This window comes from Vicia villosa, unplaced genomic scaffold (assembly GCF_029867415.1).
Source record: "Vicia villosa cultivar HV-30 ecotype Madison, WI unplaced genomic scaffold, Vvil1.0 ctg.000011F_1_1, whole genome shotgun sequence".
In the NCBI taxonomy this organism is placed as follows: Eukaryota; Viridiplantae; Streptophyta; class Magnoliopsida; order Fabales; family Fabaceae; genus Vicia; species Vicia villosa.
In genome coordinates, this window is record NW_026704941.1 from 907036 (window position 1) to 979124 (window position 72089).

The 72089-nt window shown below is 37.3% G+C and overlaps 4 protein-coding genes and 1 long non-coding RNA gene across 6 annotated transcripts; 3 read left to right on the plus strand and 2 right to left on the minus strand.

The window, feature by feature from the left end:
- Nucleotides 1–23025: 23025 nt before the first annotated feature.
- Nucleotides 23026–24582, minus strand: LOC131621799 (uncharacterized). Its single transcript, XM_058892838.1, has one exon. The coding sequence runs from the start codon at nucleotides 24580–24582 to the stop codon at nucleotides 23026–23028; it is 1557 nt and encodes a 518-aa protein (XP_058748821.1).
- Nucleotides 24583–31144: 6562 nt separating this feature from the next.
- Nucleotides 31145–31909, plus strand: LOC131621800 (uncharacterized). Its single transcript, XM_058892839.1, has one exon. The coding sequence runs from the start codon at nucleotides 31145–31147 to the stop codon at nucleotides 31907–31909; it is 765 nt and encodes a 254-aa protein (XP_058748822.1).
- LOC131621801 (uncharacterized) lies at nucleotides 31906–33030 on the plus strand. Its single transcript, XM_058892840.1, has one exon. The coding sequence runs from the start codon at nucleotides 31906–31908 to the stop codon at nucleotides 33028–33030; it is 1125 nt and encodes a 374-aa protein (XP_058748823.1).
- Nucleotides 33031–36195: 3165 nt separating this feature from the next.
- LOC131621743 (uncharacterized) lies at nucleotides 36196–36692 on the plus strand. Its single transcript, XR_009289671.1, has 2 exons — nucleotides 36196–36288; nucleotides 36414–36692. It is a non-coding gene; the product is annotated as an uncharacterized LOC131621743 (long non-coding RNA).
- Nucleotides 36693–48284: 11592 nt separating this feature from the next.
- LOC131621843 (protein FAR1-RELATED SEQUENCE 4-like) lies at nucleotides 48285–55024 on the minus strand. 2 transcript variants are annotated; one of them, XM_058892885.1, is made up of 4 exons: nucleotides 54855–55024; nucleotides 52559–54637; nucleotides 52426–52473; nucleotides 48285–48769 (listed from the first exon to the last, which is right to left on the minus strand). In XM_058892885.1, the coding sequence occupies exons 2-4, from the start codon at nucleotides 54599–54601 to the stop codon at nucleotides 48629–48631; spliced, it is 2232 nt and encodes a 743-aa protein (XP_058748868.1). In that variant the 5' UTR covers nucleotides 54602–54637; nucleotides 54855–55024; the 3' UTR covers nucleotides 48285–48628. The 2 variants fall into 2 exon arrangements, with proteins under 2 accessions (XP_058748868.1, XP_058748867.1); XM_058892884.1 differs by having other exon boundaries at nucleotides 52559–54719.
- Nucleotides 55025–72089: the final 17065 nt, after the last annotated feature.

Sequence of the window (72089 nt, forward strand, 5' to 3'; positions counted from 1 at the left end):
TATAATTATACATTAAGATAAATATTTTCTCATAAAGAGAAAACAAGTGCTCTACTAGGGTTGCGATTTTCGGCGAGCAAAGCGGCGAATTCAGTGTTTTCTGGGTTAGGGGTGAGCTTTAAGTTTCATCATATTTGGTTTAAACTCCTAACCTTAAGGTTAGGAACCTTTACGGTGGAGTTTTAAGTTTATCTGCTAACGTGAGTTCTGGGTAATGGGGTGTGGCCGGCCAAATAAGAAGGTGGCGATGACCCCTCCGGCGAGTGTTAGGGTTTTCTCGTCAACACCAAGTTCTCCTAAGAATACAAGTGCAGTTGAGGGTAAGAATAGCAATGAAACAGTGTTGGAAACCATTGTAGAGGAGAAATTGGACAATGGGGAGCTGAATCCACCAAAACCTTGGGTGGATATCATTAAAGGCAATCGACTGGCTTCAAATGGGAGTATGATTCAATATTCGGCGCCAATGATTGTGAATGGTGAATTGGAGGTACATATTGAGGATCAGGATGTGGTCTCTGAGAAAGAATTTTGGAGGGATGCTCTCATTATGTACGCTATAGGTGAGGATGTAACACCCCATACATAATTGACTAGTATATTATGCATGAAATGTTAAAAATTGGTATTGAGTACATACAAAAGCTATAGTTATAGAAAGATCCATATAAAATACAACATGAAATCCTAATAAGAATTACAAAACATGTGTCTTCAATGGATCTGCACAGCGGAAAATGAGATCTGACGAGGTCTCCGAGCCATCACCACTTCCCAGTCTTTAGTCCAAACCTGCTACTGACCAAACGCTACTAAACGGCACCTGAAAAAAATATAAGTTGATTGGGGTGAGATTACTAAATCTCAGTGAGTCCTCCTATCCTATGGGTCCACTCGGATCTACAGGGTACATGCAACAAAACTGAATCCACCATTGATTCGGGGTTTATCCTCACATCCGGTACAAGTACGGAGAAAACAAGGAATCGTCCACCATAGGACTCATCATATCACAAGTATACAAACACGTATGCCAAAACCCATACCTGTGTACGGGGAATCCAGAAGCGCGTTAATGTGTCGACTAGGTTATAAAACACACCCTCGATGAATCACGCCCATGCCTCTTGTCAAGAGACTTGTACAAGCACACCGCAAGATGATTAGACGGGTTCGCATAAGCCTAAATGGCCGCGAGATGACCTTAGCCTAATTGGCGTCATTGTCTCATTAACCATCTTCACGCACATGTGTTAATGCCGAGTACAAATACGCCATCTTGACACATGGGTCCATCGGGCGAAAGCCTAGTGATGTAGCCTACATGGCACCACTAGAGATGGTTTACCTGTTATGCGTAGGCCTACTTAGCCGCATAACGCCACCATACCGAGCATGCAAGTGTGTTAACGCCAAGTGGGAAAATGCCTCAAGACCCTCACAAGCACACTGCAACGGTAGCTCAGGTGTGAGCCCAAGATCACACGATCGGGGTTGTCCCATTGATCACAAAGCCCGGGACATAACGCAACCTAGCCCCCGGCCCGCTTCGATTCAAGCATACACACGCATCAATCGCCAATCACAAAAGCACACAATCCCAATTGTTTAACCGAAACAACGTGCATCAACAATATATTCATGTCTCATCACAATATGGCATTCATATTTAAACATAATGTAGCAATTAAGTGCAATGAGATTAATTCATTCTAATCATGCATAATTCACATATCAAAATTACCACATCCATGATCATATATGACATTAGCATGTTTAAATACCAATTAAACAAGTCTCACATGACTAAGGAGATATCTGGTTCCCTTTACGGAACGAAGCTGTTCTCGGGGGAAAATAGCAACATTCAATTTCACTCGACAAGACACACTAAGTGGGGTTCAAATATAATTAAATCAAGCATTCTGGTTTGGGGACCAATTTTATTAGAAAGTACATGTCGCTAGCTTTCCAACGATATAAAGTTTGCGCGAAACGGACTTACGACGCAAAAGTTACGGATTTCTAAAGTTTGCTGATTTTTGCACTTTTGCCCAGGGTAACCGGTTACCCAGAGTCCAGTAACCGGTTACTGGCATGAAAAATGCCCACTAACGCAATTTTCTACAGAGTAACCGGTAACCCAAATGCCAGTAACCGATTACCCTGAAGCAGAATCAATTTTCTGCATTTTTAAGGGTTCTAAATCAGTCCCATGCACTCCTAATCAATTCCAAGCATCACAATTTAATCCTAAACGAATTCTAACATGCAGCCATGATCCAAGGTACACATTACCCTCATGAACATAATCTAAGTATTAAATCAAGCATGCATTACATAGAATTCACCAAATAGCAATTAATCATATTCATCACTATTGATTCATGGATTTATCACTCACACCCAAAACCCTAACATGCAATTTCCCACAAATTTCCCCCAAGTCTCTAACTAAGGACTCACCTTGCTAAAAGGAGGTTGATATGATGATCATGCAGCCATTGGACTTCCATTGATGCCAAAACTTCACCTCTAACATGATCAAACCCGTAACCAATCTTTAACACACAATCAGCATGCATGTCCCAACTTCAAGCTTGTTTTTCTCCTTCAAAACAGAAGCTATGAACGCGAACCATATGTGCAAATCGAAGAGAATTTCGTTAGCTTTCCAACGAGACTAGAATCATTATGATCGGAGTTACAAGCAGAGAGTTATACCTGATTTAATGGAGCTATATCAAGAGTTGCGAAAATGGAGAAGATGGTGATGAATGTGAGTTTCTCTCCCTTGCTTATGTCTCTCTCACCTTCCTCTCTTACCAAGAATCTGATTTGGAAAAGATATCTCTACTAACCATGCCTTAAGTCCATGCAAATATTATTTAAAATCCATAATGCCCTCCAACTAAGTGGTAATTACCAAAAGGCCACTTAGTTGGATTCTAACTAATCCACTTACATTCTTAGGGTCACACTTAGTATATATGTATATTACTACTCATCCAATTGGAACAAGACTAGTGTATCCTTTAATTATCATTTTACCAATTAATGACAATTACCGGTGTCGGAGAGTCGGGGTATTACATTCTCCCCCCCCTTAAATTTAATTCGTCCTCGAATTCTTTCTGGTCACCACGGAAACAACGTGCCCAAATCTATACCAACCAGGGGATGAAATGTTCCTTACATTTCTCTTCAGATAACCTCACTACTCTGTCCGAGGGTCATTCCATACGAAGAAACATAATATGCCAAAACACATGCGTCCCACTATGCATGGTTAGAACCTTGACTCTCAAGCAACACGTCTATCCAGATACTTCGTCTTGACATATCTGGGGAAAGATCCTTCCAGGGTCCTTGACCTTCACTGCTCTGCACTGAATCTCCAAAACTTTAAAAACTCTAATAATCCACTCATGTCGGATATCCTTCGTTTCATTCTCTGATATGCTCACCCTCATTCGACAGACATTACTGATCCACTCAGCTCCTTGAATTACTTCCCGTTTGAGAATTACTGCCACAACATCACTTCTGCGATAACACTTCAAATTATTCTCCATTCGAGTCCATACAATGTCATCAGGCGTTAGCCAAATATCTTGGTCTCAACTAACAGTTCCCAAGGTCTTAGGATGATTGTCCCAAATTTACCTTTACTTATACAACTGAATCTCCTTACTTTAACCCTTACTCTAGTTTAGACATAACAACTGTCACCGTAAACCGCGAAGGTGTAATCATCTTGCAATTATAGCCTTGACATTCGACAACCTCACACAAGATTCTACTGAAGAGAGGCGAAATTCAACGGCTGACCTGTAACCATTGTCAAAGTCTTCCGGCACAATCGTAATACACAAGACATAACCACAAAGAACTTGCGCCAACTGAATGTCCTCTCTAGCCTTCAGCATTTTGGCAGTTACGATACTATGTCCAACCCTTGTGACTTACAAGCTAAACTGATAGCCTACGAACATCGGACTGCATGCCATTCACAAAAAGTATTCCCAAGCTGGCCCATTGACAACACCTCTCGAGTTTATGGTGGATCCTCGAGAGACTGGAATGAACAAAACTCCGCTTCGACAATTTCCCTTAGGAAGATACTTTCATCCCAACATAAAATCCTACAAATAGTCCGTTCATTCCTACCTCAGACTTATTTGATTCCTCCTTGATCCGTTGCGCTACTCTGATTCCAACAAGCCACACACCTTGAAATCCTCTGAGTCACGTTATATCCATAATTCACTTGGTTTCCATTAATACACAATAATTCCTTATCCACAGTTGTCAAATTACAACACGTGCCAGGACTCCATATACATCCATCATCGACTACTATTCTTCAAAGTTGCATACTCTCCAGAATCAAGCTTCTACTTACTCTGTCATTCCATATAGTTCATCTACCACAACTTAGGTACACATTTCGATCTCAGGACATTGAAACCCAAAAATTCACTGACTTAGAGGTTCGTCCTTGTCACTGATTTCCACAGCGTACAACTGCTATGTTTCTCCCTTCTAACAAGTCTGGTTGCTTAGCCGGTATAATAAACCCTTCAAAAAACGTACTGCAGCTCATGATAACTCTAGCGGTTTTACACAACTTCTACCCAACCATACGCCTTCATTCTCTTAGCGTAGTATCACCTTCGATAACTCATGCGACTTACCGATATAACAATCCTCCCATAGCCACACTCCATTCACACAGTCATCTAATGTCAGTTCCACCTCTGAATTAGACACTCAACTGACTTCCTCGGCGGTTTCATCCTTCATTGCGGTGCTTCTAACAGTCAGAGTGTAGCCACAATGCAAGAAATTGCACTTGCACTTCGAACATCTCTCTTATAGACTCCTCAGAAGTTCTCAAACCAAAATGTCTATGCTTTACCAAGATTGACATTTATTCACTCTGAGTATCTACAGACACTCTACCAGATACGTCACACATCGAATTAGTCCAAGATACCATTCGCATATTCCATCTCCGGTCGCCAATGGTACATGATAGCCACTCACCATGCTGACCAGGATATCATGACCGCACATGAGTCCCACCCTAGACACTCATGCAAAATTGCCAACTTAACACTTCATGAAACGAGAACGTCTGCAAGGTATAATCTGACTCTAACTTGTGCGAGCACGATCATTCAGAGTCTCTATAAGCATAGTATCAGATCTTGATCCGTCCCACCATCGCCTGTCTAGTTATTCCTCCACTATCGAGCGCGACGTATGGATCCTTATCCCACATACATTATGAGAGTCTGGATCTGTGTCTCACGAGTGCCAAATCAGAATTCTACCTTGAGCTTCAGATCACCTTTGTCCCACACATGTCAGAAAAAGGATGACTCACGCATCTTGTGCACGATAGCGATACTGTGGCATCATACCCGTCTGGTAGTACCAACATGGTGGACCAAATCCGAGGCCATGTATCCAGGTAATCTACCTACGTGGCGTATAACGATCTCCACGTGTATCCTAAAGTCACAACCGACAAGTGTCTGAACAGGCCTCCAATAGGCTCATCGTTCCTCAAGTCCTTCGAATCACACTCCTCAGGATGCTAGAACCTGAGAGTGCTACACACCAAGGTTTACTTACTCGGAAAGCTAAAACGCCAAACACGAAGATTTGAAGTTCAACTTCGGATTACCATGCAGTGCGCGTACCCACTCGTCCTACGCATGCATGAGATTCCAAGGATAATTCAGTCCAGATAGATCTTAGTTCTTACTCGGCCGAACGCCCAACGCCAAGCGTAGTTCTATGGCTTCACTCGGGGTCAGACGAATAACTACTAACAAGAACTTAGGTTACTGCATTTCACGCTTCTACATCATTTCATATTCCATCTAGCGTAGTTCTAGAACTTAAATATAAAATGATAAGAACAGAAATAAATATCCTCTTCTATCGACCGGGTATTCAAACATCGCCCAATCGTAAGTTACCACACTCGTACATTCCACCAACATCTACTAGGTAACTACTCTCGCTTAGGGTACTTCGAGTTAAATCAGGATCTAATACTTCACCCATCCAATTATTGTTCGTACCAGCGCAATCAGAAAGGTCTGACTTCTGTGTCCGCACTTCCAAAGGTTATTCTGTCCTATCAGCTCATCAGTCGCACTGAACACTGGCAGCATCATCAGTACTGAATCCTACTAAATCCCAGCTCAACACCTTCGGAGAATCTCACTTACAAGGATCCTACTCAATCTGGTCTGGATTTCCCTTGCTATTACCCAGACTTAGAGAAGGTTTCACTTCGTCCAGTCAAAATCCTGGGGGTTCTAGTTGTCTCGATCCACACCTTGACAGTTCAGGTATCACTACTTCGCGTCAAACGTTCTCCTTAAGCTCGATGACTCCAATGTCATCCACTTAAAACGTCCAACAATTCATTACTCATCCCACTCCAACAACTTAGGTTCACAACCTTGCCGGTTTTTTACAAGTCCTCGTGGCGGCTCTGCCACAATTCTACTATCACGCACTCAGTCGATGAGTTGATCAAGTTCAACAAATGAATGAGATATCAGTAAAATTAGGCTAGCAACGCGCACATGTGAGGAAGAAGGGAATTGCTAGTGATGTCTCATGGCTCGGCCGAGAATCGACCTGCTCTGATACCAACTGTAACACCCCATACATAATTGACTAGTATATTATGCATGAAATGTTAAAAATTGGTATTGAATACATACAAAAGCTATAGTTATAGAAAGATCCATATAAAATACAACATGAAATCCTAATAAGAATTACAAAACATGTGTCTTCAATGGATCTGCACAACGGAAAATGAGATCTGACGAGGTCTCCGAGCCATCACCACTTCCCAGTCTTCAGTCCAAACCTGCTACTGATCAAACGCTACTAAACGGCACCTGAAAAAAATATAAGTTGATTGGGGTGAGATTACTAAATCTCAGTGAGTCCTCCTATCCTATGGGTCCACTCGGATCTACATGGTACATGCAACAAAACCGAATCCACCATTGATTCAGGGTTTATCCTCACATCCGGTACAAGTACGGAGAAAACAAGGAATCTTCCACCATAGGACTCATCATATCACAAGTATACAAACACGTATGCCAAAACCCATACCCGTGTACGGGGAATCCAGAAGCGCGTTAATGCCTCGACTAGGTGTCGCTACCGCAAAAATTAACAGAGTCGCCACTAACATATTTATCCTTAAAAGGAATGGAATGTCAGCAAACCACAAAACAAAACAACGGTCTCACGACCATAGAAAAAGGGTAAGGGAGTCGGTTACGCGAGGGGAAGGTGTTAGCACCCCTCGCGCCCATTGTACTCGATGGTATCCACGCCTGTGTCTAAAACTATGGGTGTGTAAGTAAACTGCGCTAATCTGGACTAAAATGCATGCAAAATGTAGGGAAAAGAAAGAGTTATACTCGCACGGGCCCTACCCCGCTGCCTACGTATCCTTTTTGAGGAATCAGAGGTACCGTAGCTCGGCTAACTAATTTCTGTTTGTTTTGTGTTTTTTAGGTGAACGAGTTACATTTACACTCCGCTGCTCGACCTTTGGAGACTTATGCTTGGGAATGGAGCGGAAATAACAAGCTCTTAAGAAAAGAAAATCAGAGAGTGTGGTTTGTGTTTTAAAGAATGCATGAGGAAGACCTAAGCTAAGGGGGAAAGCTTGCTACCTAATGTTATCATACAAAGGGTACAAGTCTAAACTAAACTAGCAACCTACGAGGAAAGGCGAAAGCAAACAATGAGTACACAAACGAGCATTCGCTCGTAAAGCAAACAAACCAACGGCACGGACCGAATGGTAGAAAGGCGGTCCCGCCATAGCCAAGGGGAGCAACTCGACCCAAGTCAACCAAGCATTAGACCTCGCGAAAATGATCGGGCCATAGACAAGAGGAGCGATTCCCTCTCAGCAACCAAGTCGCCACGGATCGTAAAGGAAAACGGTGTGTGCTTACACCAAGCATCAACGTCGAGCGACACGAGCTATAGGAAAGGCGGGGGTCCGGCTACATGAACCATTTTCCTGACATACTCGATAACAAGATCTTGTGCAAGTTCGGAAGCGAGCAACGCGTAGCGTGCGCATACCGAACGGACTCGACGAGACTGGGCGGGGGTTGATTGCTAACCCTTTCCGCGTGCCTTCCATGAGGACTAAACGGAGTGCCATATAGGACTTATTACACCGTGACTCCCTGCCGCAAAGCACAAATGTAAACACACCAGCAAAAACAGAGCCTCTTTCGAGGGCTTGGCCAGATGCATGTCTAGGTCCTACTTCTCATGTTAAAGGATGATGCGAGAAAAGCGATAAAGTGCGAGAAAAGTAAAATGAAACGGGATCAATACCAAACGGATGATGATCCGTAAACTACAGCGAAGCAAAGCGAAGAAACTAAGAATCCCGCGAGCGAGCTAGCAAAGCAAAAGCAAATAGTCAGCACACCGATTAGCCATGAAAGCACACGAAGCTCGACACGCGTGTCGAGCATAATCACAATACACCTGCAAGAGGAACAAGCAAACCAAGCAAGCAGATATAAAGTAATAGGAACGTGTCTCCAAGATGAGAACACGAAGAGAGTGAATAAGATCGTGTCCCGCAAGTAAAGCGGAACACTCACGTAATAAGCGTCGGTAGGTGACTATCCAAAAGTCTTGCATACTAGCACACAAGTTAGAGATAACAAACATCGCAATCGGAATTGCGTTATTGCTATAAACCAAAAGAAACGGGCAAGTAATGTAAATATGAAATGGGTAATGAAACATCAAAGAGAAATCAAACATGAATAATCTACAAATTAATGAAAACCAAGCATCTAGCTAGATAGTACATCTCATAAGCTTTCTGACGATATAAAGAACGTGCAAATCGGAGTTACGAGCAAAAAGTTATGTAAGATTGAAGTTAGAAAAGAAAACACAAAAATTACACACAGGAACCGGTTCCTGCACAGGACAACCCGGTTCCTGGTACTAAAAACCAGAGGCAGAAAACTGGGAACCGGTTCCCACCTAGGGACAACCCGGTTCCTGGCACAAAAACCATAGAGTAAAAACAACGCAGGAACCGGTTCCTGCATAGGGACAATCCGGTTCCTGGTACTAAAACACAGAAAATCAGCAATTTTGGATTGAGTGGGAACCGTTTCCCGCCTGGGACAACCCGGTTCCTGGCGTAGCAAAACCGGTTTTTATGCATTTTTAAGCCCTCAGAGCCATTCACACTCAATCCAAAACCATGCCAATTCAAAATTAATCATAAACAAGCATCAAATTACATGCTATACGCAATGAAACGTTCACGGAAGTAAGGCATAAACACCACCACACATCAACACGGAACATGTTATGCGCAAAGCGCGAAAGCGACACGTCAATCAAAACAACGATCACATTAATGCAACAACGACATCAAGAATTAATACATGCAATAATGATCAAGCCATCAAATATATTCGAGTCATGATTTAAGCGTTAAACAAGTCGATTATCAAACACAAATTCATCGCATGCATTTATACAAACACTTTGAGTGCGTCGCAAGCCACATTCATGAACATCAACTATTATGCATGCAAAATCAACAACAAATCATGAATCCAAACACGAATGTCACAATTCATCATCAACAATCATCAATTATATGCAACAAACATTAAATCCAACCACAATTCACATGAACACGACTAATTCGAGCAAAAGATGAACAAATTCACAGGTCAATCATCATCAATCATCCATTAATCAAGAACAAGAGGTAGATCTAGATTCAAATTCACAAAATAATCAACAATTAAGCACTTAATTCAAGATCCGAAAGCTTACCGGATGAAGATCTAAACCGAAGCGCGAACACGAACATGATACGAACGCCAACACGACACGAACGCGACACGAACGCGAAAAAGAAATCCTAATGGAGAGAGAGGGAGGGCGCACGAGATCTAGGAGAAGAGGAGAAGAAAATCGAACTTCGAATCTTAATTTTTCAATCCATGTTCTTGATCTTGATGAAGATTGATGAGTTTTTGATGAAAGTTTTATGTAATTTGCGGTTTTGATTCAAGAGAATTGGGAGAAAATGTTTTTGATATTTTGGTGAATTGAAATTATGAGAGTCCCCCCCTTGATTTGTGAAGAGCAAAATGTTTATATACTGTCAACGCGAAATGTCCAAATTGCCCTTGATGCATCTTATTTTGGCTCATTTTTAAGGAAACTCGGTTCGGCTCTGAATTCCGGAACGAAACCAATGCCAGTGTGAAGATGACCAAATTCTTGACTCGTCTCCGTGAGAATCGTCTCAATCCGATAAGCGATGAAGAAAATATGCGCGTTTGAATGACGAGAAACGCCGATTCATCTAGTGCGACGGTGCAGAATTTTGTGAGTAACGCTCAAAGAACTCGATAAAACCCTATCTTCGGCTCAGAATCTGAGCAAGCATGTGTGACGAAGAATCGGAGCTAACGAAATTTACGAGAAAATGCCGCCAGAATGGACTTCATATGATAAAAATCGAAGGAGTTATGAATTTTCGAACTCGGCGCGACATACTCAAAAACACACTTTTTACCAAAACAATGCGGCAATCCTTAAAATTCTGGGAGTTTTCAGTGCATAATTGGCCTTCGGTCCGAACATATGAAATCTTGGTAATGATGGTACGGAGCTCCAGTTAAAATTTCAAGCGAATCCGACAAGCGAATTGTGAGATATGAATTTTCTGAGGCCCGAAACCCTACATTCAGCACTGTTTTTCACTGCGAAACCTCGAGTAATTTGCAAATTTGACTACCTTCCTCAAAGAATTGGCTTCCGAGCCGAACATGAAAGTTGTAGATATCGTCGAAACAGTCAAGGCTACGCGAGAACTTAGCTCATATCATCTTCCAAATATGACTTGTGAATTTTCTCGTATTTCCACTGTTTAAACCATTTTTCACACCTTTCTTCTTAAACCCATGAAAACTCTTTATTATTTTTCTTCAATTTTTGAATGACGAAATAAACGTCATCATTAACTTATAGCTCAGATAAAAAGGGCAAATTTTGGGGTGCAACAGCTGCCCCTATTCAAACTTCTTGAACCTGACGAGTGAGAAACAAAAGTTTTGAACCGTTGAGGTGGAAGGAGATTGAATACCAGAATGAACTCGAAAATTTGCGCTCTTGATCAATAGAAGATTCTAACTTGCAATGAAGAAAGAATGTACCATCCCACAATCAGGGAGAAAAAACTTCAATTGATCTGGATAATAAATATGCTTAAACTTGTGATAAGAAGGAACGGGCACCCACAGGCAGGGGAAACACTTCAAATGATCTGGGCATCAAGAGAAGGAACATCTCGACTGATCTGAGTATCAGACGTAGCAAATGTCTCCGAACTTGCATCGGGATAGATGTCTTAGATCGATCTGGGAATCTGGGCAGACATCTCTTCTGATGCAATTAAATCATCAGATAGATATTCCTACTAATCTGGGAATTAGTGGCTAGCTCCTTCGTAAGACCACGGGGATCCGGAGGCGGCTCCTTCAACTGAACTGGAAATCAGGATAGGAACAATATCTTTTCCGAACTGTGTACGTCGGGGAAAGAATGCCTTTAAACTGATCTGGACATGATGCCAGAAAATAAGTAGGACAATCTTCATCTGAAAGACAAAGTCGATCAGGCAGACATCTCCATCTGATCCGATGATATCAGTGGCTTGCTCCTTCATAAGATCTTGGGAGATCCGGAGGCGGTTCCTTCAACTAATCTGAATCTGAATATTAGGATAGGAACAGATATCTCTTCCGAACTGTGTACGTCGGGTAAAGAAAGCGTCTTCAACTGATGGTTAAGCATCAGGACTGGGCAGGCGAGTTTCTTCTTCTGAACGAACTAAATCGTCAGGGATTAGATATTTCCAACTGATCTGATGTATCAGAGGGCTTGCTCCTTCAGAAGATCTTGGGAGATTCGGAGGCGGTTCCTTCAACTGAGCTGGATATCAGGATAGGAACAAATATCTTCCACCGATCTGGGGGCATCGGGAATAGGAATGTCTTTGAACTAATCTGAGCTATGCCAGAAAATAAGTAGAACAATCCTCTTCTGTTTCAAAACATCAGGACAAGCCCCTGTAATGACTAGGCGAATATTTCTCTCTGGGGAGCATTTGAATCTAGATAACTTTCTTGCAGAAAGAAACAGATATGATATGATTTATGCATGATGCAGGTATGAATGTGTATGGAATAACGTTTCCGAGGAGGAATACGCTATACGCTTAGAGAATGTAATGCAAATGATGCATGATTCGGGCGTTGCTTAGGGAGACAACGGAAGAGCTCTGAATTGCTGAAACAGTCATGGAGAGAGTATAGAACTCTGCGGGGAGGACAAGATGAGTGACCAGGAGTCACAAACTGCGAGCTGGCAAAGATGGATCAGAAATCTGCTGGAGATGATCAAATCTGGATGCGAGCTCTGCTTGGGGAATAAATCTTGCTTAAAGATAAGAACATCCCAATTAACTGCTTGGGGAAGACCCTGGCAGCTTCATAGGAGAAGCAAATTCTCGACACCCTGGGGATGTGGAGATAAAGACAAGTTATGGAGACAACTCTGATGGGGAGTGACCAACTTGCTCGTGTAGGACGCATCCCGCTGGGGAAGTCCTATATGAGAACAGATCCTGCCGAGGATGCATGTGAATCTCTGTTGAGGAAAGGAACTCAGTGGGGAAGGTGAATACTTCTGCATAGCGATCCGCTAGGGATATGAGAGATCCGCTGGGGATAAGGAACTTAGCATAAGACCCTTTTGTTAAGATAAATCCACTGGGGAATAAGATGACTCTCTTGGGGAAAACAGGGCAATCTGTTGGAGAGAAAAGCGCTCTACTGGGGAAAGAGAGTCATTTGGGCCAAGAATCTCATTAAGAGCTTGCTGGGGAATCAGATGCCTTCTAATCATGACTTGACTGGGGAGAATGCATTCCGCCGGGGAGTAAGGCTTCTGGAGCATTGAGAATGCATCGAGATGTGCTTTGCTGAGGATATGAGAATCTTGGAACAAAGAAAGTCTCATTTGAATGTAATCAGCTGGGGAATGAGAATCTCTCATTAGGATGCACTCGGCTGGGGAGTGAGAATCTCTCATGGCTATGTCTGCCAATATGTTGATACGAAGCGCTTGCAAGGACGTACCTGCGAGACAAACAAATGAAAATGCCCCAGGATATAGCATGGCATCTTGACCTGCCATCCTGGTTACACAAGACTTCGAAGTAGATTCAAAGGTTTCATTATTTCTAATCATGTATCGTAAAAGCAATGCAGTTTTCATATGAAAAGTTTAACACAAACTCAGGACGTTTTATGCAAACAAAACAGTGAAAGAAAATGGCTTTTGAAGATAGAAAAGAAGTTTATTAAAAAATGCCCGAAAGAGGGCGAATACATTTAAGAAGCAATTCCTAGTAAGAGGTAACTGCATAATGTTGAGTACAAAAGAAATGGCAATGTGAAACGGATATCCATTAGTTTCGATCCCGCTATCACTTTTATAACCTTGACGTTCTCATCTCCTTGCTTTGGAAGACCGTACTCATTAGGATTGATCACTGCCCGATTTGACGACTGGACATCACCGAACTTGTGGACCCGACGGGGTTTGGGAGTGCCTTTAGGGATTTGAGTTGCCCGGTGCAAACTCAAGAACACGGAGTCTTGCTTATCCCTCGGTCGGGAGCCCTAAACAAAGTGATTGTATGTTGCGCATGCTTTAGGGATTTGAGTTGCCAGCGATATAAACTCAAGAACACGGAGTCTTGCTTATCCCTCGGTCGGGAGCCCTAAACAAAGTGATTGGAATTTGTGAATGCTTTAGGGATTTGAGCCGCCAGGTGCAAACTCAAGAACACGGAGTCTTGCTTATCCCTCGGTCGGGAGCCCTAAGCATGTATGAAGAGTGATAGCCAAGGTGGCATGCGAGATGTAGTCATTCGCTTTTGTCCCTTTTTTGCCTAAGTCGCTCTTTCGGGTTTTCAACTTAGCGGGTATATTCGTTTTTTTTCATTCTTTTGCCTGATTCATTTTTTTTCTCTTTTTTCTTTTTTTTTCTTTTTTTTTCTTTTTTTCTTCTCTTTTTTTTATATCAGGTCTATGCAAAGTATTTTTTGACTACATCTGCGTTCACAGGGGGCGGAAAGTTCTCGCCATCCATTGTTGCAAGCATCATGGCACCGCCAGAGAATACTTTATGCACAACAAAAGGGCCTTCATACGTCGGAGTCCATTTGCCTCGTGGATCACCCTGAGGAAGGATGATTCTTTTGAGTACCAGATCCCCTGGTTTATAGCTTTGGGGTCGCACCCGCTTGTCAAAAGCTTTTCTCATCTTCTTTTGGTATACCTGACCATGTCCAATAGCCGCTAAGCGTTTCTCATCAATGAGGTTCAACTGATCCATCCGATTTTGTACCCATTCTGACTCGTCAAGCTCGACGTCTTTCATAATCCTCAGGGAAGGAATCTCAACTTCAACTGGCAATACCGCTTCCATTCCATAAACAAGCGAGAAAGGAGTTGCCCCAGTCGATGTACGCACAGAGGTGCGATACCCATGCAAAGCAAAAGGTAACATCTCATGCCAATCTCGGTAAGTCACTACCATCTTCTGCACAATCTTCTTAATATTCTTATTAGCCGCTTCGACAGCGCCATTCATCTTTGGACGATACGGAGAAGAATTGTGATGCTTGATCTTGAAGGACTCACAAAGCTCCTTCATCATCTTGTTATTAAGATTCGATCCATTATCAGTAATGATCTTTTCGGGAATCCCATAACGACAGATTATGTTGTGCTTGATAAAACGAGTAATCACTTGTTTGGTTACATTCGCATAAGATGCGGCTTCAACCCACTTGGTGAAGTAATCGATGGAAACCAAAATGAAGCGATGTCCATTAGAAGCAGTAGGCTTAATCTCTCCAACCATATCAATGCCCCACATTGCAAAAGGCCACGGAGAAGTTAGGACATTCAAAGGCACAGGCGGCACGTGCACTTTGTCAGCATAGATCTGGCACTTGTGACAAATTCTGACATGGTTATGACAATCAGTTTCCATAGTGGACCAATAATAACCAGCCCTCAAGATCTTCTTGGCCATCGTATGCCCATTAGAATGGGTACCAAACTCGCCTTCGTGCATTTCTTTGATGATTTTCGAAGCCTCTTCTTTCACGACACATCGGAGTAACACACCGTCATGATGCCTCTTGTACAATACCCCACCGTTGAGGTAGAACTTAGCTGCGAACCTTCTCAGAAACTTCTTATCAGTCATCGACGCTTCGGGAGGATACTCTTGAGTTTCGAGGAACTTTTTAATATCATGATACTAGGGATTTCCGTCTAATTCAACATCAGCTTCAAAGCAAAATGTTGGCTCATCCAACCTGTTGATGGTGATGTTAGGCGCTTCATTGGCCCACTTCACTTTGAACATGGAAGCCAAAGTAGCGAGAGCATCAACAAGATTGTTCTCTTCTCTATAAATATGCTCGAATGTAATCTCATCAAATTATGGAATGAGTCTCATCACATGCTCCCTGTATGGAATCAGATTCTGATGGCGAGTTTCCCAATCTCCATTGATCTGGCTAATGACAAGATTGGAATCCCCATAAACTTTTAAGTACTTGATTCGCAAATCCATCGCAGCTTCGATACCATAGATGCAGGCTTCATATTCAGCCATGTTATTAGTGCAATCAAAACAGATTCTGGCTATAAACGGAATATGAAAACCTGATGGAGAAGTAATTACAGCTCCAACACCATTCCCGAGTGCATTGGAGGCACCATCGAACACGAGCGTCCATCGCGATCCTGGTTCGGGTCCTTCCTCTGGTCCGGGAATGTTACAATCTCTGATGTACAAGACATCCTCATCAGGGAATTCAAACTTCATCGGTTCAAAATCTTCGACCGGCTGATGCGCAAGATAATCTGCCAACACACTACCTTTGATGGCTTTCTGGGTAGTATACTGGATATCATATTCAGTCAAGATCATTTGCCACCTGGCTACTCTTCCGGAAAGAGCGGGATTCTCAAAGACATACTTGATAGGATCCATCTTGGAAATCAACAAGGTGGTGTGAACCAACATATACTACCTCAGCCGGCGAGCAGCCCACACCAAAGCACAGCAAGTTTTCTCGAGCAGTGAGTATCGGGATTCACAGTCGGTAAACTTTTTGCTAAGGTAGTATATTGCATGCTCTTTTCGGCCAGACTCGTCATGTTGACCTAGTACACATCCCATTGAATTTTCAAGAACTGTGAGGTATATAATCAAAGGCCTTCCTGGAACTGGAGGCATTAGTATCGGAGGTTCCTGCAGATATTCTTTCACTTTTTCGAATGCTTTTTGACAATCATTATTCCATCTGGCCGTCTGATCTTTTCTTAGCAATTTGAATATTGGTTCACAAGTGGCCGTAAGATGAGAAATGAATCTAGCAATGTAGTTCAATCTCCCTAAGAAACCACGAACCTCTTTTTCTGTTCTTGGTTCAGGCATCTTTTGTATAGCTTTTATTTTTGCAGGATCAACCTCAATACCTTTTCCGCTAACAACAAAGCCCAACAGCTTTCCGGATCGCACTCCGAAGGTACATTTGTTTGGATTCAACCTCAGTCTGAATTCCCGAAGCCTTTCAAACAACTTCTGCAAGTGAACCAAGTGTTCTTCTTCAGTGTGAGACTTTGCAATCATATCGTCGACATACACTTCAATATCTTTGTGAATCATGTCGTGAAAAAGAGTCACCATGGCGCGTTGATACGTTGCCCCTGCGTTTTTCAACCCAAAAGGCATGACTTTATAGCATAACGTTCCCCATGGTGTAATAAACATTGTTTTCTCCATATCTTCTGGTGCCATCTTGATTTGATTGTACCCAGAGAAGCCATCCATGAAGAAAAACACCTTGAAAGGAGCAGTATTATCCACCAACACATCAATGTGAGGAAGAGGAAAATCATCTTTCGGACTCGCCCTATTCAGATCTCTGTAGTTAACACACATCCTGACCTTTCCGTCCTTCTTAGGCACAGGAACAATATTCGCAACCCACGGCGGGTAATTCACAACTTGCAGGAAGCCAGCATCAAACTGTTTCTCCACCTCTTTCTTAATCTTCTCAAACATATCTGGGCGAGTCCTTCGAAGCTTCTGCTTGACAGGAGGACTATCTTCTTTGAGAGGTAGACGGTGCACCACAATATCTGTATCAAGACCAGGCATATCCTCATAAGACCAAGCAAAGATGTCCGCATACTCTTTCAACATAGCAATAAGCCTCTGCTTCACACTATTCTCAAGCGCAGTCCCTATCTTGACTTCTCGGACTTGCTCTTTAGTGCCAACATTTACCATCTCAATTGCCTCCTGATGCGGCTGAATCGCTTTCTTTTCCTGTTTCAATAATTTGGCCAACTCATCGGGAAGGTCACAATCTTCATAAGCTTCCTCCTCGGCTTGGTAGATCGGATTGTCGAAATCATAATAAGCAATAGCGGAACTGTTACCAATGGAATCCGCGGTGGTGGAACATCTGCATGATTGATGTTTTCATTTTAGTTTTATTTTTATTAAGCTATGTGCAAGTGTGTGCAAAAACATTGCCATTTAAAGGAAAAAGTTAAAAAGAAAGACAAAGAGCAAAACATTTGAATGCAAAAACGTCCTTTTATTTCATGGTTAACTTTGAAAATGCGAACTGCATGGCCCTACAAATGATTCATTACGCCTTGGGCAGAGCGTAGGAATTATGGCATGATAAGAAAAGTAAAAACAAGGAATTTACTCCTGAGCTTGTGTAACTTGGATTACATCTTCAATTGTCCAGTTGCGAGGCCTCTCTCCAGGAATACTTGGACGAATCCAGCTATTAAAGTCACAATCACTATCCACGTCTTCACCATTGACAATGGCGTTAACCTGACCGTCTTGAATGATACCACCACTCACAAACTTGATCGGGCTGAGGATACTAATCTTGGGCGACGCATTCTGCTTTCCCGGATTGAAACCAAGACCATTCTTGTCAAATTTGGGACGCACATCAATCACTTGCCCCCAACCTTCCATTTTTCTAGTCTCAACAACAACCTGTGCGTCTTTCAGGGAAGACATGACTGTTTCCGGCTTCGTTATCTCATAAAGAGGGGTTCTCACAGCATTTACCGCCTCAAACACTTGGAACGGCATCTCATGTATTTCACCTTCGATCTCTACATATCGGAAAGAGGACAAGTGACTCACGATATAATCTTTTTCACCACAAACCGTCACCACTTTACCGTCAACCGGATACTTCAACTTCTAATGAAGAGTGGATGTCACAGCACCAGCCTTGTGAATCCACGGTCGTCCCAACAGACAACAGTAAGCAGGTTGAATATCCATTACGTAAAAGGTCGTGGTAAAGATCTGAGGACCCACTTGGATTGGTAGATCTACCTCTCCGAATACAGACCTCCTTGAACCGTCAAACGCGCGCACCACCAATTCACTAGGCCTTAACTCCATACCAGCATAGTCAATTCTCATTAGAGCTGATTTGGGAAGCACGTTTAAAGAAGAACCGGTATCAACCAAAACACGGGACAAGGTCGTCCCCTTACACTCAATCGAAATATGCAAAGCCTTGTTATGGTTTCTCCCTTCTAGAGGAAGATTATGGTCCGTAAATCCCAAGCCGTTCCCAACGGAGATATTATTGGCTACCGCCTCTAGCTGATTCACAGATATTTCATGCGGGACGTAAGCACTATTCAGAATTCTTAAGAGAGCATCTCTATGACCTTCTGAACACATCAGCAGTTGCCAGATGGAAATCTTTGACTGGGTCTGACCCAACTGCTCAACGACTTTGTAATCAGATTTTGTGATGATTCTCAACAATTCTTCGACATCCTTGGAAGATACAACATTATCAGGTGCCCCATTCTGAGTCAGAGAATTCTGGACATCAGTCACTACTTGTTTTCCTTTGGCCTTAGCCAAAGCATCTGCATTGTTTTGAACAAGCTGAGGGGAGAACACCCTACCACTGCGAGTGATTCTACCAGTATGTTAAGTGTCAAAATGTAGTTATTTTGTGCTTGTAAATAATGACACTTATCGATACTTTTTGTTAATACCGTTCGAATAATATCCCGTTTTGTGTATAAATACATATACTTTGTGAATAGATGTATCTTCATATACTTTTATACTTTTTGATAGTTTTCTATTCATTTTGTAGGTATTGAGGCGTATTTGGAGCATGAGCAATAACATGGCGAAGACACGGCTTCAAACGCGCGATTTTGAGCGGCGGAATCAATTCATTCGGCGAATAAAGCTCAAAACCAAATAATAATAAATCACCAATTTGGTTGATATGTTGTCATTGTTAGATAGAGCATGAAATAAGCTTTCCAACGCTTCGAACCGGGCGCAAATCGGAGTTACGGTTCTCAAGTTATGACCAAAACAAGATTTCAATTTTCTCTTGAGCGGGCTAAGCGCGGATTTGCGCGCTAAGCGCGGTCTGGGCGGTATGGAAAGTCATTAAATAGGGAAAAATCACATTTTTTAGGGTTATGCTTTGGAGTATTTGTTCCCAAAGTCATCACAACCATTTTTGAGTAGGGAGAGCTTGAAAACAACAATGGAGCATGCATCTTGATGATCGGAGGTCGAATTTCTCATCGATTGGTATTGACAAACCAAGAAATGTTTGGTTCCTCTTCTTCTCTTATCTTTGTATTTCTCTTTTGTTGAGTTTGTATGTAAATTACTCTAAACCCATGGATGTTTGTTACTATTTCTATTAGTTGTATAAAGTTTGCTTTACAAATCTTAATCGGTGTTTCCTTGATCTTTTTGCTTAAATGCTTTGGATTTGTGTTGTTATAGAAATAGACATCACAAGTCTTGATTAGGGGGATATCTGTTAGCTTTAGATTCTAGACATAGGATTTGGGGTTAACATCCACATAATATCTAAGTTTAATGTCTCTGTGTTGTTCGATCGGATGAGACATCGTCGAAAGAGCAATATAGTTGAATTCCCATCGGTGCTGCAGACATGGACATTGATGTGAGGGATATGTGGTGATTCTGATGAGTATTGTAGATTGAGTACGGCGGAGTGATAAATCTAAGTTTGTGATGAGTAGTTTAGATTCAAACCAGATAAGCTATTCTCTATCAAGAATGAATTTATTTTATGTTCATATGTTATGTTTTCCTTGTTTACTTAAAACCCATTTTAACCCGAACTCAAGAACTAAGAATCCGTCGAACGGCAGTTCAGTAGCACTAATCTCTGTGGACACGATAAATTCCCGGATAAATATTTCCAAATCTTTTGTTGCTTGCCGCTTTACCGCTCCAACACAGTACCAGCGAAATTATCGGTGTTTGCAACTGCGGTTTCCACAAACTTCTCTTTAGATGGCTCGCCCTCCTCCTTCGTATCATAGTAATACACGTCTGAACCATAATGCCAAGGGACGGCCTTCTCACTCTCATACGGAATAGGTCCTGGCACAGTAATCATCAATGCCGCTGGTTGTTCCTGATATGGGATACTGACAGGTATCTGAATAGGCACTTGGATACAGATTGGAACAACAGGCTCATAAGGAATTGAAATCACAGAAACTTCACCATCCTTACTCTTCGCGCCTCTCAACCTTCGGTAGAATTGAAGAGGACCCTCATCAATCAGCTTTTGTACCATAGTTTTCAAATCAGCACAACCTTCAGGTTGACTCTGGCAATTCTCACAATCAACACCACAGCCCGGGAAGATGCCACTATTTACCAGATGTTGCTTCACAGACACAAGAGGAAAAGTCAAACAGCCCACGTCGGATACCACACTTATCTCTTCACTCTCAATGGCATTCACACCCGAACCTCCGTGAGTAGGCATCGAATTATTGACAATATTGGGTGTAGGAGTGAATTGAATAATCTTTTAATCTAACAAGTCCTGGACTTTATTCTTCAACGCAATGCACCTTTATGTATCATGCCCAGTGACACCTGAATGGAAAGCACATCGTGCGTTTGCATTGTAATTCGGAGATTGTGTGTCCGGAGCATTCGGAGCATCTCTCAAAGTAATCTTCTCAATCTTAAGCAAATGTTGCAACACCTGAGCATAGGTCATAGGAATCGGATCAATCTTTTTGTGAGGCCTAGTCCTGGGAGGATAGCGATCATTATTGGAACGCTGTCCATGTTGATGCTGTTGTTGTTGCTGTGGCACTGGGATCATGACAGCATTAACCTGTGAATTGCTTCTCCCTGAACCCCTTCTTCCATATATGGCATCCGCATTTCCTTCCTTCCTTTGGGCATAACCCTCAGCTTGTTTCTTACCACTAGGAGTATTAGAAGAAGCTCCTAACTGAATTTTCCCCATCTTTAGACCCATTTCAACATGTTCTCCATATCTCACCATCTTAGAAAAGTTGGCTGAAGCACTGCAAGCCAAGTAATAGTGTCCAGACAAAGTACTGGTGAACATGTCAATCATTTCACGCTCAGTCATCGGTGGCTGAACTCTTGCAGCCAACTCGCGCCATTTCTGAGCATACTCCTTGAAAGATTCTTTAGACCCCTGAACCAAACTCTGCAACTGAGTCCTATTGGGCGCCATATCAACATTGTATTGATAGTTCTTAATGAAATCCTCCACAAGATCTCTCCAAGAATGGATATGAGTACGCTCAAGTTGAACATACCACTCCAAGGAAGCTCCAGCCAAGCTATCCTGGAAGAAATGCATTAGAAAACCCTCATCCTCAGAGTACACTGACATCTTCCGATAATATGCCTTGACATGTGTCATAGGGCAAGTCGCTCCATTGTATTTGTCAAAAGATGGAACTTTGAATTTCGGTGGAATCCTCACACCAGGAACCAACCCCAAGTCATTGATATCCATGCCTAACACTCCTTTACCTTCAACAGCTCTGAGACGTTCTTCAATCAGACGATACCTTTCAACTTCATCATGTGCACCATCAGCACTATGCCTTGATACCTGATCAAAGTTTTCAACATTGAAATCCAAATTACCACGGTTCTGATTATCTCTCCTTCCCAACAGACGAGACGGAGGTGGAGGTGGAAACCCGTGATGCTGATCGAAAGGATTATAGTGCCCTCCCACGTGATCAAACTCATTCGAATCATGGTGATCGTCAATTCTACCAGACACATCGTCAAACAGCCCCGGATGTCCTCCATTCTCAACCTTTCTGGAGTTCTCGACGAGAACCCGCAAGTCATCCTGCCCCTTGGTCACATTAGTCAATGCTTCCATAAACTGGGCCATCTGCACATTCATCTGCTCCGTCAGTTGAGCTCTCATCTCAGCCATTTGTTCCTGAATCTGTTCCATCTGCCTTCTCTGATTGCTCCTAGTCGGATACGGGTGATTAGCCGTCTTAGAACTCCTTTTGATAACAAAACAGTGAGACATAAGATATAAACCCTGCAAAACCTGCAAATATATGACATGTATGATATATGAATGATATGCATGAAATGTTTGTCAATTTTCATATATCCAAGAGTTCATCCCACTTTCAGATAGGACATAGAAACCCTGATACCGAATATATTTGAACAGCAATCCACACACGAGAATAATTCATCAAACTGAGCATATTTCATTCAAACATAACTGAGAATTTGAGTTCATACAGATAAAACACATAATCGTGTCACAAAGTGCTCATAAGGCATACAAAAGAAATCCAGAATATCAAAATGCGACCCCATCCAACAATCCTGGATATGGGCGACAAACATCAAGAATACACAACAAATCGACCATCATGGACCAAACAAGTCCACTCTACAGCAGCACTAGAATCATCTGATAACAGAATGAGCTCCCCCATCTCCTCTCCGTTGGGCTCGGAGGCTTGCAAGCTCTTCTTCAAGTCGAGCTGACTTGGCTTTCTCTTCCATCAATTGCCTTTCCGAATCATGCACCTTTCTCTTGATATTGTTTTCGGACCTTCGCAACTTCACACAGTCTCGCTGTTTTCGGTACAAGCTTTCTTCCATCAAGTCCTGAGATCGCCTTTGAGCACGTGTCATGTTTGAACCTTCACCTTGTACATGCTTGAGCTTACGAGCTAATTCCGCCTTTTCGTGATCCTGAAAATACCTCTCTAAGCCAACCTCATTGTCCCTTGCTTTTAGCTTGATGTTGTCCGCTTCGGCTTGAATATAGAGTTCAGTTGCAACTGTATCAGATAAAACCACGGGAGGTTGCTCATACAATGGACATGACCTCGCAAATGGCAGCAACAGATTTGCCGCTCTTGCCTCAACCCATTTCCTGTAAGGACCCATAGCAATAGAAACCTTCTTGCTCAAAGTAGTCTGATCCCTTCTATGGACTTTAGTCCAAGCATACGCTATCTTCTCTAGCTCCAGAGGATCTTTACCATCAGCAAAGTACACTGATCCAAACGCTTCTACATCATTCTGAGACCCTTCCATTGCATACCCCAATTGACGGTAGGCGAGCGTGGGATTATAACTAATACAACCTCTGGTTCCCATGAGAGGAACATTGGAATATTGACCGCAACTAGTGATGATGTTCCAAACCTTCCCTACACAATAGTTCCACCTGATGTCATAAGATGTGAGGTTAACAATCCTACCTGACCACTTTAGAGAACTCTTCTTGAGCACAAAAGGTCCTCTCACTGGTAAATGCAACATGAACCACTGATACAACAACGGAAGACAAGAACCAACAACATATCCTCCCTTCTTACTTCTCGAATGGATCGAAAAATAAGCATCTGCAAGCAACGTTGGCACAGGGTTTTTGTTCATAAAGACACAAATCGCCGCCAAACTCACAAAGTTCTCCCTTGATGGAAATAAGACAATACCATAGATCATGATAGCAAGCAAACGACTAAAATCAACCCAATGCTCTTTCTTAGCCGCATCCTCAGCCCTACTAATCAGAAAGCAAAGATAGAAACCAGGAATACCGCCCGATGATTTCCAATTTCTTTCTACCTCCTTTATACCCATGTGAAGAGCTTCAGCTATTTTTTCAAATCTCACAAATTTAGGAACTCGAACAAAAGGTACATCATCAGTGATTCGGATGTTGAGTATGTAAGAAAATTCCTCGAGCGTTGGGACCAATTGATAGTCCTGAAAAGTAAAACATCTCAAGTGCGGATCATAGAACTGAAACAGGGTGATCAAAGCCATCGGATCAAAAGATGTATTGAGGATGGAGAGCAAATTGCCATAATCATGATTGAAGTCACGGAGAACCTCCCCTTTCAACCGAGAACTCAAACCAATCAACCCCGAAACATCAATATCCGGAATCTTGTAAGCTCTGGTATGCCTCGTATGTTCTTTGACAGTATCAGTGAGAATGTCCATCTTCAACTTGGGTGAACTCCTGGATGTCCCTAAAAAATATGACATGCAAATGCTTATTATTATATACATTTTTTTTTGCGTTTCTTTTGGAAATAAATATGCTATGATGCAAAGTGGTGGGACTTGTTGCCGTCCACCAGGCATTCTGGACTGCCGGTAACACACATAATACAGAGCCAAAGGTTCGGCCCCCAGATGGTATACCATATGGTACATAGAATGTCAAACCTCAGAACCAACATCCATAATCAGCAACACACTGGAATAGAACACAGATCACCACTCGAACAAGAACCATAGTACCCCACAAACAGGAACCAATAGTACACTCGAACGAGAACAGCGGTAACCCACGAACAAGAACCAAAGTCACCATCAATGTACCTGTTAAGCAATGATTGATTCCCGCCCCACTCACGGGTAAATCTAGGCCAAGGTAGGTCGAAAAGCCAACAGAGGATCGAATGTAGGCGTTATCAAACGATATTCCCTCATTCCACCAAGCTCTGCCCGTGGATACGTGATCAGATCAATCAGGCATACGCCTTTTGTCCGTCACGGCCACTCTAGTCCTAGTTCCTATGGTATCACTCATGACCTGGGTATTGGGTCTTTTACCTCTTGAAGCACCCACCCGCAGATAGAAATCCAGACAATCCAGAATATGATGCAGAAAAGTAAAAGCGCACATAGAATGCAATGCAAACAGGTAAATATGCAAAGCAGTAAAGCACCCAAAGATAAACACACAAGCGCTGATCGACTTGCTAAGTCCAGACCCGCAATAGGTCGAGACGTCCCCAGCAGAGTCGCCAGCTGTCGCTACCGCGAAAATTAACAGAGTCGCCACTAACATATTTATCCTGAAAAGGAAGGGAATACCAGCAAACCACAAAACAAAACAACGGTCTCACGACCAGAGAAAAAGGGTAAGGGAGTCGGTTACGTGAGGGGAAGGTGTTAGCACCCCTCGCGCCCATCGTACTCGATGGTATCCACGCCTGTGTCTAAAACTATGGGTGTGTAAGCAAACTGCGCTAATCTGGACTAAAATGCATGCAAAATGTAGGGAAAAGAAAGAGTTATACTCGCACGGGCCCTACCCCGCTGCCTACGTATCCTTTTTGAGGAATCAGAGGTACCGTAGCTCGGCTAACTAATTTCTGTTTGTTTTGTGTTTTTTAGGTGAACGAGTTACATTTACACTCCGCTGCTCGACCTTTGGAGACTTATGCTTGGGAATGGAGCGGAAATAACAAGCTCTTAAGAAAAGAAAATCAGAGAGTGTGGTTTGTGTTTTAAAGAATGCATGAGGAAGACCTAAGCTAAGGGGGAAAGCTTGCTACCTAATGTTATCATACAAAGGGTACAAGTCTAAACTAAACTAGCAACCTACGAGGAAAGGCGAAAGCAAACAATGAGCACACAAATGAGCATCCGCTCGTAAAGCAAACAAACCAACGGCACGGACCGAATGGTAGAAAGGCGGTCCCGCCATAGCCAAGGGGAGCAACTCGACCCAAGCCAACCAAGCATTAGACCTCGCGAAAATGATCGGGCCATAGACAAGAGGAGCGATTCCCTCTCAGCAACCAAGCCGTCACGGATCGTAAAGGAAAACAGTGCGTGCGTACACTGAGCATCAACATCGAGCGATGCGAGCTATAGGAAAGGCGAGGGTCTGGCTACATGAACCATTTTCCTGACATACTTGATAACAAGATCTTGTGCAAGTTCGGAAGCGAGCAACGTGTAGCGTGCGCATACTGAACGGACTCGATGAGACTGGGCGGGGGTTGATTGCTAACCCTTTCCGCGTGCCTTCCATGAGGACTTAACGGAGTGCCATATAGGACTTATTACACCGTGACTCCCTGCCGCAAAGCACAAATGTAAACACACCAACAAAAACAGAGCCTCTTTCGAGGGCTTGGCCAGATGCATTTCTAGGTCTTACTTCTCATGTTAAAGGATGATGCGAGAAAAGCGATAAAGTGCGAGAAAAGTAAAATGAAACGGAATCAATACCAAACGGATGATGATCCGTAAACTACAGCGAAGCAAAGCGAAGAAACTAAGAATCCCGCGAGCGAGCTAGCAAAGCAAAAGCAAATAGTCAGCACACCGATTAGCCATGAAAGCACACGAAGGTCGACACACGTGTCGAGCATAATCACAATACACCTGCAAGAGGAACAAGCAAACCAAGCAAGCAGATATAAAGTAATAGGAACGTGTCTCCAGTTGAGAACACGAAGAGAGTGAATAAGATCGTGTCCCGCAAGTAAAGCGGAACACTCACGTAATAAGCGCCGGTAGGTGACTATCCAAAAGCCTTGCATACTAGCACACAAGTTAGAGATAACAAACATCGCAATCGGAATTGCGTTATTGCTATAAACCAAAAGAAACGGGCAAGTAATGTAAATATGAAATGGGTAATGAAACATCAAAGAGAAATCAAACATGAATAATCTACAAATTAATGAAAACCAAGCATCTAGCTAGATAGTACATCTCATAAGCTTTCCGAAGATATAAAGAACGTGCAAATCGGAGTTACGAGCAAAAAGTTATGTAAGATTGAAGTTAGAAAAGAAAACACAAAAATTACACACAGGAACCGGTTCCTGCACAGGACAACCCGGTTCCTGGTACTAAAAACCAGAGGCAGAAAACTCGGAACCGGTTCCCACCTAGGGACAACCCGGTTCCTGGCACAAAAACCAGAGAGTAAAAACAATGTAGGAACCGGTTCCTGCATAGGGACAACCCAGTTCCTGGTACTAAAACACAGAAAATCAGCAATTTTGGATTGAGTGGGAACCGGTTCCCGCATGGGACAACCCCGTTCTTGGCGTAGCAAAACAGGTTTTATGCATTTTTAAGCCCTCGGAGCCATTCGCACTCAATCCAAAACCATGCCAATTCAAAATTAATTATAAACGAGCATCAAATTACATGCTATATGCAATGAAACGTTCACGGAAGTAAGGCATAAACACCACCAAACATCAACACGAAACATGTTATGAGCAAAGCGCGAAAGCGACACGTCAATCAAAACAACGATCACATTAATGCAACAACGACATCAAGAATTAATACATGCGATAATGATCAAGCTATCAAATATATTCGAGTCATGATTTAAGCGTTAAACAAGTCGATTATCAAACACAAATTCATCGCATGCATTTATACAAACACTTTGAGTGCGTCGCAAGCCACATTCATGAACATCAACTATTATGCGTACAAAATCAACAACAAATCATGAATCCAAACACGAATGTCACAATTCATCATCAACAATCATCAATTATATGCAACAAACATTAAATCCAACCACAATTCACATGAACACGACTAATTCAAGCAAAAGATGAACAAATTCACCGATCAATCATCATCAATCATCCATTAATCAAGAACAAGAGGTAGATCTAGATTCGAATTCACAAAATAATCAACAATTAAGCACTTAATTCAAGATCCGAAAGCTTACCGGATGAAGATCTAAACTGAAGCGCGAACACGACACGAACGCGACACGAACGCGACACGAACGCGAAAACGAAATCCTAATGGAGAGAGAGGGAGGGCGCACGAGATCTAGTAGGAGATGAGAAGAAAATCGAACTTCGAATCTTAATTTTTCAATCCATGTTCTTGATCTTGATGAAGATTGATGAGTTTTTGACGAAAGTTTGATGTAATTTGTGGTTTTGATTCAAGAGAATTGAGAGAGAATTGGGAGAAAGTGTTTTTGATCTTTTGGTGAATTGAAATTATGAGAGTCCCCCCCTTGATTTGTGAAGAGCAAAATGTTTATATACGGTCAACGCGAAATGTCCAAATTGCCCTTGATGCATCTTATTTTGGCTCATTTTTAAGGAAACTCGGTTCCGCTCTAAATTCCGGAACGAAACCAATGCCACTGTGAAGATGACCAAATTCTTGACTCGTCTCCACGAGAATCGTCTCAATCCGATAAGCGATGAAGAAAATATGCGCGTTTGAATGACGAGAAACACCGATTCATCTAGTGCGACGGTGCAGAATTTTGTGAGTAACGCTCAAAGAACTCGATAAAACCCTATCTTCGGCTCAGAATCTGAACAAGCATGTGTGACGAAGAATCGAAGCTAACAAAATTTACGAGAAAATGCCGCCAAAATGGACTTCATACGATAAAAATCGAAGGAGTTATGAATTTTCGAACTCGGCGCGACATACTCAAAAACACACTTTTTACCGAAACAATCGGCGATCCTTAAAATTCTGGGAGTTTTCAGTGCATAATTGGCCTTCGGTCTGAACATATGAAATCTTGGTAATGATGGTACGGAGCTCATATCACCTTCCAAATATGACTTGTGAATTTTCTCGTATTTCCACTGTTTAAACCATTTTTCACACCTTTCTTCTTAAACCCATGAAAACTCTTTATTATTTTTCTTCAATTTTTGAATGAAGAAATAAACGGCATCATTAACTTATAGCTCAGATAAAGAGGGCAAATTTTGGGGTGCAACACTAGGTTATAAAACACACCCTCGATGAATCACGCCCATGCCTATTGTCAAGAGACTTGTACAAGCACACCGCAAGATGATTAGACGGGTTCGCACAAGCCTAAATGGCCGTGAGATGACCTTAGCCTAATTGGCGTCATTGTCCCATTAACCATCTTCACGCACATGTGTTAACGCCGAGTACAAATACGCCATCTTGACACATGGGTCCATCGGGCGAAAGCCTAGTGATGTAGCCTACATGGCATCGCTAGAGATGGTTTACCTGTTATGCGTAGGCCTACTTAGCCGCATAACGCCACCTTACCGAGCACGCAAGTGTGTTAACGCCAAGTGGAAAAATGCCTCAAGACCCTCACAAGCACACTGCAACGGTAGCTCAGGTGTGAGCCCAAGATCACACGATCGGGGCTGTCCCGTTGATCACAAAGCCCGGGACATAACGCAACCTAGCCCCCGGCCCGCTTCGATTCAAGCATACACACGCATCAATCCCCAATCACAAAAGCACACAATCCCAATTGTTTAACCGAAACAACGGACATCAACAATATATTCATGTCTCATCACAATATGGCATTCATATTTAAACATAATGTAGCAATTAAGTGCAATGAGATTAATTCATTCTAATCATGCATAATTCACATATTAAAATTACCACATCCATGATCATATATGACATTAGCATGTTTAAATACCAATTAAACAAGTCTCACATGACTAAGGAGACATCCAGTTCCCTTTACGGAACGAAGCTGTTCTCGGGGGAAAATAGCAACATTCAATTTCACTCGACAAGACACACTAAGTGGGGTTCAAATATAATTAAATCAAGAATTCTGGTTTGGGGACCAATTTTATTAGAAAGTACACGTCGCTAGCTTTCCAACGATATAAAGTTTGCGCGAAACGGACTTACGACGCAAAAGTTACGGATTTCTAAAGTTTGCTGATTTTTGCACTTTTGCCCAGGGTAACCGGTTACCCAGAGTCCAGTAACCGGTTACTGGCATGAAAAATTCCCACTAATGCAATTTTCTACAGAGTAACCGGTTACCCAAATGCCAGTAACCAATTACCCTGAAGCAGAATCAATTTTCTGCATTTTTAAAGGTTCTAAATCAGTCCCATGCACTCCTAATCAATTCCAAGCATCACAATTTAATCCTAAACGAATTCTAACATGCAGCCATGATCCAAGGTACACATTACCCTCATGAACATAATCTAAGTATTAAATCAAGCATGCATTACATAGAATTCACCAAATAGCAATTAATCATATTCATCACTATTGATTCATGGATTTATCACTCACACCCAAAACCCTAACATGCAATTTCCCACAAATTTTCCCCCAAGTCTCTAACTAAGGACTCACCTTGCTAAAAGGAGGTTGAGATGATGATCATGCAGCCATTGGACTTCCATTGATGCCAAAACTTCACCTCTAACATGATCAAACCCGTAACCAATCTTTAACACACAATCAGCATGCATGTCCCAACTTCAAGCTTGCTTTTCTCCTTCAAAACAGAAGCTATGAACGCAAACCATATGTGCAAATCGAAGAGAATTTCGTTAGCTTTCCAACGAGACCATAATCGTTATGATCGGAGTTACAAGCAGAGAGTTATACCTGATTTAGTGGAGCTATATCAAGAGTTGCGAAAATGGAGAGGATGGAGATGAATGTGAGTTTCTCTCCCTTGCTTATGTCTCTCTCACCTTCCTCTCTTACCAAGAATCTGATTTGGAAAAGATATCTCTACTAACCATGCCTTAAGTCCATGCAAATATTATTTAAAATCCATAATACCCTCCAACTAAGTGGTAATTACCAAAAGGCCACTTAGTTGGATTCTAACTAATCCACTTACTTTCTTAGGGTCACACTTAGTATATATGTATATTACTACTCATCCAATTGGAACAAGACTAGTGTATCCTTTAATTCTCATTTTACCAATTAATGACAATTACCGGTGTCGGAGAGTCGGGGTATTACAGAGGAGCTCTCTATGAATGCTGTTAGGAAATTTATGAATACGACCTGGAATTTTGTTTCGATGCCGGATCTATACTACAATGAAGAGGGGTACTTTATCGTTCGATTTAGGAATAGTGAGGACAAGACTGCTGTGTTCATGCATGGACCATACACAATATATAAGAAACCTATCCTGTTACACGATTGGAGTCCTAAATTCACCTTACAGGATGATATTCTCAGGGTTCTGCCGATTTGGGTGATGTTTCCCCAATTGCCTCTGGTGTACTGGGGAGAAAAAAGCATAGGGAAGATAGCAAGTGCCATTGGAAAACCATTAATGACTGATGAGTGTACAGCAAAGAAACTTCGGGTTTCCTATGCAAGAGTTCTCATTGAGGTTGATGTCACCAAGGAACTTAAGAATTACATCACCATCCGGGATCCTACAGGGGAGAAACTGATGCAACAAGTGGATTATGAGTGGAAACCCCCTTACTGCACCCAATGCAATAAGGTTGGTCATGTGTGTAAGTCAAAAACTGAGAAACCGAAGCAAGTCTATGTCCAGAAACAGGTGGTAATTAATCCAGCAAAGACTAAGGAAGCCAACCAAGACATAGCACAAGATAAGAAGATAACTCCTAAGAAAGAGAAAGAGGTGCCTTGGATCCCTGTTAGAACTGCTAGCAAGAACAGAGGCAAAGATCCAGTGATCCAAACTGAAGTAAATTGCTCGAATGGTTTTGACCTTTTGAATCAAGGTGAATGTTCCAACCCTTTCCATGTACCATGATGATAAGCTGGAATGTTCGAGGGCTGGATAAACATGTTAGAAGCATGGAGGTTGGAGCCCACCTCACGATGAATAAGGTTAGTTGTGTTGCTTTGCTTGAAACTAGAGTAAAAATAAATAATAAAGAGAAGAGTAGAAAGCATCTGGGATTAGACTGGCATTTTATTGATAATTATGCACACCATTTAAATGGTAGAATTTGGCTTGGATGGGATCACAGACTTTGGCACATCAAAGAGATAGGAGCTTCTGATCAGTATCTGCATTGTGAAGTATCCAATAGCAGAGATGATTTTTCTCATTTCCTAACTGTTATATATGCTCAAAATCAATTGACTAATAGAAGGAAACTTTGGGCTGATTTACAGACGATTGGGATATCTATATCTAAACCATGGATCATTATTGGTGATTTTAATAATGTTTTGAGGAGTGATGACAGGATTGAAGGGTCTGAAGTCCATGAGTTTGAATATAGGGATTTGGAATACCTGATGGAGTCTTTAGGTTTGTTTGAACATGATACTAAGGGTCCTCACTTTACTTGGTCGAATAAACATGCTGATGGTTTAATCTACTCAAGGATAGATAGGGCCCTGTGCAACAGGCAGTGGTTCACAAAATACCAGGATAGTGTTATTGAGATTCTTCAACCACATATCTCTGACCACTCTCCCCTGAAACTCAGTCTAGAGACCACAACTGTGAGCCTGCATAGAAGGAGATTCCAATTCCTAAATGTGGTAATTGAAAATCCAGAGTATATGGAGCAATTGAAAAATAGTTGGCAACAAGAGATTGTGGAGAGGCCTATGTTTAGACTTTGGAAGAAATTGATTAGGCTCCAACCTGTTATGAAGGCTCTTAATAAGGCTGTCACTGAGGAGGTGAGGAAAATTCAAGAGTGTCGTGATAAACTAGATCAGGCCCAAAAAATGCTCCAGTCTGATGTTAGGAATCCTGAATACTGTAGGATGGTGAAACATTGGACTGAGGAGTTGTTGAAGCAGACTGAGCTGGAAGAGAAAATTTTGAAGCAAAAGGCCAAGATTGACTGGATTCAGTTAGGTGATGGCAATAATGCATACTTTTTTGCTAATCTGAAAGCAAAGAACAAGTAAACTACCATTCTCAGCCTAAAGAACCAATTTGGGGAAACTCTGACTGAGCACAAAGACTTGGAGATGGAGGTTATGCAGTTTTATAGAAGTTTGATTGGAACTGAGAACCATAACAGAAGGCAAGTAAATATCACTATCATGAGGAAAGGTCCCCAGTTAACTAGAGAGCAACAAATGTCCCTCATAAAGCCAGTGACTGAGGATGAGATATGGAAGTCCCTCAAAGGTATGGGTGATAGCAAAGCACCAGGTCCTGATGGGTTTAATGGGAAATTTTTCAAGTCAGGCTAGAATATAATTAAAAGGGATGTCATTGATGCTGTGCAGGATTTCTTTGTTCATAAGAGATTATATAGGGCAGCAAACTGTGCTCTGGTAACTTTAATCCCTAAGCATAAGGATGCCTCTACCATGAAGGAAATGAGACCTATAGCCTGCTGCTCAACTATCTATAAGCTTATCTCCAGAATCTTGACTGCAAAACTGAACAAGGTTATGGCCTCTATTATACATGATAGTCAAACTGCTTTTATGACTGGGAGAAGTATTCATGATAATATTCTTATGACACATGAGCTTATTAGAGGATACAATAGGAAACACATCTCTCCTAGATGTACCATCCAGATTGACTTACAAAAGGCCTACGATACTGTTTGTTGGGATGCACTGGAAACTATCAAGTCTGAGCTGAGCTTCCCAAACCAGTTCATTGAATAGATAATGCTAGAAGTCAGAACTGTCTCATACAGGTATTTGATTAATGGTCAACTTAGTGGTATTCTGAAAGCTAATAGGGGCCTGAGGCAGGGGGACCCTGTGTCACCTTTATTATTTGTTCTGGTCATGGAATATTTACACAGGTGCATGATGGAACTTAAGGAGAACAGGGATTTCAAATACCATCCCAGGTGTACAAAATTGAATATCACCAACATATGTTTTGCTGATGATCTCATGTTATTTGCCAGGGGCGATGTTCCCTCAGTACAGACCATGATGATAGCATTTCAAAACTTTTCTGAGGAAACTAGTTTGAAGGCTAACCCAGACAAATGTAAGGTGTTTTTTGGAGGGACTGGATATGAGGAACAACAAGCTATTAGAGAAGCCACTGGTTGTGTTGAGGGCACACTGCCTATAAGGTATTTGGGAGTGCCTCTCACTAGTAGGAAACTATCAGTGATACAATGTCAGCCACTTATTGATAAAATGGTGGCAAGAATTCAACACTGGTCAGTAAAATTTCTGAGCTATACTGGCAGACAGCAACTTGTCCAAAGTGTCCTCGTGTCGATCAATAGCTATTGGATGAGTGTGTTCCCCCTACCTAAGAAAATAATTCGGAAAATTGAGGCTTTGTGTCGAAACTCTCTGTGGTCTGCGAAAACTGATGGGAGAAAAGCATTGGTGTCTTGGGATAATACTTGTGAACCGAGGAATGCAGGGGGGCTGAATTTCAAAAAGCTTATCTTTTGGAATAAGGCAACTATTATGAAACTACTATGGAACATACACAATAAAACTGATAAACTCTGGATAAGATGGTTGGATATATATTTTCTCAAAGGTAAACCAATCCTCTCATGGCAAGTAAACCACACTAGCTCTTGGATGTTGAATTGTATTCTGAAATGTCGTGCATACACCCAGAATAATGTGGCATGGGAGAAAGCTGATTCGTTGAAGATATTTGATACTACAGCAATTTACAAAAGCATTTGTGGAGATAGGATTATGGTCCCTTGGAAGCATTTATTCTATCAAAACCGTGCAAGACCACGAGCTAAATTCATCTTATGGTTGGCTATGTGGGGAAGACTGGGAACTAAGGACAGGCTGGAGAAAATCGGGATAAGTCATGACAAATATTGTTGTTTCTGTTTACAGCATGAATCTTTAAACCACCTCTTCTTTGACTGTGCTTTTACAGGTTTTATTTGGAGCAAAATGCTTGATTGGAATGGATACTCACGCCATGGTGCTGACTGGGATAACGAGAAAAAATGGCTTATTGCAGAGTTAGCCAAAAAAGGGTGGCGTCGAGAAATATTAAGAGTCAATCTTGCTGAAACGGTATACCATATTTGGCAAGAAAGGAATGAGATAATTTTCAAGAATAAAAGTCCTAACCTTGATGTCACTAGAAGGATTATTGAAAGTGTCATAGTTAGATGCATACTAGCTAAAAAGCTGCAGAATCATATCAATGCTAGTAGAGATAGTATAATTTAATTCTACTACTTGTGTACTTGATGAGTTGGGCCTGGATCTTAGGATCGGCTTGTATTATCTGTTTTTGGAATTAATAAAAGTATTATTTTTCCAAAAAAAAAAATGTTGTTTTATATATTATTCGTTCATTAAAATCATTAAAAAAAATTATGCAAAAATCATTAAACTTTTAAGATACAAACTAATTGATAGAACTTATTATAATTCCTATATTATTTACTATTATATCTATCTAATTTATTACTCTTTAAAATTCAAAATATTTTTAACTATTATAATAAACTCATATACAATAATTAATCAAATAAACTCATTAGAAAAAAATCTTATAAACACATCAATTCATCCTTTATATTATTCTTAAAATTCAACTTTTTTTAAAATATGTATCTAAAAAACTACCTATAACAATTACTCAAATAAATTTATTTAAAAAATACTCCATAAACATAACAATAATTTTAAAATTTTGATGAAGTTTAAAATTTTAATAAATTATAAGCTAACCGCGCGTCGTGCGGGTTATATACTAGTTTAAATAAAAAACGATGTTGAGGGGTAATTTCTAGCCAAAAATAGCCAAAAACCACCCCTAAAATAGAAGAATGAAAAGAGAGAAAAGTTGAGAGCAGAAAAGTTACTTTATTCACACTTAATTGTCTTTCTTAATAGTCAAATATAGAATCTTAAATTGTTGAAAAAAAATTATTTTGTTTGAATTTATCTTTTCTTTTTTAGATCTTTTAATAAATATGCATTAATATAAAATGTTAAGAATATTGACTAAATATGTATTAATTTAAAATATTAAAAAGGTTTACTGTATAGTTTATATGGAAAGTTTTGAAAAAATATTTATCACTTTTTCAACTTTACAATTATTTTATACTTTTTATTTGTATATATATTCGAGGTTTGCATACTTCAGAGAATACATCTCATTCATTCTATTAAAATTGAAGCTATTCAAAATGACTAAGTTTTCTGTCATGCCAATTTTTGTCCTTTTCATTATTTTTTCAGGTATATAAATTTTGTCTTTTTTATATTATTTCGTAGCACTTATATGTATGTAATGTTTATTTGTTAGGTGTTAACATTATCAAACTTAATGATAAGAATGTACTTATGCTTTCTTTTTTTCACAGTTGTAACCATGACATGTCAAGCAGACAAATCATGTACCATAGTCAAACCTGGTCCTTCTGCTACTTGTATCCTTTATCAGTGTGAACAATGGTGCTCTGAGTCGTATGATGGTAACGCAAGATGTGAGCCAGATGGAGGAGACCCTACTAAAGCCAGATGTATTTGCACATATCCATGTTAAGTCTATAAAAAATATAGCACAATGCTCAATAAATAAATGTTAAATATAAGAGCAGATCAAAATAAATTTAATAAATTATGCATTGATATTTTTCAAATTGGTATTTAAGTGTTTTTGTATACTTATTGCGATTTAATATTTTATATTAAGTAAATTATAATTGAATTTTTGTTAGGTAAAAATTTAAAATAGAAAAATATGATTGATTATTTATTTAATTATAGTATATGAATCCATTTTTTGAACATGTAGCATATCATGGACGTGGAAAAAACTAATAAAATATAAATTTATTTGTGATTCGCTTTGATTTGAGATGATTGATAAAAAATATTCAATTTGATTTAGTTCAATTTCATACAGTTTAATTTGGTTCAATTTTTGAATATACAAATTATAATTATTTTACTAAAATTATAAAAATTCTAATAACTAATATATTTATATATTTAAATAATATATAACATATAGTACATTAAAAAATAATATTATAAAATGAGAATGATCGATTATGGTTAATACAAATAACATAATAAAAATATATAGATTAATTACTCTAAACATATTTTACGATAAAATTACAAAAGTTTGAGAAATAATTTTTATTCTACAATATATAAAACTCTTACTCTATTTTCAAATTCATAGTGTTGCTACCTCCTGCTTAAATGTTTTTTTTGATCTTGTCTTTATGACAATTACGATCATTATGATTGTTCCAATATTTATGTTTCAATCAACTTTAACCCTTTTAATACAAATCATTCAAACTTTTTTTATTTTTATTTAAGGTTGAATTGAAAAGTTGAGAATTAAATTTACAAATATACGTTTAAAAAAATGATAGTTCATAACAATTATGATCATTATGATTGTCTTAATATTTCTATTTCAATCAACTTTAACCCTTTTTAATACAATCAATTGTTTTTTAATGTTAATTAAATTTAATTCATTGTGTCAATTCTTTTGTGATTCTACGTGAGATTTTTTATATAAAATTTTCTTTCTTTAATGAGATAATTAATGCATGGACTAATGAACATTTTGGTCCTCTATAAAATTTTCTTTCAAAGAATGGTTCTCCTAAAATTTTAAATTTTAACTTTTGGTCCCTCCTGCAATTTAGCGACGGTTTTAGCGGTTTTTTATTTTAGCGACGAAATTAGAGACCATTTTAGCTTCGATTTTGTCATGAGGGACCAAAAGTTAAAATTTAAAATTTTAAGAGGACCATTCTTTGAAGGAAAATTTTAGAGGGACTAAAAACAAAATTTAAGATATTTAGAAGGACCAAAAAGTTCATTAACCCTTAATACATTGACAATATTTTATATAAAATACATTCTAAAATTATTTATATTATTTTTTAAAATTTTATATACTTATTATTTAAATCTAGATTATAGAAGATATAAACTTTTTTAATCTTTGTCGAAATATTTAATTATTGAGGTCAAAATTCTAAAAAAAAAATATATTCAAGAATTATGTATATTAGATATATTTTTAATATTGATTATCAATTGGGAGATTTATTCAATAATGATTATTAAGATAATAAAAATTTATATATATATATATATATATATATATATATATATATATATATATATATATATATATATATATATATATATATATATATATATATATATATATATTAAATTCTTGCTTTTTGAGATTTTTTGAGTATTTGTCAGAATATTTAGTAAAATATTATTATTATCATTAGATGAATAATTTTACAATATTATTATTATATTTAATTGGTAGAATTTTGTGAGGATGACATATTTTCTTTATGTATTAAATTATAAATGAGGTTTTATTAATTGGTAGAATTTTGTGAGGATGACACATAATCATGAGACTATGTGAGGATGACACATAAGCCAAGGTTAGGGATTTTGTCTAGGGCTGTCATCATGACAACCTTAGATTTATATTAAGTAGATTATCTTTTTCACTTAGTCTTGACAGGAAAATTTGAACCCACCCTAAATGTTTAGCTAAATGTTTAAATGTGAAAATTATGACATTACCCTAAAAGTTCGATGGGGTTTACGACAAGGAGTAATTTAACCTTTTTAAATATTTAGGGGTCCCTTTGACAAGTAGGAGGCTATCCATTCAGCAATGCAAACACTTGCTCAGTTGATTCACAGTATTTTATTCTCTGTCACAAGCTATTAGTTATAATGTTTCCCCACGCATAAAGCCCCGGTTGCTTGGGATAGAGTTTGTGATCCAAAGAATGTTGGGGGGATAAATATCACTTCTTTACTCGAATGGTATAAAAGAAATGATGTCCAAGTTGATTTGGAATATGCAACAAAAGGATGATAATTGAGGATGTAATGACATGGAGGACTTCACTAACCTACTCGTGGATTCTCAAGAGCATTACGAAACAGAGGCTGGAAGTAGAGCATATATTTCGCTGGAAAGAGTTTATATGACACAATTAGTCTGTTACAAAAAAATGTACAGAGAACTCAGAGGCAACAAGATCCCACTAGATTAGAGAAAGGTATTTTTCAGCAATGTGGCAACCAAGGGCTCTTTTTATACTCTAGCTCTGTTTTCAGGGGAGACTGCCAACAAAAGATCATCTACATAGGTATGGTGTTAACACTTATAACTTATGTATGCTCTGTTCTGGAATAGAGACAATAGACCATTTTTTAATGTAATGTGACAAAAGAGATTTGGAATAAATTTTTGAATTGGATGGGGATTGCTCGGCATCCAGACGTGTGGAGATTGGAACATAACTGGATTATCAGTGTTACGCTTAAAAAAAGTTGGAAAAGGGGAGTAATGAAACTGACAGCAGCGGAAACAATCTATGTTATTTAGTATTAGGAAGATCTTAAAGTTCCACATTGGTTGGGGATAAAGCATTGAAAGAGCTTATATAAAGTGGCACCCCTCACCTTACTAACCAGTTTTGTAAGGATGAGTTATGTCAAACTCTAATATGGTATCAGAGCCTATCAATCGGACCATGGGCCGCCCAGCGTGAATATCCACACACCAAGATCAAGAAGAATGTTGGGCGTGAGGGGGTGTACTAGGAAAATCTTAAAGTTCCAAATTGGTTGGGGATAGAGCATTGAAAGAGTTTATATAGAGTGACACTCCTCACCTTACTAGCCAGTTTTGTAAGGATGAGTTAAAATATGTTGGAGGAAACTTTAAAAATCAAAGTGTAGAGAAGTAAAATTAGTAGGAGGCTTTGTTATGGCCATATACCTTAAGGCTATGTTTGGGAGTTTGAGGGGAGGGGAAGGGAGGACTTCGAAAATTGATTTTTTTAAAAAATATAAAGAAATTTTTATCATTTAAAAAAAAATATTTTGTTTAGAATGATAAAATAATGTTTATCATTAATGTATATTTACTTTTTGAAATACTATAACAACAAAAATTATATTTGAACATTTTGTCTAAGCCCTCCAAAACACTCTTTTAATACAAATTTTGAGTTCTCCAAATTAGGGGATTTTGGTATTACGAAGAAAATCAACTCCTCCAAAACCCTCCAAACTAAAATCTTTCTATTCTTTTCCTCCAATCCTTCATATTCTTTAAAGTCATCCCCTCCCTTCCCCTCCAAACTCCTAAACATAGCCTAAGTGTTATGGTTTTTTTGTAGTTTGCTATTTATCTAGGCTAAGAATTGGTATGTACTAAAGTGATTTTGGATAATGAAAGTATTTCTATTCAGAAAAAAATGCCTAAATTCTTAAAAAAATGAGTTTGTTCGAATAATATTATTCAAATAGGATAAATTGTAATATTTTCAACCGTCATATTTTAAAAACTGAGTTAGGGTTTGTCTAGATAGTATTATTTGTTGGAATTACACCTAAAACTTGGAGAATTCCGAATCAATCTTGATGAACAATAATTAATCTTCTTGATTGATTTTGCCTCTTGTTCTTCACTTTTCACTCAAGTGAGTCAACCACACCTTGGTTGCAAGATGATTCTGCTACACAGAGATTATGATAGAACAAAAGAAAAGATGAATTGGAGAAAAAAAAGAGAAATTAGGGTTTGAGAGAAAAGGAGGAGAAGGAGAAAATTCTACAGAGTTTCTCTCGGCCTTCAAACTGATATATTTTTTTCAATTTTTTCTCTATGCAACTGCATTAATACAATGAGGGTACCTCCCTATTTATAGGTTGAGACTGCTTACACACTAAGCAACCTCCAACTAACATAACTCAGCAAAAACAAATAAAATAACATGTCTAAATCTGTCGAGGCTAGCTCCTTCGACACAAATACATTTTGACGGCATAAGCATTTTGACAACAACAGACACTATCAAAATTACTTGCTTTCACACAAAGAATTATACTCTCAACACTCCACCTAATTCATTGTGTCTAAGCTATCTACATTCATCATTGTTCTTAGTTTTTTGAACACTTCAACTTGCACACCCTTCGTCGTGATGTCTGCAATTTGATTCTCATTCATGCAGTGTTCCAAGTTCAACTTCCCTTTTGCTACTTTTTTTTAAGGTAATGGAGCCTCATCTCGATGTGTTTTCTTCTGCCATGTGCTATCGAATTCTTCGCTAGCAGACATGTTTCCGATCTTCATGGTAATTGCTCCATGATTCTTTGTTGTAATCTCTTCGACCAAACTCACCATCAACATTGCTTGACATGCTCAAAGAGAAGTAACTATGTACTCTGCTTCACACGGCGATAGTGCTTCTACTTGATCTTTTCTCAAGTTCCAAGCGACTAGTGCACCACCTAACGTAAACACATAGCCAATTGTGTATTTTCTATCCTCAACATCACTAAACCAACTTGAGTCGGTGTAATCGACTATCTTGCATTCTTTTCCTTCATCATCTGCAGGAAACGAAATTCCATAGTCGAGAGTTCCTTTAAGATACCTTAGTATCCTCTTCGTCGCTACTTGATGTGATACTTTTGGCTTCTGCATAATTCTACTCACCATACGACCATACATACATTATATTCTAGATCAGGCCTTTTGTTACAAAGGTATCATAATGACCCAATAAGTCTTCTATACTGCGTTGGGTCGACATCATCTTTATCTGAGTCTTTTTGACAGTTTCAGCCTTGGTTCAGCATGTGTTGAAGTTGCATTGCAGTCTTCCATCTTAAATCTTTTGAGTATTTCACTTGCATATCCTCTTTGATGCATCGTCAAGACTCTACTACTCTTATAGAATTCAATACCAAGGAATTCCTTGCTAAGATCACCTTTGAAGTCTTCGATCTCTTTCTTGCAACTACCTATTATTAACAAGTCATTGATATGGAGACACGGTATAAGCAATTCAGTCTTGCTTCTTCTTACATATACTCCATGTTCAGTTTTATACTTCACAAATTCCTTCTCCCTTGGGAAACTATCTATCTTCTTACATATACTCCATGCTCAGTTGTACATTTCACATATACTCTTCGAGCTTGTTTAAGTCCATATAGGGTTTTATGCAGCCTGTATACTTTGCTTTCTTGACCTTGTTTCATAAACCCAACTGGTTATGCAACATAAACTTCTTCACCAAATAGGCCACTTAGAAATTCACATTTCACATCTATCTGACACATATGCCAGTTGTTCATGTTTGTTAGACCAACAACCAACCTGATTGTTTCGTTCCTAGCAACAATTGCAAAAACTTCGTTGAAGTCGATTCCTTCTTTTTGAAGAAATCCTTTCGCCACGAGTATTTTCTTGTGTCGAGTTACTTCTCCTTTGGGATTCAACTTCACCTTGTATACCCATTTTACATTGATTTCCTTCTTGTCTTTAGGCAATTCGACAAGTGACCAACTGTTATTGAATTCGATGGACTTCAGTTACTCATTCATAGCTTTCATCCACTTTGAATCCTTCAATGCCTCACCTGTATTGAATGGTTCGATATCTGCATAAGAAGCATAGTGTACCACCAGCTCACCTTCATTGGCCACCACATCATCTGATGTAATCACACATTCCAGCAACCTTGCAGGCACGTGTCTTGTTTTTTGAGGTCTGCTTGTGCTTGCTTGAACTTTGACTTCTTCTTGTTGAGCTTCTCTTTTGACATCACTTGTTGGTTCTTCACATAATATTCTCAATAAATCTCTCTTTATATTTTCAGTCCAATCCCATTCCTTAAACTCATCTATCATCACGTCCCTGTCGATCACTACTTTCTTGTTCACTAGGTCGAATAATATCCTATTAGGATCATTTGACTGGACTTGACATCAATTTTTCTTCTCAAATGATCAGAAACATGTCTATTTGCTATAGATCTAAATACCTTCAGATGACTTAAACTAGGCTTGACACCATACCAACATTCTTCTGGCGTGATTCTTTCTAGTTTCTTTATCAGACATCTGTTCAAAATGTATGTTGTAGTCGACACAACTTCTCCCTATTATTATTTAGGTAAATTCTTGCCTTTTAACATGTTTCTCACCATGTTCATGATGGTTTCATTCTTCCTTTCAACAGTTCTATTTTGTTGTGCAGTGTAGGGTGGCACCACCTCATGCAGAATCCCTTCTTTCTCACATAATGCGTCAAAGTATTTCGACACATATTCTCCACCACCATCAGTCCTTATAATCTTGAGCTTTCAACCACTTTGTCTTTCGACCATAGATTTAAACTTGGCAAATACCTCAATCACTTCACTTTTTCTTTTGATTAGGTAAGTCCACAGTTTTCGACTAAAGTCATCTATGAATATGACTAAATATTTGTTACCTCCATTTGAATCCACCTGGACAAGACCATACACATTAGAGTATATGATTTCGAAAATTGCCTTTGGCTTGCTTCCTGCATCCTTGCTGAAGTTATTCTTGTGTTGCTTTGCCTGCACACATTTCTCACATACTTCATTTGGAATATCGATTTCTGGTAACCCTGAAGTTGAGATGGCCAAGTCTATATTGCCATATCCATTCATCCCTATTAGTTGTAGTTTCGTGACACTTGTGCTCCATCACATTAAGTTCAATCTTGAAGGTTTTATTCTGACACATAGGAGCCTTCAAGATTAACCTTCCACCTGAGTTGAGAACTCTCATCATCTTATCTTCAATCGAAACTTTGTAATTCTTTTCGACCAACTGCCTATGTTGAGCAAATTACTTTTCATGCCTAGCGGATACAATAAATTGGAAATTACTGACCTTTTTCCATCTTTCCTCATAATCAGAACATCACAAATACCTTCAGCTGCTAGAGTATTGTTATTTGCAAATTTCACCATGTTCTTCATCGAGAGTTTTATGTTGACAAACCAATCTTTCCTACCAGTCATGTGTGACGAGCATCATGAATCCAAGTACCATTGGTCCTTGAATCTTTCTTCCAATCTTGTTGTGACCATCAACAACATCTCTTCTTCTCCATGCTTTGCAAGCCTTGCATCATTCTCTTAATTCTTTTTTTCTGGACAATCACTAAAGTAGTGAATATACTTCTGACAATTGAAACAATGAATATGACTCTTGTCAGGTTTTCGTCCACCACCTCTTCCTCTACATGCAACACCACCTATGTGGTTGCTTTGGTATGAGGGTCTTCTTTAATTCGACAAATTTCCTTCTTGTTAGTTTCCTCTACCATTCGAATTGTTGTAGCCTCCTCTACCTTTGTTGTCGAACCATTTTCCTTTGCCTTTCTTTTCTCTTATTGATTGCGCCTACATGGCCATATCACTCTTCGACTTGCCTACAGCTCTTTCATTCATTCTTTGTTCATTAGATTCAAGCGTCCTTTGAAGCTCTTTCTTTGTCAATATTGACAAGTCTTTCAATTCTTCTATGGATACTACCACATGATCAAATTTTGGAGTTAATGACCTTAATATCTTTGCGACAACTAATCTTGATGTCAACGCTTTTCCACATACCTTGATTTGATTCACCAGTTTCGTAACCCTAGTGAAGAAATCGGTTAAGCTTTCACTTTGTTCCATTTGAAGTAATTCATACGTTCTTTTGTGAGTTTGTAACCTCGCCACTTTCACCTTCCTAGAGCCTCCAAACAATTTCTCCAGAATATCCCACACTTCTTTCGTTGTTTCTACATAACTCAACTTTTCAAAGTTATCTAGATTGACACATTGATGAATTATAAAGAGAGCTTTATAATTTTTCTTCTTCAATTCTTTATGTGTAGCCTTTTGTTCTTCCATAGCATCTTCTATAATTGGCGTTACCCCTTCCTTCACAAGATCCTAAAGATCGTGATAGCAAAAAATAATCTTTATTTGCTTACACTAATTCTCATAGAAGTCATCTCTCAGAATCGAAAGACTCGCTAGAAAATGCTCGTTCAGATGTTTCATCACGCTATGGTTCCCACGAATCACACAGCTAGTGCTTTAGATACCATATGTTGGAACTACACCCAAAACTTGGAGAATTCCGAATCAAACTTGATGAACAAGGATCAATATTTCTGATTGAATTCAGGTGTTGTTCTTCACTTTTCCCTCAAGTGAGTCAACCACACATCTTGGTTGCAAGATGATTCCGCTACACAATGATTATGAGAGAAGAAAAGAAAAGATGAATTGGGGAAGAAAATAGAAATTAAGGTTTGAGAGAAAAGGGGGAGAAGAAGAAGAAAATTTTGCATAGTTTCTCTCTTCCTTCAAACTGAAGTTTTATTCAATCTTTTTTCTATGCAACTGCATTATTACAATGAGGGTACCTTCCTATTTATAGTTTGAGACTGCTTGCACACTAAACAACCTCCAACTAACCTAACTCAACAAAACAATCAAAATAACGCTAAATCTAAATCTGCGGAGGCTAGCTCCTTCGAAACAAATACATTTTGACAGCATAAACATTTCGACAACAATAGGTTATGTTAAAATTACTTGCTTTGACACTAAGAATTATACTCTCAATATTATTTTGACAAACATGTAAAGTGTTAGTATACTATTATTCGATCGAGACAAAGGGGTTAATTTTAGAAATTTGTAGGATTTGAAAGAAATGTATAGATGTAATGAGCAATCCTCAAAAACATATTTGTAAAATAAGGCTCAAAATAATCTCACACCATCTCGTCATTCTTTTATAATTACTGGCAAATACATGTGCTATAATACGATATTGCTATAGATATTAATAATATATAAATGCTGATAAAATAGGAAATAATAGTTTAATTAAAGTTTTGATTTCTTATTTTCACTCATTTACGAAATTGGTACTCCAATTTCAAAATCATCTTTTTGTTCATCTCTCGAAAAAAAATAGGAGGGTCATGAAAAAAATCAAAACAAAATGGTTAAGTGATATAGTTTTTTTTTAATTGGAAAGCGATTTCATTCAAATCAAAGGGCTGAAGCAGCCATACTTACAGAATTCAACACAGGGTAACCACCCAACCAAGTTTTAAAACCGTGGACAGGGGCAGAGTCAGAAATTTCATGGAACTTAGGCAAAAATTTTACATTATATTTTTATTAATTTTATACCTTGTTTTCACTAATTTTATCTTTGATTGTCTAAAAATTTTGCCTTTAATTTTGTCCAAAAATTTTACACTATTTTTTTATTAATTTTGCCCTTAATTTTATCTAAATATTACTAATTTTGCGCCTAATATTGTCTAAAAATCGACTATTAGTATGGGGAGTATACAACGAAAGAAGGGGTTGAGCCCGGCGCGTGCCCGGACTCGCTGGGCTATAGCTCCGCCCATGACCGTGGACCTTGCCAAGCATCACCAAATTGTGAGCGTCGACATTGAAATCTTTAAAAAAACAACAGTACCAAAAGAAAAGTTACTAAGCAAAAGTCTACACTCCGCCGCTATGGGCTCAAATACCACGTTACATAAAATCGAAAACAATTTCTTTATCCACCCCCGGGGTGAGAACCCCTGCTGGAAACCCCATAATACCCTGACTTCGAAGATGCATCTCCGAAGTCACTTTTTTTCCTATTTTCTCAGAATTCGGAGATGCATTTCCAAAATAAATCTGATTTGAACGATTTTTTCGATAGTTAGCGCTTAAACCTTTTCTTCAAATTTGTTGATCGTTGTTGATTCGAGAAGAAATTCATGCTTAGTATAAAATGGTATATGGTTTTCTTGTTGTTGTTTAGTTGAGAGAACGATTGATTTTGGGTTTCAGAGAGATTAGATTTTTATTGTTGTTGTATTCATAAAATAGAAAAAGAAAGGACCGATTTGAAGGTGGGAGAGATGGAGGTTGAATTTGAACAAGAACGTGAAAGATTGAGAGATGCTTGTGTTTGTTGTCATTTGAGAGGTTGGGTGAAGAGTTTTTGTTGTTGCTGGGTTCATGAAAACGAGAGGAGGAGAGTTTGTAAGATGAACAATTGAGAGAGTAGTTAGAAAGTAGGAGAAGAAATGGCGTAGGAGCAATGGAAATTTGAAGAAATAATCGTGAAAAGCATAGAAGGAGAAATTGGTAGGTGTTTTCGGAAATGTATTTCCAAAGACACGTTTTTTTCTCAAAAAAAAATGTTTTCGGATATGCATTTCCAAAAATACCTTTTTTTTTTTAAAAAAAAAAAAGGTGATTTCGGATATGCATTTTCGAAAACACATTTTTTTCTAAAAAAAAAATGTGATTTCGGAGATGCATTTTCGAAAACATCTTTTTTTTCTAAGAATAAAGTGTTTTCGGAAGTGCACTTCTGAAATCAACTTTTTTTCAGAAAAAAGGTGCATTCAGAGATGCACTTCCGAAATATATGGGCGTTTTAGGAATTTCGCGCGGATTTTAAAAAGGTTAGGGGGTGGATAAAGAAATTGTCAAAATCGAATTGATGCAATCGACCACATAAAGAAAATTCGATTGGAAAACAACTTTATCCAACTTGAGCTCCATAGTCAGGGTAATGCACCATCTGACCGTCAACAGCTCAGCCAATCCTTGATCAACATCAATAAACTTTTTCTTGCTTGCTGCGAAAATAATCTTCCTCCTGTGATTCTTGAAGATACACCCAAAGACCGTGAAACCCTCCCTTGACAGGCCCACATCCACCTGTGCAATATGAACATCTGCTAGAAAAGATTCCAAACTGTGAATAACAAATTGATGTCGTAAAGCGACCGGGTTCTCTCTGATGAAAACGTGCACACTATCAAAGGCAGTAGAGGCCACGGCAACCGGAGAACACGGGTTTTATCCTAACTGATTGATAAACTATAAATTCATTAAAAAAAATTAAAATTAAATAGAAAACTGAGGCATAAACCTAACTCAAAAGAGAATGTAAAATTAAATTAAATTAAATTAAATAAAAAATTTAACTAATTACATAAATTTTATCCTTGACCGAGTATTATATCATAGAAATTCTTTTGACACGTTTTTCTTCTTTGTTTTAGAGATCATTGGCTCTAGCATTTTTACCTATCTAATTCATCAAAATCGTCCTATCGTGAGCGACATTGACATGCATATTAACTGCGTTACTCTATTGTTCCTCTCTTTGTTTATTGTCTTGATTCATTGCGAATTTCGTAATTGCTTGAAAAGGATGAACTCCGATTTCTTGATATATTTCTTCTTGCTCTTCTATCTCATGATAATCCTCTTTCTCAACTTTCAATCATAAATCTAATAAAGGAACCAGTGTAATTGAAGAGACTCCCTAGGAATAATCATGTAGGTGGAATGGGCTTCTGAAACATTCAAGCCTTCAAATTTTACATATTTTCATTTTAACAAGTGCTTTTTGATAAGTTTCCCCCACTAATTCTAAGTTCAAAACAATGAATCTCTCGCCATATAACCGAATATAAACAAAACCAACACATGATACCTACGTCGATGGCAAGCCTATCAATGGAGTACTACGGTTCTCAAGTTTTTTAAATGTCACCTACTCGCCTAGCCTCGAGGATTTTCCAGATATTATCAAGTTTAACATGTAGAGCGCCTTTCGGAAGTTATGTCTCTTATGTACAGTTCAATACATGTGTCTTTGGATCCTTAGGAGAATACTTATTCAGCTAAGGAGGAAGATGGTTGTCATGCAAATGAGTTGAGGTTGCATTGTGAAAGGGGGACGAAACATTAAGGAACATAGCAGCCGGCACCATGCTGTGAAACTGCATTTGCATGACATTATGTGACCTTAGATCAGTAGGCTCCTGTTACAAGCAAATACAGACATTTAAAATTTGAAACCATGTGTCCATACTACAAAGGTGCTTTTGGCACAGCAAATGTTGTGTAAATCTAGCTTAGAAACAAAACATTTTTGTTGAAGAAGAATCACATGTCTTAATGGGAACCCGAAATTTAGAAAAAGAAATTAAATAAAGAGATAAAACCATGGAAAGTAAAATGTATTTGTTAAATGAAGATATGAAAAGTGTAGAAAGAAATGAATCTCAACCTACCCCAAAGCTTAGCTCCTTCGAGGTGAAGAAAACTCGCTCTGCCTAACCATAATGATTCAGTCAATAAATTTGCATACTAAACACAATTCACTCCCTAGTCTACTATTTATTTACCGTATATCCTTACCACACTCATTATTACATAATTCCCCTTTTTCCTTATCAATATTACACAATTCCCCTTTTTCCTTTATTACATAACCTCTGTTTTAATGGTCATTTCAAAGCGGCACTACGCCACTACAGCATTCTTAGCATCCTTGTTTCCTTGATTTTTTATTTTTTTTGGATTGTGAAAGGGTTTGGGGATCATCACATCGAACTTAGGAGCAACCACACAAGTGAGAGAGACACCACATATTAATCTAAAATCTTAAGGCATTGGATTTATAGGTTTTCTTACTAATAGAGTGTTAAACATTAACTTTTCCATCTGATGTTGGACTCGTACTCATGGAAGTTGTTTTATCCATATCTAATTGCACCGCCGTTGCTGCACTCAATGGAACACGCCGCCTAAACACCCTTGATAGGAAGACTTTCGATACAAGGAGCCTCGGGATCTAAAGCACCGGAAGTATTAATGTGCTAAATGTTCATGGATCCAAGAGACCCCGACACCACATATCCACCCAAAACCTTAAAGACATTAGGGGTATGAGTTCATTCTCTTATATATCCAACATTTCCTCTTTTTCTAGTTAATGTGCTACTTCACCACTCACACTTGAAACCCAACAATCTCTCCACCAGTGTGAGTCACTCATATCACTAGCCTTAATCTACTTTAAGATCCACTTCCGCTCCTAACCAAGCTTAACCATAGCTCTAATATCACTTGTTGGGAAAAATATAAGTTAAAACACCTAATAGAATGTCAGCGGATGAATAGCAATAATAACAGTGCAAAAACAAGAATATCTTTTTTGTAAATGAATGAAAATAAAAAAATGAGTATTGTTACAATCTCCCCCAACAAAAGGCGGCTAAACTTCCTTTTGAATATTTTTCTTCTCAAAAGATTTTATCTCAAATTTATCGAGTTATTGTTATTGATGATGATTTAAAATTAAGCATGGAAGTGACCTTTATAGTAATACAACTTGATGAGTAATAGCTATAATTTATAGAGAAGTTTTCTCCTCTTGTTACGCATTTTTTTATTCATAGTTGCTAAATTAATTTCTTAATCTTTTGTTTCCTTTCCACCTAAAGAGGAAAACTCATCAATTATTCACAATGAACGAGTCAATCTCGACGGCATCAACAACAGCGATTAAGTTAACCTCTTCAAACTACTCCATTTTGAAGCCTAGAATAGAAGACATATTCTATTGCAAGGATTTGTATTAACCTTTGCAAAATAAAGGGCCAAAGGAAATCGGAAAGACTGATGATGATTGAAATTTGATGAACAGAAAAACGGTTGGACAAATTCGACAATGGTTAGACCAAAGTGTCTTTCATCATGTTACGTAAGAAACAGTTGTGTACTTGTTATGGATGAAAGTTGAATCCTTGTACGAAAGAAAGACAACCCATAATAAAGCCTTTATTATTCGGTAGTTGGTGAACCTCAAGTTCAGAGAAACCCTTAGTGTTTTTGAACACTCGAGTGATTTTCAAAGATCGGAAAATCAACTCACCAATATGAAGACGGTGCTAGAAGGGGAATTGCAAGTATTGTTATTACTAAGTTCCTTGGTAGACAATTGGGACACATTTGTGTTTACGTTGAGTAACTCAACACCATAAGGTGTTCTAACATTGGACATAGTAAAAGATAGCATGTTTAATGAAGAATCTAGAAGGAAAGAACAAAGAATTCCATCTGAGTCTGAGGCACTTGTCAGAGAGTATCGTGGAAGCAGTATCTACAAGAAGTTCAATACTAGAGACAGGTTAAGGGGCAAGTCTAAAGATAATTTCAGGGAAAAATCGTGGACAAGAAAAGACTTAGAATGTTACTATTGTCACGAGAAAGGTCACATGAAGAGAGAATGTAGGAAACTCAAAAGAGAGCATCAAGAAAATGGAGAAGAGAGAATGTAAGAAACTCAAAAGAGAGCATCAAGAAAATGGTGATGCGAGTAACATAGCTGCTACCATCTTTCGGGTTTCTCTATATTTGAGGTTCACCAATCGCCGAATAGTAAAGACTTTATTATGGGATGTCTTTCTCTCGTACAAGGTTTCAAGTTTCGTCCATAACGAGTACGCAAGTGTTTCTTGCACAACATGATGAAAGACACCTTCATCTATCCATTGTCGAATTTGTCCAACAGTTTTTCTGTTCATCAAATTTCAATCATCATCAGACTTGCCGGTTTGCTTTGTCCCTTTATTTTGCAAAGGTTGATACAAATCTTGCAATAGAATATCGGTTTGCTTTGTCCCTTTATTTTGCAAAGGTTGATACAAATCTTGCAATAGAATATGTCTTCTATTCTGAGCTTCCAAATAGAGTAGTTTGAAGAGGTTAATTTCATCATTGTTGTTGATGTCGTCGAGGTTGACTCGTCCATTACGAATAATTGATGAGTTTTTCCTTTTTAGGTGGAGAGAAAATGAAGGATTACGAAATAAATTTAGCAAGTATAAGTAAAGAAAATACGTAACAAGAGGAGAAAACTTCTCTATAAATTATAGTCATTACTCATCAAGTTGCATTACTCTAAAAGCTACTTCCATGCTTCATTTTAAATCATCATCAATAACAACAACTCAATGAGAAAAAAATCCAAAGAGTTTAGCCATCTTTTGTTGGTGAATTGTAATCATAATCATTTTTATATTCTCATTCATTTACAAATAAGATATAGTTGTTGTTCCATTGTTATTGTTGTTATTATTATAGTATGAGAAAAGTATGATCCTGAGATAATCATCCACTAACATTCTATTAGGTATTTTAAGTGATATCTTTTCCAACAAGTGGTATCAGAGCCATGGTAAGCCTCGGTAGGGGAGCGGAAGTGGATCCTAGTTTGGATTAAGGTTAGTGGTGTGGGTGAATCACACTTGTGAAAAAGGTTGTTGGGTTTCAAGTGTGAGTGGTAAAGTTTCACATAGACTAGAAATGGAAGAAATGTTGGATATATAAGAGAATAGACCCATACCCCTAATGTCTAAAGGTTTTGGGTGGATATGTGGTGTCGAGGTCTCTTGGATCCATGAACATTTCACCCATTGATACTTCTAACGCTTCGCTCCCCAAACTCCCCGACATATTTGACTTTAAATTGTTTATGGCATCAAGTTGTGTCCTTTCTAGATTAAGTGTAACAAAATGTTCAAACTCAGAAAACAAGCAATTTTATGAAAGAAAATTTGATCAATTGGCATTATTTATTTTTGAAAATTTGAACGCATATTATTGTTAAAAAAACCAGGGCATAACATACCATTTGTTGAAAACCATCGTTACCACTTACTACTCCAAGCTGAGGTACCTATAACATAAAGAATGCCAAGTCAAAGACAAATTTAAAAGAAAACAAGGACATCACTCAATCAGCAATCACCAAAAAAACCAACCTTTCCTTTATTTCCTTCAATATTTTCGACAGTTCCTAGACTCCTACCAGTCACACCAGTCCTCACAGCCTTCTTACCCGAATTCATTTTTGGATCAGACACCTTATCAGTAGATGTACTAATAGATTGATACACTTCTTCAACATTGCAACCAACATGAGTAGCTAAGGTTGCATTCTCAACAGAGTTATTTAAATTTGCGCATTGCTTTAAAGCTTCACTTAATGCACTTAAAGCCATATGGTAACTTTCTTGGGATAAAGAACCTTCTTCACCTAATATTATGGCCCGTCTGCATAAATCATTGAATCTCCGGACCTTAGATTGAACGTCTTCCAGCTTTTCACCAATAGGATGCCTACTTAGAGCAGCATTTGTCCATCTTTTCAATATATACTTTGTCGGGATGTTAAAAACACCAGACATTTGGAGAACGACAATCGCATGTCTACATAGGTAACCCTTATATTCAAACAAGTGACAAGAACAACATATATCCGAGTTTGATGTGTTCCATTCTACCATGTAGTTCTGATTATTTTCAAAGTCTTTCACATTATAAGTACTAATCACGCCATCATTTTCTTTCTTTAGATGGCAAGCAGAAGCACCCAAAACCTCAAACTGAAACTTTTGATAGATTTCGTGAGTGTAAACTAACAACAATTGTTTTTCAAACGGGGAAGGAGACTTTAACTCGGGTGTTTCATGCCAAGCATCAAAATTTGCTTTGGCTTCCTCTTCATATCTATCTTCAAGAATCAATCGGTACTGTTCTATAAATTCCCTAAGTGAAGTATCAACTTGGACATATTTATCAAACAAAGAATTTAAACTTTCTGAGCGCGAGCCAGTAGACAAACCGGCAAAAGAAATATCCCTCATAAAAGTTGGCACCCAACACGCACGATCATCGTACAAGGATTGGACCCATTTAACATCTCGAAGTTTAAACCTATCAACCATCTTCCACCATCTCCTTTCAAATTGGTCTTCTGTCCATGACTTAAATATACATTTGTTGAACTTTTCCATAAAGCTATCATGCCATGTACCTAAAAACTCAAGCTGTTTTGGTATCTTTTCCAAAACATGCCACAAACAAAAACAGTGATGCGTTCCTGGAAAAACAGCAGCAACAGCAGCTTTAATAGCCTCGTTTTGGTCTGTCAGAAATACTCGTGGAGCATGTTCTCCCATTGCTATAAACCACGTTTGCAGTAACCAGGCAAAAGTAAAAACTGTCTCATCGGCTATCAACGCGCATCCAAGCAATGTCGGTTGAATATGATGGTTAACACCAACGAAAAGCACCAATGGTATTTTATACTTGCTAGTAAAATACGTTGTGTCAAAAGAAACAACATCAGCAAAATAACCAAAATCTTCCAACCCTTTAGAATCAACCCAAAACACATTCCTAAGTCGATGCTCTTCATTCAAATCAATCGCATAAAAGAATTTCGGATTCTCTTCCTGCATATGCATGAACAATTCAAGAAGCAACTGAGCATTCCCTGGTTCTAAAACCAAACTCCGTCCTTTATCATTTTGACGATTCATAAAATTCTCTAAACATTCAACATTCTGATAAGCACTAAACAATTTCCCACCTGCAGTTGAGTTCTTCTTCCTCCGCATCCGAGCATCATTACTTAACGGATCAGAACTCCGATGACTTCGAAAAAAATGAGCTTGAGCAGGCAAAAGCTCATGATTATGCTCCTTCACAAAACTAAAAACATACCATTTACCATCCGGTCGTCTCTTCACATGCAAACTAGCTTTACAACCGATTTTCGGCGAAGGACGAGGATTAATCGCATCGTCCGATTGTTGCTTATTACCATATCTTATACACGAAAATTTAGCATCGATAAATTCCTTCGATGCCCTAGACCGACGACTACTTAACTTAGCAGTACCAAACCCTGCAGACTTAGCATATTCTTTGTAAAATGAATATGCAGCTTCATGAGATTCAAATTCCATTTCATTATTAGGTTCTGGAATTGTGTTAGCCATTACATTAGAAGAATCCATAGTTTCTGCTATAACATTCAAATTTCTCAGATCCACCTAATTTTCAAAGCAATTGTTTCACGTGTTCAATATACAAATTATACAACAGTTTTCCTCAATAATCTGATTTCAATTGTACCTAAATGGAGGAACAGTGATTTATTGAGAAATTAAATTAAGCAGAAGCTAAAAATTTGATTTTTTTTTTCGAATGTAGTAATTCAATTTATCAAAATCACGTTGGAAGAGTATTTGGAAAAGTGAAAATGAAAACCTGGATGGGTTTGTTGATGTTTACGGCGGCCTAGGAAGAACTCCGGCGAGTTTTCCGAGCAGTTGAGAAGTTCAGTTCTGTGACATCAAGTTGTTTGTGATGCTACAAGGGGAAAGTGACCAGGGCTGCTTTTTTTTTTTTTTTGAGATGCTGAGTTTTGTGTTTTACAATTTAATTGTTTCTTTTTTTTGTCAAAAAATTTTAATTGAATTGATGTTTTTTTGTCTGATGAATAATGGGCCTCTTCAAAATGAAATGTATTGGGCCTTGAATTAAAATACCATGTTCTTTTTGGTAGTTTTGGGCATTAATCTTCTCACCCTATGGCATTATCAATTATCCTTATAAAACTGAGAAATGTTCTTCGCGTGTTCGGAGATTGGAATTCGGACGCACCTATTTTAAAGAAAAATACTTTATTAGATATGTATCTTTATTATTTTCAAAATTAATTCGGATATTAATCTTCTGATAAATCTAAGGGTGAGTCCGGATAACAATCTTCTGACCCATTTTCATAATAGTAAGTTATTAAGCAATAAGTTTCTTAAAAACTTGACAGTAATAAATCCTATATACAAAGTATGTTACCATGTATAAATATTATATATAAAGTATTAAGTCCAAAAGTTTAAGTCAATCTGGGTAAATGTGAAGGCAGCCAACTTAGGTAGAAGACTATCACATCCAAGGGGTGTGTCTGACGGTGATCTACATATAGCATGAAGCAGATATCATTTGCCTCCATGTGGTTAAGATAAACTCCAAACGACTTGATTGCCTGATATCCTCTGAGCGGAATGATGGAGCAAGCACGTGGCAAATCCTCATAGTACTCTTCTACATATACTCATTCGATGAGACGTGCAAAGTGTTGGTGGATCCATGCTTGAAAATGGTATAGATGGAATATTAGTAACGGAGTAGAATAAGTATTATGAAATATTAGTAATAGTAAATGTGAAAAATATTATCGTAAATAGACTGTTGTTTCTCGTCAATTGTCTAGTCTTCCACATACATATTTCACCTAACTTGGAGTATAAGTAAACCAAACAAAAGGTCTCCTAGTTATACTTACAAATTCTTCGAAGTTAATAAAGTATTTGAGATAGATAACATCGACATAGAATGCATTTTTATGGATATATATATATATATAATTTACTCACATAAATATTATAGTTAGAGAGAGAACAAGGTTTTGTTGTATATAAAAGATATTCAAATTCTAGTAGATATGACAATATGGTAGGGTTTTCAGCATTACTATCTTCGTTCCCGCCTCCTTATACTGCTATCGCCTCCAAATTCTATCAGGGGTGATTATTGAATACATGTTTATGTTATGTTTTGTGACCTCGCCCTCAATACATATTTTTGAATCTTCATATTTCAATTCTTCATAGTATTAAAAACTAAATTAAATTAAATAGAATCATTATAAACTTACATTTTAAGAAAAAAAAAATAAATAGTAAATCATTATAAAATTATATTATCTTATTTAGGATAAATGTAGTCACTTATAAATTTTATGTAGATCAAGTGGGCTTAAGGTGGGTATCCAATATCATCTTCGCCCCTATTTTTCAAATTTGGGTTTTCCATGCATCTATCCTTAGTTAAATCATTTTTTTCTTCGTTAAATTCAGGCAGGATCGATTAGAGTCGTTAATTTTTTTTTTTGTATTTTGTTTACATGCCTAAATTATAGAGTTCCCTATACATTTTAACTTATCTTTGCCTAGGTTTATGGTATCATCCTCGTTTTTAACCTTCACATCCATCAGCACGATGACCATTTTTTCAAGTTCTTCAATCTTCTCACGATGTTTGGGTTTCATATCATATACAATTATTATATCACTGTGAGCATGATTGAGCTCGTTATACGTAACTATTTTTGGAAGATATCTAAATTCTAATTCAAATGTGTTTGATTAAATGTGTCCTTCCCATAGTGAACTTGTGTAGGAGGTATTTGATAGTTACCTTTCAAATATATTTGTAATAAAAGTTATTATTGTTATGCACAAGTAATGACAACTGTAAATATGTTTTTAACAATATTTTATTGAAACAAAGAGAACAGAACAAAAAGAGCAGGGGGAATATACCAAAATCCTCTCGAGAAGAAATCTAAAGAAAGGCAGACCAAGCCTATTCTTTACAAAATCTGCCCTTAAAAATTTGGAATGCAATATAGTTAATGTATTTTGATTCCGTAAACCCAATATTCTCCAAAGGATCCGCACAACTATTCTCTTTCTCTGAAAATATAAGAAACCATAAAATCCATACTATCAGTGATATTAACACAATTGATCTACCGGTTCCGAACCTGCCAAAATATTTTGAAAGGAGGAGAAAAAGCTCGAACCAAGAATAAAAAATTACCTTCATGAAATTATTGTTATTCACATATTCGAGGCACATGAGTCGCTCATTTTCTTTTGGTGCACTTTTGCAACATAAACAACATTTTAAAATAAGAATATCATGGTCCTCCCTTCGATCCTCCCTTCGATCTTGGTCAGAACATCTGACGCCAAAAATCCAAAAAAGCGTACAATTCCTGCAACTATCCATCTTGATAGCTAACTACTTCACACAAGGTCTTGCCAATGAAGAGCGAGCTCTAACGGTTGACCTGCAATGTCGCTCAAATTTTCCACATACGCTCACAAGTTTAGCCGACATAGTCACAATAAGACTTCGTCAAGTAAAATCCTCTACTTACTTCCATCATTTTCAATGGTCACAATACTCCTTCCAATATTCACAAGCTAGCCCATGAAACTAATAATTATATTTCGACCACATCGTCCTGCTATACCAGTCCAACGACAATTTTCTCTAGACTATGGTGGATCCTTGAGAGTCTGTGATGAACGAAACATTACCTTGTCGAGTTCATCTTCGGAAGGTATCTCCATCCATACCTACTACAAGCATATCTCATTCTTCCTTGTCTTATGCGCTAATCTGATTTCAACCGGTCACACACTTCACCAAACCCTCTAAGCTATATTGTGTCCATAATCTACTTGGCTTCATTACTCTATTGCGCTCAATACCTTAGTAGCAACAATTCCTTCTCGGCATTCGTCCAATTACGATATGTGCTAGAGTCTTAACCATACTCACCTACACTACACTTCGAGGTCGAGTAGTTCTTAACATCATGTCACTAAAAACTCCATCCTCCTTGGAAAATTATCCTTAGAATACAACCTTTGTCATACACTTCATTTTCAGAACGTCTATAATCGAATACTCGCCAAATATGAATTCATCTTACTTTACTAACTCTCGCATCGTACAGCTGCTACGATAACTTTGTCAACCTTTCCAAAGCTTATTCCCCATCATACATCTTCATACTGATGGTATGTCAATACCTCTAATAACTCATGTGACTTAACCGGTACAACACTTTTATATTTGTGTAATAAGAATATCATATTTGGCATAATTGTTCATTTATCAAGCATTTTGCATCGAAACAATATTTATTATATGAAATGAAATTTCTATTGATCGTGAATTGTAGATACCATTCAAAATATAATACACAACAGGAGGAACAATGTCAGATTTTGCATCAAGAAGTAGAGTTGTCAAAATGCGCTAGCCTATTGATCGTAATTTGAAAATAAGATTCATGCGCTTACTTTTTTTTGTTTTATAGGCTGATCCCTAGGCTGAAACTGATATGCTTCTATCACACTCTTCTTTCATCCCAATGACGATGAATTAGGGTTGTAGAGCGGGTCAATCCTTGGAGCTTTCTCCATGCCCGACAGAGAAAACTTGGTGCGAATCGGGGTACATACGCTCCTGCTCGTCTAACTAATTGAGTCTTTTTGGTAGCTAGGTTTGTAGTGAATAGAAAAAATATGGTGGACATGAGTTTCAAATTTTAAATATATGTAATTTTGAAAGTGTTTGAATTTTAAAACTCGAGTACTTTTAAAATACGCTCCAAATTCATAATGCAATTTTTTTATAAGCAGTTTTGCATTATACAACATAAGGGTGCTAACCCAAACAAAAATAAAAAAAATAAAAACAAAGGAAAAACAAAGTTCCAAAACAAAAGCAAGGAAGAGATAATTTCACTCTTCTTTTTAACCAATTTTTTCATCAAGGATATGTTTATTCATTGGTCTTAAAATTTCTTCGTAAAATTGACTTCTTTTAAGAATTTTATTTTCGAGAATATTATTCCTTTGTAAAAAAAAAATTATATATTTTAATTAGTTTACAAATATAAATTTAAGATAGAAAAAAATACAGTTTTAATAATTGTGTTTTAATTTCTAAAATTAAAAAGTTAAGAAAATATAGGTAAATTTTATTTTTTAAAATAATTATTTTGTTTTTTTACCAAATATAGAAATGATATATTTGAACAAACAGACACCATATTTTTTCAAAAACACATGATTTCGATACCTACAATGGCCTCTAGACTTCTGTTGTGGCTTTCAGTTAGACTCTCTTAATCTCAAATATCATTATCAATATGTCATTTGTGGGACAAGTGCTCCCTCATAAAAGTCCTTCCACCTTTCACTTCAACGACTATTATTTTATGAATTTTGTTACTTATTAAGGACATTTTGTTGGCATGCTTCTATACTTGACTACCACAAATTATAGAAATTTTCTACTCATTCATTTTCAAGGACATGGTCAAGACAACTAAGGCTCTATTATTCTTTAGTTTCTTTCAGTAATCATATGAAAATTCAATGGTATTTCTTGGTATATTTTCACAATATATTTTTACGTGATTATCGCAATGGCATGCTTAAAATCTCAGCGAGTCCAACGTGAGAGTGAGATAAATTAAGGCATTATAAGTTGATAAAATATGTTAGATTTGGTCACATACGAATCAAGATTCTTACTATGTCTTTAAGGAGCAGCAAAATGATTATTACCTCATCGTTAACCAAAAGCAAGTAATTTAGCTTGTGGGAATTAGGAGTCTGCATTATGCTTAAAGACTTTCCTGTTTTGGGTTACCTTTTGATACATAAGCAATAACTATTAGAATATTCACAACAGCTATGAGATAATTGAAAATTAACCGGCTAAATTTTGTGACATCCTAATTATAATGGAAACGCTTTATTATAGTAATTAAACTGGGATTATTTTCCTAAAGTTCAAAAGCTCTAATCAATCATGTTGATTGTCATGGTTAATTTTAAATCTTCCTTATTTAAAAGTGGCATTAGAAGAAAATGAAGCATTTTGGATTTGTCTCTCATTATTAAGGAGTAGGGATACTCTTAATTTGCTAAAAGAAATTGAGGTATTTATTAATATAAATACTTTTTCAGTTGATCTTTGAACATTTGACTTTTTCAGTTAAATTGTATTTCTTTAAGTATTAATTGAATCAAGACTTTTTAATCAAATGAACGAGATGAGTGTGCCACAATAAAGTGTTTGAGATCCTTGAATCATATTTTGAGCCATAAGACTATACTTTGACCAAAAGTCAACTTCTTCAGACAATTAGGTCAAAACCCTAGTTAAGGTACCAAATGAATTTGAAGGTTGTTCATCTTGAATTGAACCACACTTGGGCTTGAATATTGATGAGGAAAATCACTTGAGCATATGAGAAGCTTGAATCTCTTTGTGGACCTCAAAACCCTAATTTTCCTGAGCTCCTTAACCAATACCTACCTTGTGAAGTAAGCAACAAGCAAACACAATCTTTTTGTATATTTTGGGTTAGCAAATGATGCATGAATGATTATGAATGATGATAATGAAGTGGAATCTTCGGGTCAAAATTTGGGGTATGACAATTGCGACGTAGGAGGTGACTGTCTCCATCTCTTGATGGTTTTGATAGAGAACTGATTTTGGACCGAAGATGATATATTTGTGGTATTTCACAGGAGTCAAGAGTCAATTTTTACAGACAACCCCACTGTTTCATTGTGAAACCAAAATTGATGTTGATAAATGACGTAGGACTCTGAATCAATGGTATTAGTCTTATATGGTGGCCTGTGGTGTAGAGCTGTCAAAATGGGCCGAAGCCCATTGGCAAGCCCATCGAGGCCAAAAAAAGTTAGGGCCTGGGCCTTATTTTTTTTAGCCCATTTACTTCTGGGCCTTTTTTAGCCTGGCCTGAAAAAGCCCTGAAAAATATGGGTCAGCTCGTATGGGCTATGGGTAGCCCGCCAGCCCGAATACTTTTTTTATATGATTATAAATTCTAACCCATAAAAAGCTAAACAAAATAAAAAAATGTAATTGGGCCAAGATCCCCTGCCCAAGTTAATATCAGCCTAACATCACACTACATTGCTTATGTTCCGCAGCCTATCACTCAATCAAAACCTAATAACCTAATTTCACTATCGTGAGGAAGCGGCTGCCGGTTGGTGATGTCTTTCAATATCGGGAAGAAGTGACTGGTGATGTCTCTTTGTCTGGTTCTGTTCTAGCTTTGAATCAAAACCTATCGCCACGTTTTGTGAAGCCTATCACCTCTCTCTCATTAGCGTTCTGTGAAGCCTATCACCTCTTTCTCACACGCGTTCTATGAAGCATATCACCTCTTTCTCACACGCGTTTTGTATTATCATGAATATGTTATGTTATCATGAATATTTTGTTATCTTGAATATTTGAAACTTAAAATTTGTTGGAACAAGTTATTTAATTTGGTGTGTTACATACATTGGATAATTTGTGATGTATTTTGGATAATGTTTGAATTAAGTCAATGTGTTGTTTTATATTTTAATTGTTAGCCTATATAGATTATTTAGAAATCCTAATATATATATATATATATATATATATATATATATATATATATATATATATATATATATATATATATATATATATAGGTATTATTGCATTACATTGCATGGTTACTTACAAATGGAAGAAGATTTTTTTAAAAAATGGGCCCGTTTAGGACCGGGTAGCCCGCAGTCCAGACAGGGCTGGACCTGGGTAGGAAAACAAGAGCCCAATTAAATATGGTATTTTGGGCCCGGCCTAGTGAAGTCCGAGGCCCACATGGGCCGAACCCGAGTCAACGAATGAAAATCCGAGTTGACTGGGTTCGAGTTTGGGTGTCACCCAATATTTTGGGTGCGAGTTTGGGTAGTGTGAAACCCGTGACCGAAACCCGAAATCACACCTCTTATATACATGTTATGTATTTTGCTGCGGATTCGGATTTGGATGGAAAAATCCGAACGCAACGGGTGTGGACGTGTATTTTGCCATCCGAACAACATTTGGGTTCGAATTTGAATGACAATTTCGAGTACGAATTTAGGTAGTGTGAAATTCACTTTCGACCCGATTCTTTATCATCCGTATTAAAGGTAAAGCCACTACCGTCTGTTCACTAATATAAAAAAATTGAAAAAACAGGATAAATTAAAAAGAATTCAATATAAAGCATTTAAGGATATATTTCTTAAGGGCATATTAGTCAAATACTCTAGGATGTCTCTTAATAAGAAAAGCCAAAACCTTGTTAAAAAATTAGCAAATAATTTCCAAGATCTATATAGGTACAATTGTTGAAAATAGATTATGTTATCTGAAAATGTGCTTTAGTCTCATGACACCACAACCACTCACTCAAAGAATTTTGTCTTTTTAGCACAAAAGTGAAGTGTGAACAAGATCCAATAATTAATTATGCAAATCACAATCATAAACTGTAATAGGCTGTAAACTCATATTATAATTTTTTCGCTTCGTTGGCCGCATTAATCGCACCCATCACGTTCCTATCTTAACTTAAATTTCGGGTATATCATTTAAATAACCATAAAGAAAAGGGTTTAAAAAAAATTCCATAAATTAATAGTTAAATGATCTAATGTTGATTGATGTTAAATTTAATAGGAACAATTACGGTTTGATTTTCCGTAATTATAATTGTAAGATCGAAATTACTTGACGTCAGAACTCTCATCTGAATCAGACGAGTAGTTTAATAATCAGATGTTGATGATAAAAAAATAATTATTTATATAATTAAAGTAATTATTTTAGTTATCCAATAATTATAATTGATTGAATAAAATAAATAAATGTATTAAGTAGGTCACATCTAAGATAAACATATACTTTAAGTTAATATATATTAAGTAAATAATAATAGAGTGAAAGAACAAGTAAATTAATAATGAAAAGGACAGCTGCTTGCTCCCCTCCCCAATATAATGGGATAGTTGTTGTCGTTACTCTATTGGTTTTATTTTTCTAATTGAAAATAGTAGGATATCACATCCGTGACATTTTTAATATTTTTTCCTTCATATTTTATTCATATGACCGAAACTTTCATTTTTTTTTAATCATTTTAATTTGTATTCATACGACCGAAACATTTATTATATTTTTTAGCATACTTTAAATAGTACCGGTATTAATGTATTTTTTTATTTGAAGTGTGTTTTCCGATTGTTACCATAATAATGTTAGACTTCAATTTTATCGTAATTAGGTTTTTAATTTTTATTATTTATATACAATCTTTACTATTGGAAGAGTTTGAATTTGTTATGAGTCGTCTGCAACATTCGATAACAAAAGCATTCAATTGTCACTTTGAGATCAATCCCATATTATAAAGGTTCAAAATAGTGCAATTTTGAAGGATACCATCGTTTGATATAATCACACGGTTTTTCTCATTCCTCATATTAAAAAAAAGGATTTCTCCTGTCACTAATTATATATATACATCACCAGAAACCTTAAGTATTATCTTCACCATAATTAATTTTACTCTCTTTTTGAATTTATTTATAAATTAATTTGAGCGTTGAAATTTTACTCTCTTTTTGTATTTACTTATTAATTAATTTAAGCGTTGAAATGTTAACATTATAAGTTCACACTTACACTGTCATATAAAATAGGGTTGATTCCGATATTTTGGAGGCCCCGGACAAATACGAAATTTCTTAAGTTTTAATATATTATTATAAAATAAAATTTAATAATATATATTTTTATAAAATAAAATAAAAGTAATAGAACTAGACATAAATAATACTTCCTCCGTCCCACAATTAGTGATCCAGCACACTATTTCACACAGATTAAGAAAAATGTAAAAAAGTAAGAGAGATAATATTGTTTTTACCATCGTACCCTTATCATGTATTGAGAATGCTGAACTTTTTAATAATCAGAGGGTAGAATTGAAAAAAATGTATTGGAAATTGAAATGGGTCATTCATTTTGAAAATTGTTTATAAATATAATTTATATATAATTTAAATTTAATAATAAAAAAATTTATTTGATGATGGTTTTTTAAATATAAAATAAATATAATTTATATATGATTTAAATTTTATTTTTAAAATTTTAAAAAGTTTATGAGATGCATATATAATTTTTTTAGGTTATATATTAATACAATTATTTTTTTAAATTGTTCATAAAAAAGTAAAATCATGAAATTGTAAAAGGAAAAAGCAAAAATGCACGACACACCGTTTTAATTTTGATTTGAATTCAAATAAGTCAAAAAAACATCTTTTGTCATACGATGATAACAACACGCATGGTTATATAAATAAAACTTGTAGAAACTTCTTCAGCATGCCTCGAACCAATCCATCACAATTCTCACACATATCACTTACCACTAGGCTAACGATACAAGTTGTTACAAATTTAGCAAATGTTATATTTATTATCGATTGTTTATTTTTATGAATCTATTTTACCAATTTTTAGGCCCTCGGTTTTTTTTGAGGCCCGGGCCGTGGGTCTGGTTGCTCTGGGTCAAGGCCGACCCTGATATCAGGTACCTGCACCATTACACTAAAAGTCCAATTCATCGATTCATCAACAATTCTAGTTCCTGGAAGGAACAATGGTGTTGTCTATAGGAATTGAATTTGAATTCTTGGGAATTTACACAATTAGATCTCTTTTGATCCAAAGCATTGATCGATGTATTAGTCATACTGACATGGAGGGAGTAACTGCATATCTCATTTCTAAAAGCATCTTGGAATCCTCCAATCCAAATCACCACATATCTATGTCGTAGATGCGATCAATGAAGAATTACTTGGCGAGAGAAAGTTATATCGATCTTAGGGTTTCAAAACCACGAGAAGGTGGACGGATTACCTAATGTGGCTCTACTCGTTCATGTGGATGTATAGATTTATTTATTTCCTGAAGTAAGGAAGAATAAGAGAACATTGGATGTTTTCTTCTTCACGATCCTTGTGAATGCGTTTATAAATGCACTTTTAAAAGGTCATTCTTAGAAAAACTTGATGCAATGGCTTTCATCATCCACTTGAAGTTGAAGATTTACAGTGATTTTGGCGAGCCAGTCTTAATTGTAGTAGACCTGCGTGAAACATGTCTCATACATGAGTCAATATTAAAAAATCCTTTAACAACCATTATCACTTATGAGAGTAGAAGAAAGAAGACATCTCAAGTGATCAATGTAGCCGACCTTAACGTAAGAGAAGATGAAATCCTACAAGATGATGAACTTAGTATGTCCGATAGAACCAACAAGAAGGCCTTGAGGCCGATTCCAAATGGTGAATTTGAATCCATCCAAATCAATGATAATATGGCCTAGTCGGTCATATATTAGTGTAGGATCAAGCGCTTACCACTACGCTAAAAGCAATTGATGTTAGTGAGGGCTCAACTTTATTTCCTTATAGTATGAGCCCTCAAGGGATGCACCTAAAGTGAGGTTTGTAAGCTCTCTCTAGGGGCCATGGATTGGGATGTTAAGCCCTTTCGAATCCCTAAGGGCGACGCTGGATTTATTTATCTAACAATCTCCCTCCCAGTGTCAGCCGGGGGGATTCGAACCCATGACCATGCTCTGATACCACTTGTAGGATCAAGCGCTTACCACTGCGCTAAAAATAATTGTTGTTAGGGAGGGCTCAACTTTATTTCCTTATAGTATGAGCCCTTAGGGGTTGCACCTAAAGCGAGGTCTGTAAGCTCTCTCTAGGCATCATGGGTTGGGATGTTAAGCCCATTCGAATCCCTAAGGGCGACGCTGGATTTATTTATCCAACAATTAGGTGTTGACCTACAAGCCAGTGTGAAGAAAGGCTCGGTTGAATGCTTAAGAGTAAACGGTGACCTATTTACCCCTCCCCATGAGATGCCAAGCGTAGACCCAAGTGTGACATGCCATGAGCAAACATCGATTTTGGTGCTCAGTACGTGTCATAGTGAAGAATGCAACAGACTCCCGAGAAGGTTGAGGCAACTATGAATATAGTTTAGGGTTTGCCGAACAATAACTTTATATCCAAAGTGAAATAATTTTAGTGGTTGTCCAATGTTGTGTTGATCAAGAAGGCATCTAAGAAGTGAAGAATGTGCATTGATTACATTGACATTAATCGAGCATGCCCTAAAACCTTGTATTTGCTTCCAAATATAGATAGGTTGGTGGAAAATTTAGCCGAATACAAGATTTTGTAATTTATGGTTGCATATTTCTGCTATAATGACATACCCATGTATGGACCGAATAGTGAAAAAACAACCTTCGTGATTAAGCAATCCAATAACTAGTATAACGTGATACTTTTTGGCCTGAAGAACGCATGAGCAACATACATGAGGATGGTGAGTAAATTTTTTCAGGGAAGAGATATAAGAAACATGAAAGGTATATATGTAAGACATGATTGTTAAGTCCAACAAAGAGGAACTACACGATCAATACCTCACATTCATATTCTAAAGAGTTAGGCAGTAAAGTATTAGGCTTAACCCTGACACTGTACCTTTGGGGTTAGGGACAAAAAATGCTAGGTTTTTCTATGACATAGAGAGGTAGAAAAGAAAACCTGGATAAGTGTGAGGTAGTCATTGGAATGGAATCACCAACAATAAAAAAGAAGTGATGAAATTGAATAGAACATGGTCATCCCTAAACTTGTTCATCTCGAAGTCAAATCAACACACCTTTCCGTTCTACGAACCGTTGAAGAAAGAGACATTTTTTAAGTGGACCCCAAAATGTGAGCAGGACTTTACATCCCTGGAGAATGAAGAGGACCCTACTAGTACTAACTCGACCATCTTTCGGAGAGATTTTGTATCTTTATTTGGTTGTGTCTTATGAAGCAGCCAGTGGCATCCTTATAAGAGAGATGAACACCGTCCATTGCTAAATCTATTTCATCTCTAAATCCTTAGTTAACCCAAAATGCTCTATCAAAAGATATAGAAAGAGGAATTGGGCTTGGATACTTCCTAGAGAAGACACTTTTTAGATGGTTTCTAGCAAAATTAACTCTACAGATGATAACAACCTGATCTTTTAAAAAATCAAACTTTTGACTTTGAGTTGACCAAATGGAAATAATGATAACTTGAGTATTCATGACTAGATGGTAACGTAGGTAGCATGTACAAACAAGTACTTGTGGGAAGTCTTCATGATGTGTGCCTAGAGGATGCTTCATTAGATGTAGTACCAAAATGCTTATTGATCATTGTGTAAAATGATATCTTCTAGATTTGACTTAGGACCAGATTATCATTTTGTAGAACTTCCTTACTTTTTCCTCTTTCCATAGGATACATTACCTTAATTTATAAAAACTTTCTACATTTGTTAAAAATGGTAGACAAAAAATGTTATTTAACATTGTGTTATAATAAAAAACACTTTAAAGAGCATTGAAAGAATTCTGTAAAAATTAGAACATAAGAACCATCGTCTAAAAACGAGAAAAATCCGTTGAAATTCTCACACTTTTAAAACATGTCACTGTTGATGTCCCAACATCAGAACATGATGTCAAGATAGATGTTACAACATCTATTGACAGACATAACATAACAGAATAAACCAAACTGTAAAATATGCATAAATAAATTGCAAACTGGTAAATCACACAGTCAATTGTTAACCCAGTTCAGTGCAACGTCACCTATTCTGGGGGCTACCAAGTCAGGAAGGAAATTCACTATGATAGTATTAGTTCAAAACCTAAACAGTCTCAGCTTACAACTTCTTGCATAATTCCTACCTTGTGCAACTTCTACCTAGGAACCTCTTAGATATGAGACCCCCTCTCACTTCCTACTATCATCACAATGATAAAAATAGTTCCAATCCCAGTTACTGTTTTAAAATAAGTTACAATCCCAATGACAAAACAAGTCACAATCCCAATGACAAAACCAAACACAATCCAAGTGACTAGTAACCAAAACAAAATATTACACTTCGAATAAAAAACAATACTTAGTCAAGAACCTTAACTAAGAACAATACTTGATCTTTCTTAAAAGCTTCAACTAAGAACAATATTTAACTCAATGCTTACAAGATTTAAGAGTGGGAACAATACTCAACTCAATATAAGAGTTCTAACATTCCCCTAATTTTACAATTGTGAAAGACTTAGTTACGTTAGGTCTATATTCCTTTTTAAATACTACTCAACGGTCCATGAGCCTCGGAATCTTCACCCAAATATTACTTGATCCACAAGCTGAGAGCTACACAACTTATGCAGAGAATATCCTTAAATCTTGGCACAAAAAATTAAGTTTCCTAAATTGTCTCAATATCCAATTTTTAGAAACTTATGTACAGCTGGAGATTAGGTCACTTGTTCCAGATTAAATCATCTTGACGTGCAAAAATTATTAAGATATATCTAAAAGAAGTATCACAAAATCAAATCAAATCAGTCAATATTTAAAACAGTTTGTACTGATGTGCTAGTTCAACATGTTGCAAAATTTGTCAGAATATTTATCTTCAAAGAAACCTTCACACTCTGCTGAATCAGCTTGATTAAGATGTTATGACATCTTGCTCAACATCTGTCATGAACCATGATTTAGCAAAATTGTTGTCAATCTAATACCATGGTTTTAACATCCGTCAAACCTAATTCACCCCTTTTAGATTGTGCATTCAATACTTAAATCCTTCTCTTCTCACAAAGTATTAGATGAATATATTAAGTGTGATTAATTATACATTTTAAAAAATAAAGTTGATGATCTTCAAAATACACTTGATAAATTCACTAAAGAAAGATATAACTTGAATCTTTTGTTAGGTAACCAAAATGCCTCTTATAATAAAAATGGTCCTTGTTATGAATCTAAGAACTACAGTAAAAGCTTTAGCAATATTTATAATACCCAACCAACTTCTAAATGAAAAATCCTAAAATGCAGTTACTGTAATAAAGATGGCCATATTTCTAAGTTATGTTTTATTAAGAAAAATCATGAAAGCAAGTAAGGATATCCCCCTCGTATTTTTATAAAGAACAATGTGAATGTAAAATTAGAAATTAGCTTGCTCATAATATGTATTCCACTAACTTCAAAGGACTAAAAAATAATTGGGTACCAAAAGTAGAAAAGTTAAATGTGATTCAAATATGCTTGGCATCTTGAATTCAAAAGATCATATCGATAGTGCTACTCAAGTCATACAAATGAAGAAATAAATTTGTTCTCTTCAATCCTACGAGAAGAGAAGTTTTTTCACATAACAACAAGGAAAAATCCTTGAATATGTGATTTTTGGTAAGATCCCTAACCCTACCTTTAGGTTGTTCTAATTGATTAAAATTTTATAGTTCAAGTTACTTAGTATTAAGTAAGTTGTGTAACAAAGGTAATAGAGTAGGTTTAATTCTTCCATAGGAATAGTTATTAAAGCTTTGAAATAAAATCTTTTTCCTCTTTTAAAACTTCTTTTCGAAAAGACCATGACTATAGAAGAACTCATATATATTACCTTTGTTGAACTAACCCCTAGTAGGTAGAAGTAAATGTTATTAACTGTGCAGGTGTCTTCCAAAGGAATGTAGAATGACAAAAGACCATCCTATTCAGAATGTAATTGGAGATATTTCTAAGGGAGTTTTCACTCGATGCTTCCTTAATAAGGTACATAACTTTGTGGCTTTTGTTTCACAAATCAAGCCAAATTAAATTGACGAAACTATAGCTCATGAACATTGGTCTTTTGATATGCAAGAAGAGTTAAATCAATTTAAAAGAAATAATGTTTGGGAGTTTGTTCCCAAATATTCATATAATCTAGTGATTGAAACCTAAGTTAGTCTTTCTCAACAAGCTTTATGCTTTTGAAAATATTTTGAGAAATAAAACAAGTCTCATTGCGAAAGGTTACAATCAACAAGAAGACATATATTTCGATGAAACTTATGCTCATATAGCTCGATTAGAATCCATAAGGATGCTTCTAGCTTTCTAAGGCATTATATTTTCTTAAACTCTTTCAAAATGCATTATGTCTTTGAGATTAGCCAATTATTTGAAATATAATCGGTTCATATTTCAAATATATTTTCAAGAACATAATCTTTATGATTATAAGTAGCCACCTAGACTAGTTATCTAGCCAATTTCACAAAGATTACAAAAAAATGGGTCCTGAAAAACTCCCCCATCCTTAATAGAGGCATCCATTCTTTGACATTATCTATTAACTATGTGTTCCCCTTTGTCCCACTCTTGGAAGAGCTATGGTGGTTTGACCATAAGACTCCATTTGTTAGCGTTGCATCCACATTACTATTTCTTATTGGAAGTAGCAACACACTCACTAACAATAGACCGACCTTTATTGAGAGAGACATCAACTCTGCATTAGAAGTATATGAAGTTGATATAAGAGACAATATATGACATCAAATTGAGCTTTGGGCACAAAGAAAAATTATCCCCGATGCACGAGCAACAAGACTTCTCTTGAATCAAAATAAGAGAACAAACAATTGATTCACTAAAAAGAATCAACTTCATTTTTCCCGAGAGTAAATGGATGATATATTTTCACGACAGGGTTCCTAGGAGTCTTTGAAATGTAAGATTTTGAATAGTTCACTAACAGCAGAGACCACGACTTTGCCTCTTTGTCCCTACCAGGTTCTTTATCTACAAGAGCAAAGGTACCTACAGGAAGACGTCCGAAATTTTGGACCCCTAAAAAGAAAATATCTTTTTTGATAATGAGAGTATTCAAATTCCTAATATAAGGCTTAAAAATTGAACAATAATCCATACAAATTAAGGTAGGAAACAATGTACAAAAGAAAATAGATAACAAAAATGAATAGTAGAGCCAATTGACTCATGATTATTTATGTGGAAAACCATCCAATGATAAGACAAGACACTAACATAAGTAGTTATGAAGTCAAAATTATTGTTAGATAATTGAATCGACAAAAGTAAGAGAGGTTTTGACTAGTCTAGGTAGGGTTTATTAACAATTATTTTTCTATTTTATGGCACAATGATGATCCAATTTAGGTGCAATAATGATTGATTATGTCACGTCATCGAACAAAATAATTGATTTGTCAATAATATAATGCATTAGAGAATTTGTTTACACCTAAAAATAGATTACATATCAAGCAAAATGGACAAGACAGTTGATTAATAGATATGCAAACTCCCTTTAGTTTATAGCAAGTTAGACATATATGAACATAATCAAACGTGAGTAATCCAAATCTTTCTTAAGCATACTACGATTTATTAATGTTACTAGGACTTTTATTTCCGTCAAAACGCAGTAAAACTTTGCAATTGGGCATTATGATCATATTGCATGTTGATAATGCAATTAACCAAAAAGAACAAAGGTTGCAAAACTACACTACAAGGAAATCTACATACATAAAGATAATATCAACATGCTACAAAATAGAAACGTCAAGTTGAGCGTAGACGTCATGATCTTCTACTAAGGGAAATTGGCACATTATCCATGTAAATAGGTGAATATTGCTAAATTTTCTAAGTCATCGCAGATTAACCAACAAAATTAATGTTTGTTTATTAATATACTAACTTTATAATTATTTTAAAAGATGATAAATCAAATCTTAAATCCTAAACAGTAAACCATATTAATCTTAACTAACTTTTCCTAACTTTTAATTTCTGCAATATATTTTTTTTTATCTAATAGCACTATTTATTTAAACTAAAACTTTTTTTCAATTCAATTTCTATTTTCACAATTTTCAAAATGTACCCTTAAAACAATATACTATCACTTTTCTAGTGTGTTCTATGCAACTCTGTAGCCAATAACAAAGTCCACTTCACCTGGTATCCTTCCAATTTTATCAAAACCTACATTACTTTCCCCAAAACTAAATCATCTTTTTCCCCTTTTCT

What these genes read in the sequence shown, in the direction of transcription:
- LOC131621799 (XM_058892838.1), bottom strand. Translation starts at nt 24,582, where the DNA reads ATGGACATTCTCACTGATACTGTCAAAGAACATACGAGGCATACCAGA.
- LOC131621800 (XM_058892839.1), top strand. Translation starts at nt 31,145, where the DNA reads ATGAATGCTGTTAGGAAATTTATGAATACGACCTGGAATTTTGTTTCG.
- LOC131621801 (XM_058892840.1), top strand. Translation starts at nt 31,906, where the DNA reads ATGATGATAAGCTGGAATGTTCGAGGGCTGGATAAACATGTTAGAAGC.
- LOC131621843 (XM_058892885.1), bottom strand. Translation starts at nt 54,601, where the DNA reads ATGGATTCTTCTAATGTAATGGCTAACACAATTCCAGAACCTAATAAT. An exon ending in TTGAAGGAAATAAAGGAAAG is followed by an intron (nt 52,474 to 52,558) that starts GTTGGTTTTTTT and finishes TTTATGTTATAG; the next exon opens with GTACCTCAGCTTGGAGTAGT. An exon ending in ACGATGGTTTTCAACAAATG is followed by an intron (nt 48,770 to 52,425) that starts GTATGTTATGCC and finishes TGCTTGTAACAG; the next exon opens with GAGCCTACTGATCTAAGGTC.